The 71,888-nt window shown below is 37.8% G+C and overlaps 3 protein-coding genes across 9 annotated transcripts in view; 1 reads left to right on the top strand and 2 right to left on the bottom strand.

The window, feature by feature from the left end:
• Window positions 1–13,634: 13,634 nt before the first annotated feature.
• On the bottom strand, window positions 13,635–22,359 carry LOC114026911 (zinc finger and SCAN domain-containing protein 16-like). Its single transcript, XM_027840681.1, has 3 exons — window positions 21,946–22,359; window positions 19,557–19,713; window positions 13,635–16,163 (listed from the first exon to the last, which is right to left on the bottom strand). Exons 1-3 carry the CDS (start codon window positions 22,351–22,353, stop codon window positions 15,637–15,639), a joined length of 1,092 nt encoding a protein of 363 aa, XP_027696482.1. The 5' UTR covers window positions 22,354–22,359; the 3' UTR covers window positions 13,635–15,636.
• Window positions 22,360–22,398: 39 nt separating this feature from the next.
• Window positions 22,399–40,740, bottom strand: LOC114026865 (zinc finger protein with KRAB and SCAN domains 8-like). Of its 5 annotated transcripts, none has more exons than XM_027840619.1 (6): window positions 40,667–40,740; window positions 38,134–38,538; window positions 37,861–38,005; window positions 29,236–29,336; window positions 28,793–28,919; window positions 26,374–27,826 (listed from the first exon to the last, which is right to left on the bottom strand). In XM_027840619.1, the coding sequence occupies exons 2-6, from the start codon at window positions 38,530–38,532 to the stop codon at window positions 26,865–26,867; spliced, it is 1,734 nt and encodes a 577-aa protein (XP_027696420.1). In that variant the 5' UTR covers window positions 38,533–38,538; window positions 40,667–40,740; the 3' UTR covers window positions 26,374–26,864. The 5 variants fall into 5 exon arrangements, with proteins under 5 accessions (XP_027696437.1, XP_027696420.1, XP_027696412.1 ...); XM_027840611.1 differs by lacking the exon at window positions 40,667–40,740 and adding an exon at window positions 40,516–40,588; XM_027840636.1 differs by lacking the exons at window positions 26,374–27,826; window positions 40,667–40,740 and adding an exon at window positions 22,399–22,446 and having other exon boundaries at window positions 38,134–38,664.
• A 28,003-nt stretch (window positions 40,741–68,743) lies between these two features.
• TRIM16 (tripartite motif containing 16) overlaps window positions 68,744–71,888 on the top strand; it is a 41,171-nt gene continuing 38,026 nt past the window's right edge. For all 3 annotated transcript variants that reach the window (XR_003567179.1, XR_003567178.1, XM_027840659.1), the window contains exon 1: window positions 68,744–69,312. Coding sequence is in view for 1 of the 3 variants with exons in the window: in XM_027840659.1 (XP_027696460.1) it covers window positions 68,794–69,312 (519 nt within the window). In the remaining 2 variants the exon portion in view is untranslated. The remainder of the gene's footprint in view (window positions 69,313–71,888) is intronic.

The following is a 71,888-nucleotide window of genomic DNA, read 5'->3' as shown; positions in this document are numbered from 1 at the left end:
GTGTGTGTGTGTGTGTGTGTGTGTGTGTGTGTGTGTGTGTGTGTGTGAATTTGGGTTTGTACGCAACCTAGTTTGCCACTATCTTTCTTGTATTTCTTTTTTCTGCAGTAACTAGACAATTCTCTGGCAGGTGGTAGAGGTCCAAAACTGTTTGCTTAAGAAAATCTTGAAGGAAGGCAAGGACAATGGGTTTTCTTCTTCTAAGACTGAATGTGTTCCCTCAGACTTCTGGATGAGATTCAGGTTGATTTTGCCAGAACACGAGGTATGTACTTTGATTTTTTAATGTCTGAGAGCCATTTGTGGTGAGCTGAGTGTGAAAGAAAAAAAAGCTTTCTCTTGAAGCTAAGCTACAGCAAGCAGTTCTACAAAGGACAGAAGTCTTGGTAGCTGACCTTTAACAAGTAGAACCATAGAAAACAGTGGAACAGTGTAACTGAGAGCTGGAATAAAGAAGATGGTGTGATAAAGGACAGCTGTGGTAGAAGATGAGCTACAGGAGCCATTCAAGAAAGTGAAAAGATGGCTCAGATTCTTAAAATCTGGCCAATAGCGCAGACTCACTAGGAACAAGGAGCATTTTGGGTTCACTTAGAGAGCATGCAAAGGATTATGGTATGTTAACTCAGAGTGAGCCAAAATGTCTTCTTCCTGATTGGCAATCCAGGTTTTTGGCCTTTTATTCCAGGAGTTGGGGGGCTCAAGCTGGTTTACAATGGACATCTCCTCAGTTTCCAATTCTTTCCCACCACAAAAGGAGCTGCTCTAAATATTTTTGTACATGCAAGTCCTTTTCTTTTTCTCTCCTTTGGGTGTAGATCTATACCCAAGTTGCATTTTCATCTCTCTCCCTTCCATGAAGCCTCCCATTTTGTAATTGAGTCTCATAAAAAATGATTCACCAGTTAGCAGAGTATTGCAACGTTTTGTGATTTAGAGCATTTCTCATATGGCTATTGATAGCTTTGATTTCTTCCTTTGAAAACTTCTTGTTCATAGGCTTTGACCATTTATCAATTGGAGAATAGCTCCTATTTTTTTTAGGCTGAATCTAATGACATTTAATAAGGATAAATAAGGACAAATAATTTAATTTAATAAGGACAAATGCAAAATGTTATACTTAGGTTTAAAAAAATCAAGTACAACATGGAGGATGCGTGGCTGGACAGCTGTTTTATTGAAAAAGATAAGTGGATGGCAGACTCATTTTAAGTTTAAAAAAAGTGATATGGAAGCAAAAAAAAATTAATTTTGAGAGACAGTGTCTAGATATTGGAAGGTACTCCATGCTGGTCAAATCACATCGGTAGTCCTGTATTCAGTTCTGGAAGCTATATCGTTGGATATATCTGGAAACTGTAAGCTGACTTAGACAAGCTAAAGAATTTCCAGAAGACCATAAGCAGATTGGTGAAGACTCTTGAGGTAATGGCATGTGAGAATTAGTTGAAATACCTAGGGATGTTTCACCTAAAGAAGAGAAGACTTAGTGAGGACATGATAATTGCCTTCAAGTATCCAGAGGGCTGTGATATGTGAAAGGATTTGGAGATGTTCTGTCTGTTCTCAGATGCCAGCATGAGGAGAAATAGGTAGAAGAGGCAAAAAGACAAATTCAGGCTTGGTGTAAGGAGAGACTTCCCAAAAAATGGAGCTATCTAAAAAAATATGATGGGCTGTACCAGGAGGTAAAGGATTCTCCCTCACCAGAAGTCTTCAGGCAAAGACTAATGACCTGCTTGTCTAATATGTCATAGAGGGTATTTTTATTCATGTATGAATTGAACCAGATGGCCTCTGAGATGCCTTCCAACTTAAGAATTCTGTGATTCTGGGATGCTTCCTCACAAACCCTTCCTGATCATTGAGATGCACAAAAATAATTAAATAATGAGCCTGAGTCTAATGCCAAGAGATGTGAACCAGTAATATAAGTATTCATTTTTGCAGAGGTTTTGAGGTCTAGCAAGCCTTTCCTGACTTCAGCCCTGTGAAGTAATTCAAATATGATGGTTCCAACTTAACACATGACAAATCTCAAGCTTAGGAAAGTCTGCTGGCCTGTCCACAGTCACACAACTAGAACGCATTAGAATCAAGGCTCAAACCAGGTCTTCTGACTTATAACCTGTACTCTTTTGACTATATTCTCACCAGGTGAATTTCTCCTAATCCCCAGAGAGGAGAAAGTTCCATGCCAGACATGCCTGTATCTTTGACTGAATGAAGTGTTCTCTCTATCCCTCTGAATTTGTCCTCACAATCATTTTCAACTGGGCTGCCTCAAGCAGAACTGATCCTTGCTCACAATGCACCGAACCAGCTGACATCCTCACCTTCATGGATGGAGAGCTTCATTTTTCTTTTTTTCTTTCTTCTTTTTTTTTGCATTTTGAAATTTATTTATTTTAGTTTTCAACATTTACTTCCACAAGATTTTGAGTTCCAAATTTTCACCCCATCTCACCCCTCCCCCTGCCCCAGGATGGCATGCATTCTGAATATCCCTTCCCCTAGTCTACCCTACTTTCTATCTCTCCCCCCCTTCTCTTATCCCCTTCTGCTTCAATATTCCTGTAGGGCAGGATAGACTTCTGTACCCCATTTCCTGTATGTCTTATTTCCCAGGTGCATGTGAAAACATTTTTTTTGAACATGGTTTTTAAAACTTTGGGTTCCAAATTTTCTCCTTTCCTCCCTCTGCACCAATCCTCATTGAATAGGCAAGTAACTCAATATAGGTTGTACATGTGCAGTTATGCAAAACACTTCCATAGTAGTCATGTGAAAAACTAACTCTATTTCCCTTAATCCTATCCACCCCCCCATTTGTTGTACTCTTTCTTTTGACCCTGTCCCTCCTCAGAAGTGTTTGCTTCTGATTACCCCCTTTCCCAATCTGCATTCCTCTCTACCATTCTCCTGCTGTCTTGTCCCCTTCTCCCCCTATTTTCCTGTAGGGTAAGGGTATTTCCATACCCAATTGAGTGTGTATGTTATTCCCTCCTTAAGCTAAATTCTATGAGAATAAGATTCACTCATTCCCTCTTACCTTCCCCTGTTTCCCCTCCACTGTAAGAGCCTTTTCTGTTTTTTCTTGTGAGATAATTTACCCCATTCTACCTCTCCCTTTCTCCTTCTCCCAGTATAGTCCTCTCTCACCCCTTAATTTTGTTCTCCAGATATGACCCCTTCATCTTCAACTTACCCTGTGCCCTCTATCTGTCTATCTGTCTGTCTATCTATCTATCTATCTATCTATCTATCTATCTACCTATCTATATCTATATCTATAGCTATATCTATATATACATACATATAATTTTTTCCTTCCAACTACCCTAATACTGATGAAGGTCTCATGAGTTATAAATATCATCTTTCCATGCAGGAATGTAAACAGTTCAACCTTAATAAGTCTCTTATGATTTCTCTTTCCTGTTTACCTCTTCATGTTCCACTTGAGTCTTGTATTTGAAAGTCAAATTTTCTATTCAGTTCTGGTCTTTTCATCAAGAATGCTTGAAAGTCCTCTATTTCACTGAGTGACCATTTTTTCCCCTGAAGGATTATATTCAGTTTTGCTGGGGAGGTGATTCTTGGTTGTAATCCTATCTCCTTTGTTCTCTGGAATATTATATTCCATGCCCTGCGGTCCCTTAATGTAGAAGCCACTAAATCTTGTATTATCCTGATTGTGTTTCCACAATACTTGAATTGTTTATTTCTGGCTGCTTATAATATTTTCTCCTTGACCTGGGAACTCTGGAATTTGGCTACAATATTCTTAGGAGTTTTCCTTTGGGGATCTCTTTCAGGAGGAGATTGGTGGATTCTTTCAATTTCCATTTTGCCCTCTGGTTCTAAAATATCAGGGCAGTTTTCCTTGATAATTTCTTGAAAGATGATGTCTAGGCTCTTTTTTTTTTTTGTCATGGCTTATCACATTGTTTTCTGATTTTTCCTTCTTTTGGATTTGTTTTACAGTGTCTTGATTTCTCATAAAGTCACTAGCTTCCAATTGCTCTATTCTAATTTTTAAGGAAGTATTTTCTTCAGTAATCTTTTGGACTTCCTTTTTCATTTGCCCAATTTTGCTTTTTAGGGTATTCTTCTCCTCATTGGCTTTTTGGACCTCTTTTGCCATTTGGGTTAGGCTATTTTTTAAGATGTTATTTTCTTCAGTATTTTTCTTGGGTCTCTTTTAGCATCACTCTGTTTTTCCTCTACTTCTCTTACTTGCTTCTCAAAGTTATTTTTGAGCTCTTCCAAGGCCTGGGACTGATTCATATTTTTCTTGGAGGCTTTGGATGTAGGAGCTTTGACTTTGTTGTCTTCTTCTGGTTGTATGTTTTGATCTTCTTTGTTACCAAAAAAAGATTCTATGGTCTGACACTTCTTTCGAGGTTTGCTTATTATTCAGCCAATTACTTGAGTTATAAACTCTTTATTAAGGTAGAGGTCTGCTTCCAATGTGGAGAATGTACTGTCTCAAGCTTCAGGGGTTTGTACAGCTGTTTTCAGAGATACTTCTAGGGACCTGTAAATTTTCAGTTCTTCCAAGGTGGTATGATAAGGGGCGAGGTGTTTAATCCTTTCCTGGCCTGTATTCTGGTCTATGAGTGACCACAAGTACTCTTTTCTGTCTTGGCATGTGAGGAGGATTTCCTCTCCACTGCCACTACAAGCTCCACCACATTAGCACTCCTCCTTGCCCCAGGACCGCCACCCAGAACTGTGACCCACATCCAAGCATGAGCAAAGCAAAAGATTCCTGCCTCAGCGCTGGCAAAGAGATCCCTGCAATCCCCCTCTTATCAGCCACCCGATTCCTCCTCTGTCTGTGGGCCGCAAGCTCAGGAGGCAGCCACCACCCCAGGGTTGCGCTCAGGAATTGGGGCTGAGAACTAGCTTCTTTCTCACTGCAGAAACAGACTTTTCCCACTGACCTTCTAAGTTGTCTTTGGCGTTCGTGGGTTGAGAAGTCTGGAAACAGCCACAGCTGCCCTCGATTTAGTTCTCTGAGGCCTGCTCCAGGTTCACTGTGGCCTGAGCGCCCACACTGAACTGCATTCCTCTCCCAGCCCAGCGCAATATACCTTTCTGATCAACCATTCAGGTTATCTTGGGCTGGAAATTTGTTTCACTCTGTCTTTTTGTGGGTTTTGCTGCTTTAGAATTTGTTTAGAGCCATTTTTTATAGGTATTTGAAGGGGTTTGGGGGAGAGTTCAAGCAAGTCACTGCTTTCACTCCGCCATCTTGGCTCTGCCCAATAGCTCCTATTTTTATAAGTTTGGTTCAGTTCTCTATTTATTTAAGAAATGAAGACTTTATCATAGAAACTTGCTGTAAAACTTTTTTCCTTTGTTTCAAACTTCATCATTTCTTACAGCATAATTATATTCCATTACATTTGTGTACTACAGTTTAGCCATTTACCAATTGATGGGCATTTCCTTTGTTTCCAATTCCTAGCTATCACAAAAAGTGCTGCTATGAATATTTTGGTGTATTTTGTAACTTTTTTTTTTTTTATCAATAGCTTACTTAGCATATAAACCCAGGAATGCAGTTTGAATCAGACTCAAATAGAAATGGATCCTTGTGGACTACATATTGACGGAGAAAACCTCAAATTAATATTATCTATGTTGTATTGTATTTTTATTTATTTTGTTAAATATTTTCCAATTACATTTTAAGATGCAAATTTGACACTTCTGCAATAATAGGTTAAAAGGTATGCATAGTTTAGTCACTTTATTTGCATAATTCCAAATTACCTTCCAAAATGGTTGTACCATTTCACAACTTCATCAAATATGTATTAGTGTGCCTATCATCCCATAACCCCTCCAACACTGACCATTGCCATTTTTTGTCATCTTTGCCTTTTTGCAAATTTTTTAGTTGTAATATCATGGTTGTTTTGATTTACATTTTTCTTATTATTAGTGACTTGCAGCATTCTTCCATGTGGTTGTGAATATTTTATTTTTCTTTTTTTGTGAATTTGACTACTTATCTACCGGGCATTTGGTCTATACTTATTAATTGTTTATTTATCTTGGATTCCAAATTCTCATAAGAGAAATTTGGTATAAACATTTTTCTCATTCAGCCACTTTCCTTCTTATCCTAGGTGCATTAATTTTGCTTGGGCAGAACTTTTCAGTTTCATGTAATCAATGTTATCTATTCTATCTTTTTAAATATAAATTTTAAATTGACTCTATCTTTTGCTTTGTTAATAATAAATCTCCTACCCATACCTGTTAGAGGTATTCAATATGGTTCTCTCCTAAATTTTTAGTAGATCTTTAATATTAAGGTCACATCCATTTAAAATATATTTGAGAATATGGTTTAAGGTATAGGTCTACATCTCATTTTTGCCAGACGCTTTAAAAATTTCACAACAATCTTTATCAAATAAAGAGTTATTTCCTAGGTAATTTTTGTTTTCTATTTATATTTTATCAAACACTAGGTTACTAAGGCTTGAGTATCTGGAAGTACCTTATTCATTTTGTCCCTACCTCTTTTCACCATTTCCTTGATATTCTAGATCTCTTGTTTTTCCAAATGAATTTTTTATTATTTTATGAAGTTCTATGAATTTCTAAATCCCCTTGGTAATTTGATTGGTATAACAATAGTGCAAGTTAACTTTGGTAGTATTGTCATTTTTTATTATATTGGTAATGACTTAGTTATGAGCAGTAAATACTCTTCCAGCTACTTAAGATATTCTTTATTTCTTTTGGGAATTTCTTTTAGGAATACTTTGTGATTGAATCTATACAAATCTTGTCCAAAACTTAGAAAGGGACATTGAAGTCTCCTGTTATTATTGTGTCTTCTTGTAGCTTAATTGGTGTTTCCTTTATGAATGCTTTTTGAATGCTAAGGCATTTGGAACATGTGAGTTTATTACCAATGCTGGTTTATTGTCTATGGTACCTTTCTGCATAATGTAGTTTCCTTGTTTATCTTTTTCTGTTTTTTGAATGTGTATTTTTGCTTTGTCATAAATCATGATTGCAACTCCTACTTTCTTGGATTAACTTGATGCATAGTAAATTTTTTTCATTCATCTTGGTTTTACTCTCTTTATGTCTTTGTTTTTTAAAATGTATTTGTTGGGGCAGCTAGGTGGCACAGTGGATAGAGCACAGGACCTGAGTTCAAATCCCATCCTCTGTTCAAACACTTGACATTTACTAGCTATATGACCCTGGGCTTGACCCTGGGCAAGTCACTTAACCCCAATTGCCAAAAAATAAAATGTATTTCTTGTAAGCAAGATATTATAGGGTTTTGATATCTGGTCTGTCATTCTTTTTTATTGGATTATTTAATTCACTCACATTTATATTTGTGAAGGACAATGGAAAATGGGTATTTGGGGACCAAATAGAGGAAAATATAAACCAAAAATACACCAAAATATAAACCAAGATTTTTGTTTCTTCTGTTGTAAACACAGTACTACTCTCCTTCAGTTAATTTAGCTTATTCTTTTTTTTTTTTTAAGGTAGTCTGTTCCCAACAGTTCTCTTCCCTTCACCCTTGATCCTTTTCTCCCATTAACTACCCCTTTCCTTTTAGAGTCTTGCTTATTAGTTCCTTTTCTTTCTTGCTTTACCTGGTTATTTAATTCTTCTCATCTTTTTTCCCTCTTTGTCAAGTAGATTCTTCCTTCTCCCTTTCTACTAGTTCTTAGTTTTACTAGTTCTTAGTTTTCAAAATTTCTTTTTTGTGTGCCCTTTTCCAGACAGCATTTCTCTCACTTTTTTCATTATCCACCTTTTCTTTTTCTACAGACCCTCATTCTCTGATTCCTGGCCTCCATGATTATCTAGCCTCTATTCTCTATATTCCATATGGAATTATTACTTCCAAGGTATCTATTCTGGATTTCCCCCTCTTGGCAGTTTCTGCAACAGTTATAGAGCTGGCCTCTCTGGATCCTCCTTTTTCATTATGACTCACTCCAGAACAAAACCAATTCATGCAGGTGACAGAGAAAACATTGCTCCCTGGTAGGACCCCTCCCGGGGTAGGCCCCTTATACATCCCTGCTTATGCAGTCCAACACAGAACTATACACACTTTTCCACTTACACTTGTCTCATGTTTTATTCTAGTTGCTATTGCTAGTGTTATTTATGTTTTTACATATAAGAATGACTGCTCTCCTACCTCTGAAAGGGCAGAATCATGCCTTCTTACCTTTTCTCTCATTTTCCATTATGGCTTATACAAGACTCCATTCTAAGCAATACTTTGTGTGGTCTTGTGCACATTGGTAGGATTATAAATTTTTTCTGACTCCTGTTTCCCATAATGTGAGGCTGAGAACAAATTCTACCTCCAGTGTTCCCTTTAATATAAACTTCCACAAAAAGCTCACTAAAACAAAAGTCAGTAAGTTATCATGTGTTTATTAATTACTTAATAAATGTCAGGTCCTGTGCTAAGCTCTGGGGAAATTAAAGGTAGAATTCATTCTCTTATTGCCCGCCTTTTCTTCAGGATATATGTGTGGTTTCAGTAAAGAAAAAGGGGCAGGTAGTCTTTGAAAAGCAGCGCTGCAAAGTGATATTCCCCTTTCTTCTGCCATGATGGCGAAAGAAGTGCACTAATGACATTGACTTATTCCATTGTGTGTAGTGAAGAATGAGAAAAGGTGGAAGGACAACCTGGAGTTGTGTTGGATGGCCAGTGGCAGTTTTACAAGGGCAGAGTAACAGCTGTGACAGCAACAGTCAATCATCATTTCCCTTAGAATTTTTAAACCTTTGTTCCTACACATGAATTTCATTATTTTCCTATCTCCACACAGATATTTTGGGGTATTCTGATTGGTACGGCACTGAAAAAAGTAACAGCAGGTAAAATTGTCATCTTTGTCTTACTGGCCCAGTCTACCTATGAACAATAGATGTTTCTCTAATTTAGATTTATCTTTATTACTCTAAAGAATATTCTGCAGTCGTAGCCACATAGTTGCTCTGTGTATGTAGATGTGACCTGAAAGGTAGATTCCCAAAGGTTTTATACATTTTGTAGTTATTTTGAATGGAATTTCTCTAATTTCTTCCTGCTGGATTTTGTTGATAACACACACACACACACACACACCTGATTTTATGTGAATTTATTTTGTATGCTGCAACTTTGCTTGAGTTATTTCAATTAAATTTTTAGTTTACTCTCTCAAATTCTCTAAGTAAACCATCATATCTGCAAAAAGAGACAATTTTGTCTCTTCTTTGCCTGTGTGCATTCTCTCAATTTTTTTCTTGTCTTATTACTATAGCTAGTATTTCTAGACTGGTGTAAAAATAGTAGTGGTGATAATGAATGTCCTTGTTTTACCCTCAATCTTACTGGAAAGGCCTCTAGATTATTTCCATTACATGTAATACTGGCTCTTAATTTTAGATACTACTTACCATATTAAGAAAAGGTTCATTTATTTCTATGCTTTCTAGTTTTGTTTTTTTTAAATAGGAATAGTATTAAATTTTGTCAAATGTTTTGCCCCCAGAATCTGTTGATATAATTATGATTTATTGTTCCTATTATTAATATGATTTCTTATTTGTTGTTTTCCTAATATTGCACCCTGCATTTGTGGTATAAATCCAGCCTAATCATAGGGTATAATGTTTTTGAAATGTTGCTATCACATGTTTGTTAACATATTATTTCAAAATTGTGTCATTATTCATCAGGGGTACTGATCTATAGTTTTCTTTTTCCGTTCTGATTTTTCCTGGTTGATGGATTAATATTTGTAACATAGACAGAATTTAGTAGGATCTCTTCTTTCCCTAAATTTGTAGACAGATTATGTAGTTGGAATTTTTCTTTGAAATTTTACCAAATTGCTTATAAATCCATCTGGTACCAGGTCTCCTTTAGAGAAGATCTCCTTTATCCACTTTTGGAATTTATTTACTATGGTTCAAATTTTTTTTCTTTTTTTTTTCTTTTTATTTGTTGTAAATTCTTCCCATTTCATTTTTGATACTAGTAATTTCTCATTTGATTTTCAGAATTTCTATTTTCATGTTTTTAAATTTGTTGGTTTTCTAGTATTTTTAGTTAATATACCCAATTCATTGATCTGTTCTCTTGTTGATAAAAGCATCTTTATTTTTAATATGAACTTAAAAACCACAAAAAGGCTTTCTATACACAAAGCAGAACACAAAATCAGGGCTTTCTATGAAATTATGAAATTCATTTTCATACTTCTTTTGAAAAAGTATATAATGCTATTCTTAAAGCATCCTGCTTGTATATATTTCCATCTAAACTTTGTTTTCTTCTGAGCATTAAGTTTTAATGTCTTTTCTTGACATAACTATTGCTAAAAACGTCCTCTCCCCTCTGCCACCCCCATTAAAAATGGAGAAAAAAAAGGTGCAACCCAAGCCCCCTCTGCCAAGAACACCCTTGTAACAAACAAGCAATCAAGCAAAACTGATTCACACAGTGGCAATGTCCAAACATGTCTCTTTTTGTACGTTCTATCTATCACTTGCCAGGAGGTGGGTAAAACATTTTATCATAGGACCTTTGGACATATGGATAGTAATTACATTGATTAGTGTTAAGCCAAGGGGCAGCTAGGTGGCACAGTACAATGTAGCACAGGCATGCAGGGCTTGGACTCAGGAAGAGTCATCTTCATGAGTTCAAATCTGGACTCAGGTACTAGCTGTGTGACCCTGGGCAAGTCACTTAACCCTGTTTGGCTCAGTTTCCTCATCTGTAAAATTAGTTGGAGAAGGAACAGCAAACCACTCTAGTATCTTTGCCAATAAAACTCCAAATGGGGTCACAAAGAATTGTTCATGACTGAAACTGACTGAACAACAATAAGTCTTTCAAAGTTCTTTACACGGTTACTGTCCTTTATTTTCCTTCTTCTGCTCACCTTGCTCTCATTCAGTTCTCTTAAATAACGTACTACTTACAAATCCAAATACTAATATTTATTCAGTCACTTACAACTTATCCAAAATGCAATTTGTGGCACTCTCCTAAATTCTAGTTCTTTTCTTTCCCTTTTTACTCCTTCTTTCAGGAAAAGGAAGTTTGATTTACTTGTAGCTGTATCTTCTTTTTAACACATCTCACTGAATTTCTCCCTATTTTGAGTTTGAAGTATTTCTTCACAATACTGTGTCAATGTGTATATAACCCTCCTTTTTCCCTTTCAGATGCTTGTTTTCCCTATTCCTTTCTCCTTGTTTGTATAGTCTTTCACTTTTACACCTAAATGAACTTAAAATCATGCCTATCCCCCTATGAATTATCGTGACACTAGAGTTCTGAGGTGACACATGTATCTCTTCCAATTATGACATAAACATTTCTTTTTGTATATTCCCTTTGGATTGCTCACTAGTACTTACTTTCTTTTTTTCTCTTGTTCTTTTGTGTTTATTTTCAAAGTTTTAATGTAGCTTTGTTTTTTTCCCCCACCTGGAATCCTCGATGTCCTCTTTTTCACTAAAAGTCCAAATTACCCCCTCTAAAATCACACTGAATTTTCTTGGGGTAAATTGTTATTGGTTATAAACCTACTATCTTGCCTTTTGGAGTATCTTCTTTATTACAAGCTCTCTGCTTCTACCTGGTGGTAACTGCTAAATCTTGTGTGTTCTCCCTCAGGGCTCTTTGGTACCTGAATTCTTTCTTTCTACCAGTGTTTGTAACTCCTGCAGACTAATGCTGTCAGCTAGTTGAAAGGGTCTCTCCCCTTGGTCCTTGCTTTGTTTACAGGCCTCAGCGACCAAGATCGTGAGCTCAATCTGCAGCCCCATTCCAGTGTCAATAAAACATTGCTTTCTTCTCCTTGCCCCAAGTTACAGTTAAGCCAGGTTTAAGCTGGAACCATCCCTGCTCCCTGCCCTCCTATAGGGCTACAGATTTGCTCACTCCAAGTTGGTTCTATGACCCAACTCTGGCGTCACAGCAACAAAGCTGCAGGTTAGCTTACATTTCTGTTTCTTGCAAGTTACACTGGGTTAGGGCTGGTTGATGCTGGATCTGCAATTGCTCCTTGTCCTGCACACAGACACAGGTCAATCCTCTGCCCAGCCAAAGGTTCCTTCCTTCATTCCTACTGGATTGCAGCCCAACTCTGGGGTCAGGGTGACTCAGTTGTTAGTTGGCTTCTGTTCCTGCTCATTTGACTGAAAAAAACCTTTTCCCTTGGAGTTCTTTGATGACAACTCATTCTGGTGCTCTTCCTACCTGATCTACCTCCTCCCCTCAACACCAGGTTTGCCATTCTCTCCACTTTTCTTATTTCCCCTCTCTCTCTCCATAATTGTTTCCTCTTGTTTCTTCTATCTTTGTATTCTGATAGAAACAGGTTGCCCTGACCGTTAACATTTCTCCATTTTGTGTGGGCTCCCCTTCCATTCATACTCTATTTTGACCTTCAATAACTCACCACAATACAAATCAATGTTTTACACAACTGGGTTCTCTCATTTACTACAGTGTCTCTGTTAGCAGAAGTTTTTATTTTTATGTAGGAATCAGATAAGTGGTACAGTGGATAAGAGTGCTGGGTCTGGAGTCCGACTTCAATTCTGGCCACAAACACTTACCAGCTCTGTGACTCTCAGTAAAGTCATTCAATATCCATTTGCCTCAGTTTCCTCATCTGTAAAATGGGTAGAAAAATAGCACCTACCTCCCAGGGTTTTTGTAAAGATCAAATAAGATAACTGTCAAGCACTTAGCACATGGCTAGGCACATAGTAAGTGTAATAACATATAATACACGTTAGCTATTACTATTATTATTATTATTGTCTGCTTGTCAGTAGACAGAGTACTAGAAGAACCTAAGTCCCTTATGAAAATGAATCCTTTCGAAAAAATGAATTCTTTTGAAAATATTGAGTTATGCAAGTGTTTTTGAAATTACCCCCTTAACAACCCACCATACTGGGGGCTTTTCGGAATATCTACACCCCAAATAGAACACCCTCCTTAAAACCTAAAGCTTTGGCACTAAATATAAGACAAGTAATGTAACTACTCTGTCCTTTTCCTGTTCTTCTAACTTTCTCTTCCTTCTCAGAAGGCAATTGTTTTCTTAGGTTATCTTCAGATCTTCTCCCAAAGCTTCTCCTCTCTTTACCCTACATGATATCAAAAGGAACTCTTTCTTCTCCTCTACTGGACACATTGACCTCATGTCTTTCTAACTGAAATCATATCAGATACTATTGGCCTCTTTCCCCTACCTGAAAGCCTCTGGAATCATTCTAGCCTGTCCCCCTCCTCACTTCCCCACCAGAACAGGTAAAGCTGCCTCCAAAGGTCTTCCTGTCTTTCAGGCAGCCATCATGGCCAGATTCAATACCTAGAATTACGTAGAAACTATGGTGATTGGTTGGAAACCAATAGCCTTGCACCCCTTATAGGGGCAGTACTATCTTGTTCCATTTTCTTGGTGCTATGGGGCAATGCTCAGAGTAACCTCACTGCAACATAGAAATGAGAAAGGAAAAATGACTTGCCCTCTCTTCCCTTAGTAGTACTGATAAAAATCCTCAAAATCATGTGGAGAAAGCAGAGATTTGAGAAATTTGATCAACTGACTTGTCATTGACAAAGAGGTTAATGTACAAGGATAAGGTTCCCTCCTGTCTCAGTCACAGTGAACAAGGGACTCAGGGGCCCTCTTCTCTTTTGCCCCTGGCAATCTCATTCACTCCTATGACTGTAAACTACTTTTATACAGATGACTCCAAAATATACATCTCCAATCATGACCTCTCTTTCCAAGCTCCAGACCTCTATATTTCCAGCTGCCTACAGAACTTCTCTACCTGGACATACCAATAACAATTCATACTCAACATTTCTAAATCTGAACTTATTTTCCCTCCTAAACGTGCTCTTCCTTATCACTTCATTATTTCCATTGATATCTTTCTCATGGTTGCTAACAAGGTTTTCTTCTCTTCTTCTCTTCCCTCTTCAACTCATAGCCAATGAGTTTCCAATTCCTGTAGTTTCTATTGCCAAGTATGCGTGTGTGCATGTGTGCATCTGACTCTTCTCTATTCCCACTACCATTCCACAGGTCCTTATTACCATCTGCTTGTAACCAGCAGGACTCACACAGTCCAGATGGAAAGCTCCACAAAGGCAAAGACCACACCTTATCTAAACTTTATTATCTCCCAAGTACTTAGCACAATGCTTTTAAATGGTTGAAATGACCAAAGTAGTTCGAGATGTTCAGGAGTTTAAATACTCCCTACTTTGATTACCTTTGTTAACTTGCTCTAGGCTATAGCCAACTCTAACAGGGATACTAAAGTTGCTGCAAAGAAAAAGCAGATAAAAACTGAATAGAAAAAGATTTTGCATCAGTTGCTTTCAGTTATCTGTGCCATTATACCCTTCCCCTCCTCATTAATGTAAATAGTAACTACCTTAATACAAACATTTCACAATGGCCAGATGACATTGTAAACATTGTCTTGGATAAAATTACTAGTCATATGACTATAATTTCATAGGAAACAATACTATAATTGCATAATACTCAGTTCATCTGATATTGATATACTGCCTCCCCCCCATCCAGTAAAATGTCCTTGAAGACAGAGAAGTTTGCTTTTGTCTTTTTATCCTGTCTAGCACAGTGCCTTTCATATATTACGTGTTTAATTAATTTTTGCTGAATTGAATTTTCAGGATGACAAAAGAAACATCAAAATGATACTATTACCCAGACCAAATTATTTTAGTTTCACCTTTGACCTCTCACGGCTCTCTTGGATTCCTGCCACTGCTTTTGCCTACTGGTCATATTTCTTTTATTCCTGTCACATTCTCAGATTAAACTTCTGATGTTCACTGCTGCCTTACTCTACCACACAACACAGGTGGCCACCACTTTTGCCAGCTGTCTTTTTCAATTTTGACTTCTTTCCTCAGTATCCAAAGAAAACTTTTCCACGAAAAGGTCAAGCCCATTTGTGTATAAAATATAATTAGAATAAAGTTTTAAGCATTATGCAATTAAATATGATAATACCAGTGATAACTACTAGTATTATAGGAATTAAAATAATTTCAAAGCACTTTTCATTGATTATGAGATTATTCTCACAACATTCCTGTGAATAGTGCTGGGATTAACTTCCATATTTTAAAGAAGGAGAAACGAGGCACAGAAGATGACTTAGCTAAAGTCACACATTGACTTATCACCGGAGCCAAGAATGGAAGGAATTTGGGAGAGAAGGCTGAATGATGAAGGAATATCACTGTCCATAGCTATTCATTCCAGAAAATATCATGAGGTAAACAGCTTTCTCTAAAATAGATTTAAGGACAATGTTGGCCTTTTAAAAACATCATTTTCCCTAGTCCTCATTTCTCATCCTTTCCTTCCCCTGCCAATTGGTCTGACAAATTAAAACAAATAAAAATACTCAGTTGGATTCTCTTATTCCAGATAAGGTTTCAATGGTTACTGATCTTATCTCACATAGGACAGTCATAAAATCTCTGTCTTGTTTTGACCTTATATGTCTATCTTGAGCTACTAATGAAGGTTTTTATGATGTTCATCAATAGAACTTGTTTGTATGGATTCTCTGATGTCGAATAAGAGCTGAGCTCACACGGAAGGGTCTCCCACACTCATCACATTCATAGGGTTTCTCTCCAGTGTGGATTCTCTGATGTTGAACAAGGCCTGTTCGACCACTGAAATCTTTCCCACATTCTTTACATTTATAGGGTTTCACTCCAGTGTGAACTCTCTGATGTCCAATGAGATGTGAACGCTGAATAAAGGCTTTTCCACACTCATCACATTTATAGGGCTTCTCCCCTGTATGAGTTCTCTTATGTTTACTAAGGTCTGAGCTATGACTGAAACCTTTCCCACATTCATCACATTTGTGTCTTCTTTTCCCTGCAAGGTTTTCCTGTTGCCATTCTAATCTGTCCTCGGGTTCAAAGGCTTCTCTGAATACAGGATCCCAGGAAATGTGCCCACTGAGTCTGCCATATATATCCCCAAGTGATTCCATGTCTTCAGAAATTTCTTCCTTCTGAATTGACCCCACATCTTCAGTTCTGGTTTCATCATCTGAAATAATAAATAGATTATACAAATGTCTCCTCTTCCTTACAGTAACAGAAAGTAATTTATAAGAACGGCTCACAATGAACCAAATAAAATATATCTGAAGAATGCACAGTTTGTATGAGGTCCAAGTATGTCTATAAAATGAAACTGATTTCAGAAGTCATAAATGAAAATCAGAATTTAGAGTCATATACATACACACACACACACACACACCCATACATACAACCTAACACAGATCAGGCACTTAATAAACATTTGTTGAATGAATGTATGGGTATGTACTTAAAAATTATCATACAATATACTGTGGAGGGGGACACGGGGAAGAGGGTTAAGCGGGAACCCAATAGTGGAAATGTGGGACAAAAGGTCAGGATAGATTGGACATAGGGTAAATAGATAGATAGAAAGTGTGGATGGTTTATGTAGTAAGTTGGGAATACATCAAAGACATGGGTAAGAGTGGAGTATGGAAAATGAGGAAATTGGAATGAGAAAATTGGGAGATGAAAGAAGTTGGGGGTTATAGTGCAGATAGCTGGTAAATACAGATACCAAAGGTGTCTGTATTGTAAAAAGCAAAAAGCAGAGAATTAGAGAAGGTGGCTGGGAATAGAGAATAAAGAAGAACGTGACATATAGGGACCAGAAATGGAGTAGGGAGGCTAAGATACAGGTAAAACTTCCTAGGAAGGTGAGAAAGAACAGGTTAGGGTCGATAGTGGAAGTATGGACCATGATGAGTAGGCAGGAGCATGCAATCAAATATATCTGAAATAAATCTGAAAGAGAAAGCTACTTAGTCTTTTAGGGGCTTAGGATTACCCTCAACCCAGATACATGACGGCTGTCATCACAGTAGATCTAGGTAGGCCTGATGGAGTTCAGTATGAAGACCCACAGAATATATCACCTCTATGTAGCAGATTCTCAGATCTGTTTATCCAGCTTTATGGAGGAGACAGAATAGACAATTCTGATCATGTAAAATTAAAGTTTTTGCAGATGCAAACACAATGTAACTAAAATTAGAAGCAGGTAACTAGGGAAAAAAATCTTTTTTAGAAAGTTTCTCTCATAAAAGTCTCCTTTCCAAGACACAGAAGGAATTCATTAAAATTCATAAGAATAAGAGCCATTCTTAAATTGATAAATCCTCAAAGGATATGACTAGTCAGATTTAGAGGAAGAAATCCAAGCTACCAATTATCAGACAAAATTCTTGAGGGACTCTGGGGACACAGGAACATTAACGCTCTACTGGTACAACTGTGAACTGGTCCCACCATTCTAGAAAGCAATTTGAAACTATGCCTAAAAAGTTACTACCAGTGTATATATTTTGACTCAAGGGATTAGATTCCAGGCCTGTAACCACAAAGAACCTAAAAAGAGGCAAAGGACACATATGCAATATGTGCATATATATATATATATATAATATATATAATTATTGCATATGCAATAATTAAAGTGTCTCTTACTGTGATAGCAAAGAACTGGAAACTATGAAAGTGCCTATCAGGTGGGGAATTCTTGACTAAACTATAATTGTAATGGAATATTCTTGTGATAGAAGGGGCAATCTTGAAGACCAAATGTTAGGGGATTACTTGTGCATGTAGAGGGCCACCTCTTCATGCGAAATAGGGAGATGACAGTGAAAAAAAGCATCTAAGTTGTGTTTTGAATAATGTGAGAGGAGGAACAGGGAAGACGAGGGAGCTCTGCAAATGGCCTCCATTTTTTCAAAAACATGAAGCAAGTTTCTCAGCTGAGTGGGTTGGAGGAAGGTTTGAGGAGAAACAAAAAAAGATTTGGAAAAGGTGGACAGTGAATTGATTAGGGAGGTGTAAAAGGACTGTCTTCCCACAGTGAAATTTCAGTTCAGATTATGAAACAAATTTGTAGTGGACTCAGTAAGCATAGTTTCAAGATTTTATTGGAGCTTTGTTAGCTGCATGTATTCTCCTTTGCTTACGGGAGCAAAGGGACTTGAGAAAAGGGCAATGTAGAGTTGGACACTTCACAAAGGCATCAAGATGGAGAAGGGAAGACAGCTAATGCAGAGATGATGGCCTAGGAAAGAGCTGAAGGGTGAACAAAGTCTGAACTGCAAGGCAGAGGAAGAAGTGGAATGACAATAGATTACGATCAGATAAAGGAACTACATGAACATGAAGATGGAGCACTATGGTTTATGACAAGATCAAGGGTACAACCATCTCTCTATGTAGTTGTGGTGGCAGGAAGGAGTAGGTCATAGACAAATGATTAAGTTGAAGAATTGGGAGATTAGGGTATTTCAGGGATTATCACTTGTATGTTGAAGTCTCCTAGTATGAGGGCAGGAAGTTGGGGGAAGAGAGTTTGAGAGCCAGGCATTGAACTAATTAAGAAGTGAGTGAGTGTCCTAGACATCTATAGAAAACAAGCTACCAGAATTTTGATTAGGTGATAAATATAGATTGAATGAACCTCTAAGAAAGAGAGGTTATTAAGTGATGGCGATAGAGAAAGAGAGTCTGGAAGGGGCAATGGGGAACAAGGAGTAATTCAATTCCTCCATCACAGGGAAGTATGAGTACAAGTACACCCAGTTCTGGAAAGAGTAGCTAGGTAAGCTGTGTCACCAGGAGGGAGCTAGGTCTCAGTAAGTATAAGATGGAAGAAGCAAAAATGGAAAAGTTTTAGGTAAAATCTAGTTTGTTACCTATGGAGCACAGTATAATGGTTGAGTAGTTTTGGTGGGAGGGTTGGGTTGAGGGGTATGAGAATAAAGAAGCAGTCCACTGGGGTGGAGAACAATATCTAAACAATGGCAACCAAGGGTTCAGAATCACTGGGAAAAAGTGAATATGAAGGGATAGAAGTATGCTAATCATGGATTATTGAAATGTAATTCTATGATTCCTAGAAATAGAAAACTCACATCCAACTTTTAAAGGATAAGAAGAAGCGGGGCACATATAAACATTAAAAAAACCATTAAAAAATAACATTTCTAACAAGCACAAAGACTTCTAATGAATTCTTGATGAACTAATGCTTTTCACATCTCCCATTTTTGCCTCCCTATCATCTTGCAGATAGTAAGTAGCAGAAGGTAAAGCCTTCCGTAGTTAGGAAAAGAGAGGCAAGCAGGGGAAACTTCAGCTATTTGTTAAAATGACATGCACCTGTTTTTCTGGTGAGGCAATCAGAATTAAGTGACTTGCCCAAGGTCACACAGCTACTAAGTGTCAAGTGTCTGAGGCCACATTTGAACTCAGGTCCTCCTGACTCCAAGACTGGAGCTTTATCCACTGCACCACCTAGCTGCCCCTGCACCTGTTCTGATTAACCAGTTTTCCTACCTTCCCTACTACCACACAGAATTTTGCTTATTACCATTTTCTTGTAATGGATAGAGCTCCCAAGATTTCCATTTCAGTTGGGTTTTCCTGGGATTGAGATGGATACTTAGTGACTCAGTTGATGTTCTTGATGTTCCCATTGGTGCCATTTCTTCCAAGAGGATTTCCTGTCCATGTACATGGGTTGGGACCTAGAAACAATAAAACAGACTTGATTTATGAGGGGATCACTTAGAGCTGGAACTAAAACTCAGAGAAAAAGAGTAAAAGAAACATTTCCTAGGGACCAAGGAAAAATGATAATTTTTTAGGAGTCACCTCTCTGGGCCTCAGTTTTCTGATATGTATAACTGTATAATTTATATATGTAATAAATAATTAATTATTAATATTAATCATATAATTATATATAATCTGTATGACTTCTGATCTGTATAATTGGAACAATAATACTTACAGTATCTACCACAAGGGCTGTTTTAAGTAAAATACTTTCTAAACTATACTATATAAATGTGAACTACTAAAGAGTAATAAGAACCTTATTCAATACTGAAGAGCTCTAAGGAAGAGAGACAGGAAGTGACAAAATAAATTAGCTTTAGCTAATGCATCAACAGATTTGTGTTGTCAGTGGGTTATTCCTATTGCTATAATGACCAAATAATCATGAAAGAAAGCTTACTTTTGAACTCCAGTCTTAACTTCTATCACTTGACTCTCCTTTATTACATTTCTATCAAGGTGATCATTCAACCCCTGCTTGATCACATCCAGTTACAGAGAAGACATGTTCTCACAAAGTTATTCCATTTCATCTCGAAACGAATGAAAAAGGTAGGAAGTTCTTCCTAAGCCGAAATCTTCCTTTTTTATAACTTTTAAAAAAGCTTTATTAATGTGTTTTTAAAAATTTTTTAAAACATTTACAGATCACTTCATAAGAGATCTTTTGTCACAAAGTAAATCAATTAAGTAAAACTATAGAGAACTCATCTGAAAGTAAAGGCTACCTTTTACATCTGTAGCATCCCCACAACTTTATTTTTTTCTAAATTAATAGAAATCTATTTTCTCTCCCTCCTACTTCCCATTCCATTGAAGAAAAAGAGAAAAACAAATTTCTTATAATATGCATAATTAAGTAACAAAAATTCCTCCATGTATATCTATATGTCTATATATATTTATACCTATATGTCTATATAGATATATTTATATCTATATGTCTATATAGATATATTTATATCTATTTCATTCTGTACCCTAAATCTGTCATATTAGCCATAATGAACAATATATTATTCATAGGTCCTCTGGAATCATGAATGGTCACCATCCTTACAGCTTTCAAAGTTGTTTCTATAGTGGTGGTGGTATATAAATTGTTCTCTTGGTTCTGTTCATTTCTTCTTCAGTTTATACAAGTCCTCAAAACTGTTCATTTAATAATAATACTGATGTTATAGCATAAATTATTCTTCTGGTCCTGCTTGCTTTACTATGCATCAGTTCATGTAAGTCTTTCCATGCCTTTTTGAAGCATCTATTATAGCATTATAGTACTTCACATCCATATGACACAACTTATTCAGCTATTCCTCATTGCTGGATATCCTCTTAGTTTTCAGAGGTTTTTTGTTGTTGTTGGGGGTGGGGGGTGAGGTTTGGTCACCACAAAAAGAGTTTCTCTAAATATACTTGTAACAGACCTTTTCCTCTTTATTTAATCTATTTTGAGTATAAGCCTAGCAGTGGTATAGCTTGGTCAAAGGGCAAGGCATTGTTTTGTAATTTTTTGTGTGCAATTCCAAATTGCTTTCAAAATGGTTATTACAACCATTCGAAAGTCTACTAACACTGTATCAATATACCTTTTTTCCTATAACTCCTCCAATATTTATCATTTTTCTTTTTTGTCACCTTTGCCACTCTGAAGGTATGAGGTGGAATCTCAGAATTCCTTTAATTTGCATTTTTCTAATTGGTCATAACTTGGAGCATTTTTTCATATGGCTATAGTCTGAGTTTCTTCTCCTGAGAACTATCTGTTCATAGATCATTTATCAATCAGAAAATGGCTCTTTTTCTTATAAATTTGAATCAGTTACTTATATAACTTGGAAGTGAGACTTTTATTAGAGAAATTTGCTGCAAGATTTTTCTCCCAGTTAATTATTTCCTTTTTTAATCTTATCTTTATTAGATTTGCTTTTTTAGACTTTTGCCTGCTGGTCCTAGTTCAGCCCATTTGGAAACATGAAGAACTAGTCTAAACCCTCTTCCATATGACAGTCCTTTAAATATTTGGAGAGATCATCTTTCCCCTGTGTTTTCTTTTCTAGGTTAATATCCCAGTTCTTTTAAACACAATTCATATTTCCTTTAGTCTGGACTCTGCTCTCCCCAAAAACAAATCATACCTTCCCCTTTCCCACTTGGTATTCTGGTTCATCAATTTCTCTTTCCAAATCCTCCAGGACAGTTACTGCTTCCTCTCCATTCTCTGGATGATGATCCTGCACCCAGGTCTGCAGATCCTTGGGTAGAATAGTTAAGAACTGTTCCAATACCAAGAGCTCCAAAATCTGTTCTTTAGTATGCATCTCTGGTCTCAGCCACTGATGGCAAAGTTCACGAAGTCGAGTTAGAGCTTCACGAGGCCCAGGAGTTTCCTGATAGCAGAGCTGCCTGAAGTGCTGCCGGAAAACCTCGCTTGTGCTGTGATTATGTTGCAAGCTTGATTCTTGCCCCCAATAATGTGCTTCCTCTTTCACTAAAAAAAGATCCTCTTGCTCTTCCAGAACCTCAGGGTTAAGGGGAGCAGCCATTCTAAATCTGTACAGCAAATGATACGTCACTATAGCTGGTGCTAATGTCTATAATTTAGGGTGATCCTTTTCTGTTCTTCTTTGAGGATATTCCTGAGATATAAGAAACAGTTTAACACAGAAAATGACAAAAGTTAGCAAAATTTAGAGACATGCTATTAAAAAAAAAAGTAGAAGTTCACTAACTGAAAGTAATTTCAATTGGAACAGATCACTGAATAACTAAACAGGTAGGCTACTGAAATAGTGGGGAACTTATCAGTCAGGGTTACAGCAAGTTAGCAAGGGAAGGCATCTTAGTGATCATCTAGCCCATCCCCTTATTTTACAGATAAGAAAACTGCCCAGCAAGGCGAAGTGACTTGTCCAATGCTTCACAGTAAGTCTGTGGTAGAGCCAGTACCTATGTCTCCTTAAATTCTGTATGTTTTTACAGTACTGTTAGGAAAATGAGCAGCTAGGTGGCAGAGCTGGCCATGGAGTCAGGAAGACCTAAATTCAAATTCAGCCTCTAGCTTTGTGAACCTGAACAGGTCACTTAACCCTGTTTGCCCCAGTTTCCTCATCTGTAAAATGAGCTGGAGAAGGAAATGGCAAACCACTTTAGTATCTTTGCCAAGAAAATTCCAAATGAAGTTACCAAGAGACTAAACAACGACAAAAAATAATTGGGAAAATGATTAGAATATAATAAAATCTTACAAATCCAAAAATTTCACTCTAATAATGTAAACAGTTCCTTGATTACTGGATTCCTGAGAAGGGAGGGGGGTAGACTTGTAATCTGATTAAAGAACTTCATTAAGAAAACTTTCCTTTTATCAAGGCAGGCCGATAATTATTCTGCAATTTGTGGCCTTAGGAGTTGCCAGATATACTGATAGGTTAAGTGCTTTCCACGGGGTAACACAGCTGATACCATGGGAAGCCCTTGAACCCAGGTCTTCTAAATTTCACGGCTGACAATCCACTACATAACACTACTTTTCTATGGCTTAATCTCACTTCCTCTTATGCTGGCATGTGGGCTTTACGCCCACTCTGCAAAGAACTACTCTTGTCTTTCTTCTCGACATCCCGGGGGAAGGCCTAAAAGAGAAATTATGCGGACAGGGAAAGAGAAAGCCCAGTCAGTAGGGATAAAGACATTAAGAGACGCCCTTAAATAGAACAGCAACGCCGAGCTCGACAGAAATAAAACAAAAGGGGGAGGGGGTGGGGGAAGACAAGACCTGGATCTCTGAAGAACTAAAATCCCTTCTACGCTACTGGTAAAGGGCGCAATCCCCTCGCAGAGGCAGGTGCCTGACAACGCCCCGGGTCTTCTGCGCCCAGGAGTCTTCAGAGGCTCTGCTCCACAATGTCGGGAGGCGCGCTAACCTAAGGACCAGGGGTAGGCCTTGTCCGCAGTAGGCACCGCAAAAAGAAGGGAGGCGGGGCCAGAGCCTCTGCGGAAGCCACAGAAATAGACACCCCCCCACCCCACCCCCGCTCTCTCTGGATTCACAGCCTTTTGGGCAGGCGGCGCTGAGAAGAGATGGAAAAGAAGCTACTCCACACACCTGCCCCAAGTCGCTACACATATCCCACTCACCGCAAGCATGTAGAAATAGGTATTTGAAGATTCGGTCCAAAAAGTAGACGACAAGAAAGTAAAGAAGGCCACAGGCCACCTTAGATACTGACAAAACAACGATTGCAAAGCGGTCCACCAATCCAAGCTAAACCTGGTGAAATCCCGTCATTTCCGGATCTCTCAAAGAAACACCTCGCTTTTCTCACCCCGCCCGCTGCCCTGATTGCAAGCTGGGTCCAATTCTTCCAGTATGACTAGGGCTTTTTTTCTCTAATTAAAGACATGTCTGATGTGGAGGAGCTTTCGCTCCCACTCCTGAATTCTCTCTTTCGCTATACATTTTCTTTCCTTGTATCACTAACGGTGTGAGTCATAGCCCAAGCAGTCGCTGTAAGGGCTTGAAAGCCTATATATTAGAACATTCTGCAAATTTAATTCAGCAATTATTTATAAAGCAACTACTATGTAAGAGGTACTGTGGTTACAAAGTAAAAAAATGAAACAATTCCTGCCTCAATGGTTTTAGTTTTACCATGAAATACAAAATACACATAGATAAATTAATATTAGGGGGGTGGAGCAAATGGCTTATCTTTCTATAATGGGTGATTGTTGAATAAAGTAAATATAATTTGAGTAGGGAATCAGTAAAGGCTTCCCCTAAGAACTGACATCTAAACGAGTCTTAGAATTAAGGATTCAAGGAGGCGGAGAACATAGGATCAGATGCACCTCAGAAATCTAGTCCACTCCTTAATTTTACAAATGAGGAAACTGAGGCCCAGAAAGATTACATTATTTGCCCAAGGTCCCAGAGGTAATAAGTGGCAGAGCCAGAATATGAAACCAGGTCTTCTCCCAAACTATTGCTCAAGTGTGGGTGAGCAAAGGCATCCAGACAGAAATTTGCCAGGCTGGGAAAGTTCAGCCGGCAAATCTGGCTGGAAGACAATGTCTATGAAGTAATATGAAATAGGTGCTTGATAAATAATCATTAAGCAGAATTGAACTATATTGCCTTTTTGGGTAATATGAAACATCTACAGCTAGGAGAATTTTTTCCACCGACCAAGGGATTGAAAACTTTTGCATGAAAAAAATCAGTATCGACAGGATAAGGGAAGTCTTCAATTAGGAGAGAACAGGGTGAATTTTTGGTATACTAAAACACTATTGGTGGACCATGGATTGGCCTAACTTCTGGGAAACAATTTGAAATTATGCTAAATTTGACCCGGAGACTGTGCTGGGAGATATTTGACTCAAGCCAAATACTCACAGTAGCACTTTTTGTGGTACAAAAAACTATAAACAAAACAGATGTGCATCATCAGCTGGGGAATGACTAAACAAACCAGTTAGCAAATGAATGTAATGGAATGTTACTGTACCATAAGAAACTGTGAATATGAAGAGTTCATAGAAGTATGGGAAAACGTCTAAGAATGGATACAGAGTGAAGTAGAACAAGGAAAACAACTGCAATAATATGAATGGAAAGAAAAACCTCAAGTAAATGCTGCCTAATTGGAATAACCAAACTTAGTCCTGCAGAAAAGTTGAGAGAAATCACCTTCTTTCTAGGGATGGGGAACTATGGTGAGGGAATGTTTCATGTGCAGTTAGACTTAACTATGTTGCTTGGTTTTGCTGAGCTATCTTTTTTTTTCTTTTAAATTTTTTTAATTTATAAAGATGGCTTACTTGTGTAGGGAAGGGGGGAGAGATATCTTGAGAAATGTAGGTGACGTAAAAACAAAATATACAATAATTTAAAGAGCTATTTGACTGGTTATCCTGGAATCAATGTGAGTGGGATTCTTCTCACTTCTTCAACCTTTCCTTTTTAATTCTTTCCATTCCCTACTTCACCATTTTACTCTTTCCTTCTACATTCCCTCATCTTTTCTCTTCCTTCCTCACTCTCCTCTTCTTTCTCATTTCTGACTTGCTTTCCTCTTTTTTCCTTATCTTCTCTATACTCTCATTTCTGCCTCTCTTCGAGTGATCTCCTCCATCCTTCCCACAGCTGCTTTCCTCTTCCAAACACAAATCTAAGTCTCAAATCTGGTACCTCTTCCTACTCTGACACCCCACATCCTAACCCATTATTGCCACTTTCCTCTTTATAAGTGGCTCATGCCCAAATTTAGCCCGAGACTTCAGCCCTCTCAGTATAGTAGTCTGGGTATGTCTGCTAAAACTTATTACAGTATAATCTTCATTATTCTTCAGTGGGCTATCTATTTTATGAATAATAATTATCTGCAGAACTTTTAATGGTGGATGCCACTAGTATAGTAGCCTTCAATTGGTATTAGTTGAGAAAACACAAACTCATATGTTATTGTCAACCTGTTATCAACCTAATGAAGAAAAAATAAATCATATGATTAAGTCCAAAGTCGGATAAATTGTTTTTGAATCACACACACACTGCTTTGTTAGTCATTAGTGCAATTAACTGAGAAGCAGTCATACTTTAGAGAACTGAACAAAGATACATACCTTTCATAGAAGATAGATATTATTTCTAAATTCACATCTTAGATCAAATTATTAGGGGTAAAATGTCAACTCTATAAGAAAAAAAGGCAAGGAAAAAGAAAGCAGTAGAAGTATCCCTACCACCTCTAAGCCATAACCATTCATTTACTTAGTATATGTTCTTAGGTGCTCTGGGCTACAGAGAAACAGATCTTTCCAAAGAGATTTTGAGTTTGATAGATTTGAATAAGTCATTCTGAAACCCCAGTTTCTCAGTTGACTTTCCTAATACTGAGGTATTAAGATAATTTTTGTTAGCCTACTCTAAGGCATTTGTCTACCCAGTCACCAACATGATTTTCTGATGCTTGATGAGGTACTAAGAGTAACTGTAGCTTTGTCAGTAGGACTTCTCTGCAGTTTCATGTGGAATAAATTATTAAAATTTTTATGTCAATGGATAATGTGGCTTCTCCTCAGTGTGGATTCTCTGATGTACAATGAGGTGTGAACTCCGCCTAAAGGCTTTCCCACACTCATCACATTCATAAGGTTTTTCCCCAGTGTGGATTCTCCTATGTCCTATAAGGTGTGAGCTGTAACTGAAGGCTTTCCCACAAATATCACATTCATAGGGTCTCTCCCCACTATGTATTCTCTGATGTCCAACAAGTGCAGAACTATGACTAAAGGATTTCCCACATTCATGACATTCATAAGGTTTTTCTCCACTGTGGATTCTCTGATGATGAAAGAGGCCAGAGCTCTGACTGAAACTTTTCCCACACTCAATACACTGGTAAGGTTTCTCTCCAGTGTGAATCCTTTGATGTTGAATAAGATGTGAGCTGAGACAGAAAGCTTTCCCACAATCATTACACTGGTAAGGTTTCTCTCCAGTATGCGTTCTTTGATGTCTAATAAGGCCTGAACTATAATGGAAGGCTTTCCCACAATCATTGCATTGGAAAGGTTTCTCTCCAGTGTGGGTCCTCTGATGCTGAATAAGGTGTGAACTGTAATAGAAAGCTTTCCCACAATCATTACATTGATAGGGTTTTAGTTTGCTATGTATTCTCTGATGGTCAATAAGTTGTGAGCTCTGAATGAAGGTTTTTCCACATTCGTTACATGAATAGGGTCTTTCTCCAGTATGAATTCGCTTATGTCTAATAAGGCTTGAGTTCTGAGTGAAGCTTTTCCCACATTCATCACATTTATGTCGTTTCTCAATTTCAGCATTTCCTTGATGCCCTTCTAATTTGCCCTCATGTTCACAGACTTCTCCAAGCTCAAGACCCTGAGGAATATGCCCATTGAGCCTATTAGGTAACTCCCCTTTAGATTCCATATCTGTTTTAATATCCTGGTTTTGAGCTGACTCTCCACTCTCCATTGTGGTCACACCATCTGAAACAATAAATATACTATGCAAACATCACTGGGAAAAAAGAAGCTGTCTATAGGAATAACAAGATGATACAAATTAAACAAATGCACACCAGGAGTATATAACTTGTATATACCTACAAAATGATGTTACAAACATGGAGAGAGAAAGAATAGGGGCAGCAGGGGTTATGCAGATGAGAAGATAAAAAATGATCAGAAAGGAAGGGCAAAGCTCAGAGAATGGATGGAGAGAGCTAATCAGGTAGGATAAGTGTGACCAAGAACATGCACAATGATGAATGGGAAAAGAAAAAAGAAAACCAACTTAAGGATGGGTTCACCAATTCAGAATAGAACATAAAGATAAAAGAGCAAAAAGGCAAAGCAGAAGTAATGAAGAGGATCTACATAAGATATTTTTGAAGTTAAGACACAAGATTCCATTTTCAAATAGTAAAATCTTATATTGTGTAGCATTCTACCAAATGCTTTCACATATGTTATCTGATTTTATCTTCATTTATCTCATTGAAGCAAATAAGAGGGCTAGTAAATGGGGACAGTACTGAAACCTATGTCTCCCAACTACATGTCAATAGCTTTTTCTACTATACTATGTTTACATATTATACCTCACTTACATCTTTACATATCATACCTCTCAGGGACAATGCCTAGCACATAGTAGAAGCTTAATAAATGCTTACTGACTGACTGACTTACCCCTTCTGAGGAAAGACCAGAGCCCAATATAAAAAGGCAGCTGTCACTTCGGGTCAGGAAGAAGAAATAAGTATCTTTTCCCTCTGGGGCATTGATGATTTCACTCTTCTATCTGGACCTAAGGAGGCAGAACTTAGAGTCCCTGTATTCTAAGACTAAACTCAATGGACCTTCAGAAACCTCATTAATTACTAACATACAAGAAGCAAATAAACCATAAACCCATAAAATCCCATAAAGACTAACCTCATTAGTCCTTACCCAGGGAAACCATGTTCCCATAATTGTCCTGCCCTTTGTCCCTACAGAGGCTCTTCTGAACAGGGTCGAGTTGTCCCCATTTCTCTAATGCAAGTGACATGGCCATATCCTCAAATGTCATTAGTTTCTGGGGAAAAATAAAACAAAACATGAGATCTCCATTTTCAGGTAAGGTTACCATTGGAATAATAACACCAGTGGGACCTAAATTGAGGAATAAAACTGGTAATAGGAAACACAGGGAGACAATCTGTCTCATAAGGGCTCTGAGAAGGTAAGGGGAGCTAAGAGCAAAGAATGAAGATAAATAGGTTATTGGAATACTTGGAACAAGTTAAATAGGACTTGGACCAAGGCAGGAGAAATGGGTAGGCAAACCCAGCCCAAAAGAAAGAGAAAGCCACTGTCAGGCAACAGGCAAGAGGGCAAAGGTCAGAGCTCACCTGGAATCCAGTTGTATTGCATGTGAGAAGTGAAGCTGCCATCTTTTGGTCACTAGGAACCCCCTTTTGTGGAAGTATAGGAATATGAGGAAGAAGCAGAGCTAAGAGAGAAGAAAGGAGTGAGTGAGACCAATCCTATTTATGTGGTTTCTTATTGTTATGGAATCTAAGATTATCTTCAGAATTCATTTTCTTCATATTTCCTGAAAACTTATTGCAGTAGTGATTATGTAAGATCTTCATAGATTCCTTTTGTATTTTTCAACTTCAATAACTGAGACAAAGGTATGCTAGAAAACAAATTAATTTTGGGACAACTACATTCAATGATAATACAAGATCCTGCAATATGTAAAACATGGTTAACATAAACAAGAAAAGAAATTGTCATGATTAGCAGCTGAAGCCCAAGATCAGAAAGCATATTGTTGCCAGAAAGCTACACCATATAAAAATCCAATTCCTAAATATATAAGAACTTAAAAAAGAACTGATTCTGTAAATTACAAACCATGATCCAAGTGACCTAAAATTAGTAAGGAGAGTATAGCAGTGGCAAAAGAAAGCATTTTGAAAGGAATCCACAAAAACAATAGAATTAAATCTTTTTCTACTATCTTCTCTAAGAATAAGTTCTACACCACTACACTCAATATAAAACAGTCCCTAATGCTGTTTATCCAGAGAAGTGAATTAGAAGTAGACCTACTAGTTCTTTTGTTCATCTATCCCAGGGGTGGGGAAACCTGTGGCTTCAAGGCCACATGTGACTTTCTAGGTTCTTGGGTGCAGCCTTCTGACTGAGTCCAAGTTTTACAGAACAAATCATTTTATTAAGGGGATTTGTTCTGTGAAGTTTGGATTCAGTCAAAGGGCTGCACTTGAGGTCCTAGAGGGTCATATGTGACCTCCAGGCTGCAGGTTCCCCACCCCTGATCTAACCTGTTGCCACATGTCTTTTCTTATAAGAACATTTTAAAAGTATAATTTGTTAGATAAAATGAAGTTCTTGCCTAGTTTCACTAATACAGTTTAGTTTTGAAAAAGTTTGAAAATCAGAGAACTTCTACATAATTATTATCTATCATAACACAGTTCTAAATAATACCACTACATACTGCACACCGTATAGCTGCCCTGAAAAATTTAATGACTTTGACTTTATATATGGCTTCTATCATACCCACATCTTTAAGGTTTGCAAAGCACTTTAGAAATATTATATCATTGTATCCTCACAATAACCCAGGGATACTGATTCTATTGTTATTGACATTTTATAGATGAGACTCCTGAGTCAGACAGAAGTTACGTGACTTGTATGCAGTCACATAGCTAGTAAGTGCTTGAGGCCAGATTTGAACTTAGGTCCTCTAGACAAGAGGTCTAGTGCTCCATAATTTATTGGCACTGCCATAAATTATTGGCACTTTAAAGTTTTTTTTTAAATGGTACTTTATCAAGACCTAATATATTCTTGACCACAATGAATTTTTTTTTTCCATTTTCCGACCTGACATCAAAGTATACTATGGTGGAAAGAGCAATAGGCACAGAGGGAGAAGACTGAACAGTCCTAGTTCCTTCTTGAATTCCTTCTGACAAACTGAGACAAGAGCAATGAATAAACATGTTCATGGTTCAGCACTGACATTTCTAGATAATTACTTTACGACCATTGATCAGTAACCTTGTCCTCCCTTTACTCCAACCAACTATTTATATCACTTGGGCTTCACTTTTATGTTATTTTTATTATGAACTTAAATATCAACAAACATAAACAGTGTTCAATAAACCCAAAAGCATTAAGTACCTAGGAAAGAATTCTCTATTTAATAAGAACTACTAGGAAAACTGGAAAGCAGTCTAGTAGAAATTAGATTTAGACCAACATTTTATACTATATTCCACAATAAATTCAAAATATATAAAAAGATCAGACAATAAAAAATTAAGAGAGAAGCAAATCATACATCTTTGACAACTGTAGGTAAAAAATAACTCCTAACCAAAAAAAGAGATAGAGGCAATTATAAAAGGCAAAACAGACAATTTTGATTACATGAAATTGAAAAGATTTCACCTGAACAAAATTAATATAGCTACAAAACTAGGATATAAGAAAGGAAGCAGCTGAATGGGAAGAAATTTTTTAACACTGTATTTTCAATCTATTCAACATATATAGTGTTAGAAGGATTGTGGAAAGAAAAGTACACTAATCCACTGTTGGTAGAGCTATGAACTGGTACAGCAATTCTGGAAAGCAATTTGGAATTATGCAAAAAAAAAAGTGACTAAAAAGGTGATTTATCCCTTAACCCAGAGATTGCCCTGCAAGGAGATTTGTGATAAAAAGAAATTCCCCATATACACCAAATTATTTGTAATAGCACTTTTTGTGCTATCAAAGAACTAGAAGCAAAGTAGATACTCACTGATTGAGGAATGGTTAAAAAAATTGGGGTACATAAATAAAACAGTTCTGTAAGAACTAACAAACACAAATCCTGAGTAGCATGGAAAAAATCATGAATTAATGCATGTGAAGAAAGCAGAGCCAGAAAACAGTATTCACAATGATTACAACAATGTAACTGGAAAGAACAACAGAAAGGAAACTATCAAAATTGAATGCTGTGAAATTATAAAGACCAAGCCTGGACTCAAAGAAAAGATATGAAATAACAATTCCCCGGGTTCCTTTACAGAGTAGAGGATCACGGATGTGGGTTAGTGCATACGTATACGTCAAATTATTTGATACAGTATTTAGTTTTGAGGAACTTTTTTTCTTTCTTCCTTTCTTAAATTTGATTATAAGGAATGGATCTCCTGGAACAGGCCTCAGAGGACTGAATCGCAGGTAGCTGTGGCTTAGGGGCGAGGGGCTTAGGAAGCAATACAGTGGGAAATATCAATAAAAATTTATTTTAAAAATTATATCAACAAACATGAACATTTCAATATACAAAAAACGAATTTTAAAAGAGAACTCTATATGAAACCACAAATTTCTTTTTTTAATTTTTATTTAGTATTTTTAATAATAAATAAATAAAATAAAATAAATAAAAATAATTTTTATTTAGTATTTTGTTTTTCCCTAGTTTACCTTTTACAATTTTAACATTCATTTTAAAAACTTTGAGTTCCAAATTCTTTCCCTTCCTCCTCTCTCCCCCTGCAATGAGCAGGTAAGCAATTTGATATAGGGTTATACATGTGTAGTCATGCAAAACACTTTCATAATAGTCATGTTTTGAAAGACTTAATACATTTCCCTTCCATCCTATCCCCCCCACTTATTCTATTCTCTCCTTTCACCCTGTCCCTCCTTCAAAAGTGTTTTGCTTCTGACTATCAGCTGATTTAATCTGCCCTCCCTTCTATCAACCCCCTTTCTCTTATCCCCTTCCCCAGTACTTTCTTATAAGGTAAGATAGATTTCTATACCCAATTAAGTGTGTATGTTATTCCCTTTTTGAACCAACTCTGATGAGAGTAAGTTTCACTCATTCATTCTCACCTCTCCCCTCTTCTCCTCCATTGTAAAAGCTTTTTCTTGCCTCTTTTATGTGAGATAATTTATCCTATTCTACCTCTCCCTTTCTTTTTCTCCCAGTACATTCCTCTCTCACCCCTTAATTTTGTTTTTTAGATAGTATCCCTTCATACTCAACTCATATCTGTGCCCTCTGTCTATATATACTCCTTCTAACTACCCTAATAATGAGAAAGGTCTTATGAGTTACAAATATCATTTTTCCATGTAGGAATATAAACAGTTTAACTTTTCCTGTCTACCTTTTCAAGATTCTCTGGAGTCTTGTATTTAAAAGTCAAATTTTCTACTTAGCTCTTCAAGAATGCATGAAATTCCTCTATCTTGAAACCACAAATTTCTTACATACAACCTTTAAAAAATTGTGTGTTAAATCTAACATAATGTAAACACTGTCCCACTTCTCTGTATTCCCCTCCTGCCTTTGCTTCTGCCTTTCTAGATTTCAGATGCCATGTCACACTGAAATTTCCCTCAACGCCTGAAGACCTCCTTACCTTGGAACATACAGCAGCCTTATAGGGCCCCCTTCCCACTGGTAATTTCCTCCAAGGGCCTTCATTTTGTGGAGGGGCACAAAAAACCTTTATTCCTCTCTTGGTTCTTTTTCTGAACAGTCTAGAAAAACAAACTCACAGACGTGGTGTCTAAAAATGCATGCCTCATTCCACATCTACAGCCCATTAACTCTTTGCCAAAAGGTCAAACTTCTCATTTTAGAGATGAAGAAATTAAGGCCTAGAGAGGTTAAGTAACTTGCCCATGGTCACACAGCTAGTATCAACAGTTGAACTGAACCCAGGTCCTCCTGACTCCAAGTCCAAAACTCTATCCACTATACTGTGGACCTCCTGGAGTTAACTTCAATATGTGGTTCACAGTCTTTTCCATTGTAAACTATGCCTTTCAAAGTTGGGAATTTTGTGACTTGCCCAGAATCACACAGCTAGTGAGTGTTACGTGCCTGAGGCCTGATCTGAACTTAGATCCTCCTGAATTCAGGGCCGGTGCTCTATCCACTGTGCCACCTAGCTGCCCCCCAAAGTTGGGAATTTCAATACACACTTTGATGTTCCCCACCAACCTCATCAGGAATGGTCATACTTTAGATTTCATTATCACCTATAACTATGTAACTTCTATAATCTTGAACTCTGAAATTCCTCTATTAGATTACAATTGCTAGGGGCAGCTAGACTTTCCTCCCTTGACTCTAAACCATAGAGTCTTGACTCTGTGGTTGACCATAGAAGACAGAGTTCTAGGCCTGAGGAACAGCCAGTAAAAATACCCAGGGTTGGAAGATAATAGTGTCATGTGTGAAGAACAGCATTGAAGGCTAGTGTGACTGGATCAAAGGGTATATGTTGGGGAATAAGGCATAAGAAGATTGAAACAGTAAGAATGGGCCAGGCTGTCAAGGGCTTTGAATGCCAAACAAAGGATTTTATATTTATCCTAGGGGTGATAGGGAGCCACTAGAGTTTAACGAATGGAGAGATGACATGATCAGACACACTCTCAAAGGGGATCAATTTTATACCTGAGTGGAGGATGGATTGGAGTGGGGAGAGACTTCAGACAGGGAGACCAACCAGCAGGCTATGGCAATAGTTTAGATGTGAAGTTGATGAGGACCTGCACCAGGATGGAGGTAGTGACAAGAGCAGAGAGGGAGACACATGCTAGAGATGTTACAAAAGTAAAAATGAAAGGACTTGGTGATAGATCGGACATGGGGAGGTGAGAGTGAAGAGTTAAGGATGTAGGTTGTACCCAGTCTGGCTGCCTGGAAGGATGGCAGCACACTCAACAGTAACAGGGATAGTTTGGGGGGTGTGTATGTGAAAGATAATGAGTTCATTTTTGGACATGCTGAGTGTAAGATGTTGATGGGACATAGAGTTTGAGATGTCCAATAAACAGTTGGAAACAGGAGACTAGTGATTAGGAAAGAGACAAGTATATCTGAGAATCATCTGCAAAATCCATAAGATCATCAAGCAAAATAGTATAGAAGAAGGAAAAAAAAAAAGCCAGGACAGAGCCCTAGGGGACATACATTCATCAGGCAAAACTGGATGAAGATCCAGAAAAGGAGACTTGAGAAAAAATGGTCAAATAGAAGAACTAGGACAGGGCAGTGTCAAGAAAACTTTGAAGAGAGTATCAAGGAGAAGAGGGTCATCAATAATGCTAAAGGCTATAAAGTGGTGAAGAAGGACAAGGTTCAGGTAAAAGCCATTAGATTCAGCAATAAAAAGAAAGCAGTTTCGGTTGAATGATAAGGTGAAAAGTCACAAAGAAGAGAACAAAAGGAAGGGAGTGCAGGCATTAACTGTAAATAGCCTTCTTAAAAGAGCTTAGCCCTGAAAAGAAGGCAAGATATGGGAAAGTTAATGGGGAGGAATGGATCAAATGAGGATTTTTTTGGATCAAATGAGTTTCTGAGGATGGCTTAACATGGGCATGATAGCAGGTTATAGGGAAGCAGCCATTAGACAAGGAGAGAATGAAGAAAAGTCTTGAGAGTTTGGGGATGATAGTGGGGACAATCTGCTGGAGAAGACGGGATGAAGTGGGATCACTTTATATTTAGAGGGTTTTGCTTTGGAAAGGAGAAGGGCTACCTATTCTTGTGAGACAAGGTGGAAGAGACAGTGGGGGAGGTATTTGAGTGATGTGAGATGAGGAGGAAGGGAGTAAAGGGACCTCTCAGTGAATGGTCTCATTTTTTTTTTCAGTGAAATATGAGGCAAGGAGTTTAGCTGAGGTGAGGGAAGAAGAAACCATGTAACACAGAAGCAAACAGCCTTATACACTTCTGTGGCCCAAAAGGCATTATTGAATTATAGCACAGTATAATAACAAATGCTAATAATGACAACTTTGAATCATCAAGGAATGGTTAAATTTATTATATTCTGCCCAATTGCCTTACCAAAGAAAAAAAGAAAAAAAAATGGGTCCAATTCCTAAATTTAGGGGCAGTCGGATGGCACAGTGGATAGAGCACTGGGCCTGGAGATGAGTTCAAATCCAGCCTCAGACCAGACACTTGATACTTACTAGCTGTGTGACCCTGGGCAAGTCACTTAACCCCAACTTCCTCACAAAAAAATAAAATAAAATACAATAAATAAATAAATTCATTGTATTCTGTTTGGCATGGCAGAGTAGAAACAAAGAGAAACTAGGTCCATCACCATTCCTCTAAACTCCGACATCAAGCCAGTTGGTGGTGATCCTCTGCTGCCACTAATTCCCATTATCTTTAAGTGATGTAGTGAAAAGAGCACCGGACTCAGAGTGATTAGAGTTGGGTTCAAATACTGGTTATGACAACTCATAATTTGTGTCACCTTGACAAATCACTTAACCTACCTGGCACCTCAGTTTCATCGCCTGTAAGATGAGGATGACAACTCTCACGCTACCTACCTCACAGGATTTATAGGATCATGGATTTGGAGCTGAAAAAAACATTAGAGGCTATCAAGTCCAGCAATTAAGTGACTTTCCCAGGGTCTCACAGTGGGTAGGTATCTGAAGTAGGATTTGAAGTCAGGACTTCCAGGTGGCTCAGTGTATCAAGCCTGGAGTCAGGAAGTTCAAAACTGGCTTCAAGACACTTATTAGCTGTGTGACCCTGGGCAAGTCATTTAACTTCTGTCTGCCTCAGTTTTCTCAACTAGAAAATGGGGATAGTAATAGTACTACCTCATGGGTTTGTTATAAAGATCAAATAAGGTCAAATACTTGTAAAACAGCACACTTAATAAATAGTTGTTCCCTTCCCCTGGCATCTATTGCATCATGTTAATTCTCTGTTATGATAATGAAAATGCTTTATATACTTTAAAAATGCTACACAGATATGAGTTATTAATAATACAGCATTTAAAGGTTTGCAAAGTACTTTCTTCACAACCCTGTGAATTAGGTGCATTTTATAGATAAAGAAACAGGCTCGGTCAATTTGTCTTGCTTGTGATCACAAAGCTAGTAAGTGTCTGAGGCAGGACTCAAACTCGGGTCTGAGTTCAAGTTCAAGAATATTCCCACTATGCCACACTGTCTCAATATAATTACAGTCAATTCTCCTTTATATCATCTCTCAGATCCCTTCATTCCAATACAGAATTGTAAAACTGCAAAATTGGAGAAGACTATAGTGGCTTATTCTAGTCTAATCTCTACCCAAAGCATAAAATCTACCTCTAATATCTAAAACAAGCTTCATTAATCCTTTATATAGTCTTTAAGGAGGCCATACTAGTTCAGAGGAGCATCACTTCATGCCTGACAACTTCAACAGTCTCTTAACTGATCTCCTTGCCACCAGGCTCTATTATCCAAAATAACCCTACACACTGATACTATTTTAGTTTTGCTTTGTACTATCCTCCACTACTAATAACCTTAGATAGTTCCCCAGTGACAGAAAGATGAGGTATATAAACTTCTAAGCATTTGAGGGACCCATAATCTAGCTACCTCAAAATCTGACTTTCCTATGTAACTTTGCTCATATCCTTCATTCAGACCCTGTATGTTTTCCCCACTGCTCCCATCCATCCTTTAAGATCCAGTTTAAGTTTTATCTCTTCTGTGAAAGTTTCTCTGACCACTCCATCCCAAAGTGATTTCTTTTACCTCTGAAATCTGCTAACACATTATTTCTACAAGGGATATCAAAATCCTCTGCACAATATCCAGTCCTTTGTCTCTTAATTCAGGTATATGTAACTGGATTAATAAGACTTTTTAAAGGGTAAAGATAAAGATAGAAGCACAAACACATGAATGTTATAAACTAAAATAAACATACAATTTTAGTTTGGGACCACTAGTTTATACCATTCATAAGCACTTATTTGCTGCTTTTTATTATTATTATTTTACCTACCAACTAGATTGAAAATTGTCTTAAAGATGGGACTGTGTTCCCCATAACCAAAGCACAATGACTTGTATACAGTAAGCATTCAATAAATATTACTGATGAGTCTATAGTGTCTCCAGAAGATACCAGTACATTGAATTTTAACACTCACCACTCTTCTGTAAGGGTTGGGGATCCTGAGATTCACATTTGACCTGAGTTTCCATGGGCTGTAACTGTATATTAGGTGACACCTTTGCTGAACCCATAGGCACCAACTCCTCCAACAATGCTCGTCCATAGGAACTGGCTGGAACCTAAAGGCAATGAAGTACAATTAGGCATATGAGGAAATCACTATTATACCTGCAGCCAAAATCTCCCCAAAGTGACCATATGTAAAGTTCCTCAATCCAACACGGAACATATACCGTCTATTTCTTACCTGTTGTCTTGGTTCGTCAAGCTCTTTCTCCAAATCTTCCAATACAATCACAGCCTCCTCCCCACTCTTTGGCTCATGTTTCCGAACCCAAGTTTGGAGATCGTCAGGTAAGATGGTTAAGAACTGCTCAAGTACCAGCAGATCTAAGATCTGTTCTTTTGTGTGCATTTCTGGTTTTAGCCACTCACAGCAGAGCACCCAGAGACGGCCCAAAGCTTCACGGGGACCAGGTGTTTCCTTGTAACAGAACTGCCTAAAGCGCTGACGAAAGAGTTCTTGGCTATAAATATTATTCCCTTGCAAGTGAGATTCCTGCTCCCAGACATGGCCTTCTTCATTCTTTACTGTGAGAAGTTTTTTCTGTTCCTCTGGAACTCTAGGAGGCAGGGTAGCAGCCATTCTGGGCTGGAATAGATCAGAATATAGTTCACTTCTGGCTGAGGTTTATGGTTCAGGACATATGACTCCTGTTTCTTCTCCCAAAGCCCTCCTAATATATGGGAAGAAGCACAGATAACAAAGAAGGAACCAGTTCTACTAAAAAAAACTCACACTGATGAAGTCACCAAGGCAATTCACTGTCTAGGAATAAAAATCCACAAAGCTAACTGAAAGAAAATTGTTATCCTCAAAGGTCAAAAAAATTCAGATAACTTATTCTTCTGTAGTGTAGGGCCATACTGAGTTTAAGAAAGAAAATAATATTTATGAAGTATTAGCAATCTCTTTAGATTTGAGAGCAAAGCAGAAAGGAAAAACAATGCCTATGAATTAATGACAAGTTTAGACCAGGGGTTCTTAACCTTTTTGGTATCAAGTACCATTATGGCAATCTGGGGAAGCCTATAGATACCTTCTCAGAGTAAGGTTTTTAAATGAATAAAATGATTAGTATTACAAAGGAAAGCAATTCTATTGAAATCATTATTAAAATATTGTTTAAAAAGTTCACAGACCCTAACTTAAGAACCAAAGGTTTAGATCAGTACAGAGTCCAGAAAGAGAAGATCTGAATGAATCCTTAATTGCCTTTTAGGTAGAGAGGCACTGTGACATAGTAGATCAATCACTTTTTTAGTCTTCCAAGTCATAAAGACCAGGATTCAAATTTTCCCTCTAATAGGTAGTTAAAGACTATGGTAATAACTGTGGAAATAGTAAATTCGAGAGAGATTAAAGAAATAAAAATGGAAGGTTCTAGATGATGATGGATAAAGACATGAGGCATGATCCTTCATAAACCTTAGGAATTAGGACAATCATGATGTGAAGAGGGCATTGAGAAGGATTCGATGTTATAGAGAAAGGGTGCGAGAAGCCATGGAGTAATATCAATTTCATTTATAACTCTTTTCTCTTCCCTCAGGTCTGCCAGCTACCCAGCTCTGTACCTTGGTAACAGACACCAGGACAAAGTAGGACCTACCTAAACTGTGTACTAGAGGTGTCAGAAATCCAATTCCTGAGCTCGATTCTTGGTTCTGTTACTCATAATCTGTGTCCTTGTTAAAATCACTTAACATTTCTGGGATTCAGCTTCCTTATCAACAAAAAGGTGTATGGACTAGCTATAAATCTAAGATCTAAATCTAAGACGCCTTCAAGCGTCTACCCCTTGATTGTGGCCTCATCTTTTCCCCTGACGTTGCTTCAGCAGCTCTCATCCAACGTACATAACTTTCGATTCCCAATCCTGGATTGTTATTTAATTTCTAGAATATCTCCTCGTACTGCATACAGCACACACTCTGAAAGATCTCCACCACCAAATTCCATCATGTTTCCAGTTTTCTTCCACATTTCAAAGCCTGACCTAGGGAATTGAGCTTTTTGATATTTCAGGAACTATTCAAGAATAAGGGCACAGAGCTAGTCCTATAGGTTGTCTAACCCTTGTTTGGTGGAAAAAGTTGATATTAACCTCTCCTTTTCTATTGTTTATATCTAATACCTAAAGGAATTGGTAGTTTAAAAACAAAAATCAACCAGAACAACCCAGAGGCTCAAGAAATAGTTACAACCTCCCTCGTTGCAGCCACTAGAGCAAGCCAGATCTCCTGGAAACTCCACCCCTTCCCCACCCTTAAGCGAACCCTCCACCAGCATCTTCAGAGCCGAGAAATTGCTTTGAAGTTTCGCCTCGTCCAAAGGTACCAGCCCGAAGGAGGAGACCCCAGACCCTGAAACTGGGCAGGGCTTTCTCCGCAAAACGGGCTGAAAGACACAACTCCTTCGCGCCCTCTCCACAGAGTAGATCTTCAGGCTGTTCACAGGTTACAGCGAGCGTGGGGGACGTGGATCAGGACGGCAGTTCCACCCCGGATCCACCTGGTTTGGAGGGGACCTCGCGGTCCCTCTGACACACAGTCCCTACCCACTCACCGCTAAGCCCGAGGGACAGCTAGACAAAAGTAGCAAACTCCAGAGACAGGAAGATTCCGAGCGCTGCGCCCACCCCCAGCACCACGGAACAGTAAACCATCATCACCCCCATCCCACCCCCGCCCCTCCAGCCCTGGCCACTTCCTGTTACCTCTAGGAATCCAGGAAGTTTTAGCTTCTCTGTGGTTGGGTTGTGCTAGTCTGCATTCCCATCTACTCCGCAATTCTCTCGGTGGGATTTAACTGAAAGGAGAGGGAAGAAGCGGAAGAGTCCACAAGAGACAGACACGTGGCTCTATTGATCATCATTCGGTTTTCTGAATCCCATGGACTTCACCCTAATAGAACCAAACAGTAATGATCCTCAAATATTTTAATGTCTCTCATCTGGAAGAAGGATTCGAGATAGGCGCACAGGACCTTAGATGTAGTTCTGCATGGCCACAGAAGTCAGAAATCGGAGCAAATTTAGACTCAACATAAAGATAAGCTTCTTAACAAAGTTCTCCAAAACCGCGAAGGGAGGGAGGTTATATTTCACTGAAACCAAAGGTGGAAGATGTTTGTTGAAACCCATAGGAAATTAATAAATTGGCTAGGGGTTGGCGCCTCAGAAATTCCTTTTCACAACTTTTCCTACCACAAACAGTTTTCGTTTTCTTCCTCTCAAACACCTCTTCCTACCAACTTCCACCAAGAACATATCTACTACACTTCTACAAGTTTACTCTGGTAATTCAACGCATCTGTGAAGTCGAGGATGTGGGTACTCCCTCTCATGGTGTAGGTGCTGATAGCAAATCACCCAAGCTTTCTCATACTGTGCAACAAGAACTTCTTTCATATTTTTGGATCACATATATTGGAAATTACTTTTCCTCATTTTTTAAAATTTTATATAGATTTTAGATATCAATCTCTTACAGAGCTATTTCATGATAAGATTTTTCCCAGTTTGTAACTTCCTGTTTCATATGCTTTTATTTGTTGGTAATCTCAGGAAGGCTTCTGATTTGCTAGACTAGGGCACTACCCATGGAACATGCCTGGAGGCCTAAGTCCTGGTTCCTTTTGCTCTTTTCCTAAAGAGTATTAGCAACCAGAGGTTCTTAGTTCCCATGGTCTCCCTTAGGAGGTTGTATCAAAGATGACTGGAGACTGAGCAGGAAGAGCTATATAACTCAGTAGGATTAAAAAAAAATACAATGAACATTTTTTCCCACTCCCAAAGTTAAATTTTTTCCTGTATCATCTAAAAGGACAAATGAAACACATTTTTATATATAGCATTTTTATTTTATATAGTATTTATCATATAGGATGGAACTTTGTGTTCATACCTTTTATTTATGACAGCTGAATGTAATTTTCTGTGAAATTTAACTCCATCCCCACACCTTCAAGAACAAAACTTATTAGAAACTAAATGAGTGAATCCAAGGGGGTGTGGATAAATAACTGTTACCAAGTTCTAACCAAGTCAAAATATTTATTGCCACCATTCAGTTCTCCTAGACTTACAAAAATTTGACACCTCCATAGATTATATTCACTTTATGTTAGAGATAATTATAATTGATCCACCAGACACGTTAATAATAATTATTATTATAGCTAGCATTCATTTAGCATTTTAAGATTTGCCAAGCACCTTTCAAATATTATCTCATTTTATCTTCACAACAATCCTGGGAAGTAAGTGCTTTTAATATTAACAACTATCTTTTAAATTCCCATTTTACAGATGAGGAAACAGGCAGACAGGTTAAGTGACTTGACCGGAGTAATATAGCTATTAAGAATCTGAGGCTGAATTTGAACTCCTCTGCCAGACTCAAGGTGTAGCACCACCTAGCTTCAATAATTGCTGAATTTGCCACATATACATAAATCAAAGTTGTAAGAATCTGACACACTCAAAACCAAAAACTAACATAGGGAGTCCTTGTGTAGCCCCTAGATGACACTGTCCTCTTCAACCCAACCACAAAAAGATAGCAGTCAAAACCTCAGATATCACTCTGTCTCTATTTCCCTGGCCAGGAGGGATTTTACACTTTAGTCCCCTCTTTTCACTTCCCCCGCCTTTCCTCAGTTTCTCTGTGTGTGTGTGTGTGTGTGTGTGTGTGTGTGTGTGTGTGAGAGAGAGAGAGAGAGAGAGAGAGAGTATTTGTCTCTCATAAAACAAAGAAAAAGACAGGTCTTAGGTGTGGACAGAAAGTCCCAGATTCTGTCTCAATTCTGCCCTTGGAAGTTTACTTAAGAAATAGAGAAAATGAATGGCTCTTGACCATCAAGTCAAGAGTGGGTAGGAACCCACTGTGAAATATAAAACTCTTTGCAGAGGAGCCCCTCCCCTTAGCACACTCAGAAGGCATTCAATAAACAATGAAGAAAAATCTCTTTATCTAAATGAATCAAGCTTAACAAACAACCCCTCCATTGCACATTAAAATTCTATGTGAAGGGGGTAGAAAACTCCAGGGAAAATATCTCTATTTCAGCAGACAGAAAAGAGGCAAGAGAAAAAATGCCTTCACCTTCTTGCTTTGGCAACCAATGGGAGCAAAGCCCACTGCTCTCATTCTTTGCTCCACTTGGCACTTTTTGGTTTCTGGTGCCAGGTCTGCCTTGAATGGACATCTAGTCCTACACAAAGTCTCTCCTCTTTCTCTCTCCTCCATCCCAATATCCAACTAATATACATTTCTATCATGATCTCCTGGTAAACTGAGTATAACAGAGATTCAGTCAATTCACTTTGTTTTTACATTTCAATTTTTTAACCCCGAATTAAATGAGCATCAAAGAGAATTTCCACATACAAAATAGAAGAGAAAAAGAAAACTGTATGTGAAAATGAAATCTCTATTACATTTAGCTTGCTTTTACAAAGTATGTCATGAATTCAACATGTTAATTTCAAAGCTATCCTACTTGTTTTCTTCTGAACTTCCTTCTGTATAGTTTAAAAATTGCTTCAATTAAACTTTTTTTCCTTTTCCAATTTTTTTCCACTGAGGGAACCCTTCTAATCCCCAAATTCCCTACCTCAAAAAAAAAAAAAAAGAAAAACAATCCTTGTAACAAATAAGCTTAGTCAAGCAAAAACAACAATAACGCATTTGCAATGTCCGAAAACGTTTGTCTAATTTTGTACCTTAAGCCCATCATTTATCTATCAGGAGGAGTGCAGCATTGGTCCTCTGTAGTTGTGGTTGGTCATTGTATTGGTCATTGATTAGAGTACTGAAATCTTTCAAAGTTGCTTTTTCTTCATAACATTATTGTGTAAATTGTTTTCCTAATAAACATTTAGCTCACTTCATTCTGCATCAGTTCAAACAAAATTTCCCAATTTTCTCTTAAACTGTTCCCTTCATCCTATCTTATTGCACAATAAGATTCCATGATGTTCATATACCATCATTTGTTCAGCCATTCTCCAATGAATGAGCACCATTTTTGTTTTCAGTTCTTTACCACTACAAAAAGAGTTGCTATAAATATTTTTGAATATATAGGCCCTTTTCCTCTTTCTTTGCTTTTTTTGAGGGTATAAGGTATGCTGAAGCCAGCTCATACTGGCTCCCACAAAAATAGATGGTTATATTTTCAGTATTTACACCTTGGAAATCAGCAAACTCTACAAATCAAAGCTTGATTTATTGTTTTGTTGATTGTCTAGACTTAAGAAAGTGACAGAGAAAATGTTAATAATGCAGATTAACCTTAAAATTAAACATTTTTCTTTCTGGAGAGCTGGTTGTTAGACTCCCCTTCATACAATTTAATGGGTAGCCAAACTGGCCATTGCTATATGATTGCCCTAGGTACCTCCATCATGCTTAGCATCCCTGATGTATGCAAGGATGGTACAAAATTCTGAACTAAAAGCCTTTATTATTTCTATGTTAAGTACTCCAACCACATGGAATATTTGTAAATTATTTTGACTACTAGCCTTTTTTCATAGAAATTCCATCTTCTATATAGGAAGTAGAGGTTGTTATGTAAGCTAAGTGCTTATGATGGATATTACTTTGATGAAAAATATATATGCATTATAACCAGTGCTCCCTATACAGGAGTAACCCCAGTATTTAGCACAGTTCCTGGAACATAGTAGGGGTTTTAACCATGTAATCATGTAAATAAGATGTTATGGATGTTTGCAATTCTTGCATCATAAGTGTCAGGCTGTTTGAAAACCACGATCAATGGTCATGCACATTACAAGCTATCCTGAAACCATCATAAGTCATCATAAACATTCTGCATTAAACAAACCTTATATTGCTTCTCATTGCAGTACTAAGACTGTTTTCCAACTTAAAGTTATTCTCTGCTTTTGTCTGGCAGATGAAATGAGCTAGTTGCCAATTCAGCAGACTTTCATTTAGAGTATTGTTTATTGCTATGAAACAGTCACTTGGAGGAACGTGCATTTGCAATAATTGTACTGATATAGGATTGCTTTATATTTGATGAGTATTGAATTTGAAAATGAAATTTTTGTAGAAGTATTTTTCATGTTTATTTTCAGTTCCAAATTTTCTTTCTCTCTTCCACTCCCTCCCCAACCCATTGTGAAGGCAAAAAATATGGTATCTGTCATGCATATGAAGTCATGTAAAACATATTTCCACATTAATAATGTTGCCCAAAAAGGCAAGAAAAATAAAGAAAATGAACATTTTGTATGCTGCAATCAGTACTCAGAGTTCATCAGTTCTTTCTCTGGAGATGGATAGCATTTTTCATCAGGAATCCTTTGGAATTGTCACAGATCAGAGTAGCTAACTCTTTCAAAGTTGATTATCATTACAATATTGCTGTTACTGTGTACAATGATTTCCTAGTTCTGCTCACTTCGCTTTGCATTCATTCATATACATCTTCCCAGGTTTTTTTGAAATCACCCCCACTGGTATTTCTTATAGCCAAATAATATTCCATCAAAATCATATACTATAACTTATTCAGCCATTCCCCAGTTGATGTACATCCCCTCAGTTTCCAATTCTTCACCACCACAAAAAGAACTGCTATAAATATTTTAGTACATACGAGTGCTTTTCCTTTCTCTTTGATCTCTTTGGGGTATAGACTTAGTAGTGATATTGCTGGGTCAAAGAGTATGCACAGTTCTGTAGCTCTTTGGGCATCACTCCAAATGGTTCTCCAGAATGGTTTAACCAGTTCACAGATTCATTAATTTATTTTTCTACAACTCCTCCCTCCAGCATTTATCATTTTCCTTTACTGTCATGTTAGCCAATCTGTTAGTTGTGAGGTACTACCTCAGAGTTGTTTTAATTTGGATTTCTCTAATTATTAGTCACTTAGAGCCTTTTTTAATATGGCTGTTGAGAGTTTTGATTTATTTTTCCAAAAATGCCTATTCATAAACTTTGAATATTTATCAGTTAGGTAATACATCTTATTTTTAATAAATTTGGCTCAGTTACCTTTATATTTGAGAAATGAGACCTTTATCAGAGAAACTTTTGCTGTAAAACTCTTCTCCCCCTCCAGTTTCCTGCTTTTCTTCTAATTTTGGATGCATTGGTTGTATCTGTTTATCCATTTACCTCCTGTGATTTACTCTATCTCTTGTTTAGTCATGAACACTTCCCCTATCCACAGATCTGACAGGGAATTTTTTTCCACGCTCTCCTAATTTGCTAAAATACTTGGGAGTCTATCTGTCAAGACATACACAGGAACTATATGAACACAATTACAAAACATTTTTCACACAAATAAAGATAGATCTAAACAACAGCAGAAATATTAATTGCTCATGGGCAGCTGAGCCAATATAATAAAAATGCCAATACTATCTAAATTTATTTATTTATTCAGTGCCATGGCAATAAATTTACCAAAGAATTACTTTATAGAGCTAGAAAAAAACGACAAAATTTGTCTGGAGGGAAAAAAAGTAAAGGAAATCAAGAGAATCAATGAAAAATATAATGAAATGAAATGAAAAAAATAAGAAAGGTAGCAGTAGTACCAGATCAAAAAACTGATGTGATGAAAGTGAAGTGAGAAGAATTAGTAGATTATTGTGCACTTAACAGCAATGTTGTAATGATGATCAACTGTGAAAGACATGGCTACTCTGATCAATACAATACTCCAAGACAATTCCAAAGGACTCATGATGAGGCTCCAGAGAGAGAAGAGGTGTGTAGGAAAGAGTATACAAGAAAGCACACAGGAAAGAGTGACTATCCCCATCTGGCCAGTTTTAAAGATGCAGTCCCTTCCAGTTATGCAACTGATCAAGGGAGCTATACCCTCCCACATGATAGTAGATGCAGAGTGTATCCATGTTAAGTGATCTGGGCATGCCCATATAAGCCCCTTTTGAAATTTGCCATCTCTGATGCAGAAAAAGCTTTTGACAAAATACAACATCCATTCCTATTAAAAACATTAGAGACCATAGGAATAAACGGAGTCTTCCTTAAAATGATAGGTAGCATCTATCTAAAACCATCAGCAAGCATTATATGTAATGGGGATAAGCTAGAAGCATTTCCAATAAGACCAAGGGAGAAACAAAGATGTCCATTATCACCAGTGTTATTCAATATTGTACTAGAAATAGCTTTAGCAAGAAGAGAAGAAAAAGAAATTGAAGGAATTAGAATAGGCAAAGAAGAAACAAAGCTATCATTCTTTGCAGATGATATGATGGTATACTTAGAGAATCCTAGAGAATCAAGTAAGAAATTACTCGAAATAATAAACAACTTTAGCAAAGTTGCAGGATATAAAATAAACCCACATAAATCATCAGCATTTCTACATAGTATTAACAAAGCCCAACAGCAAGAGATAGAAAGAGAAATTCCATTTAAAGTTACTGTAGACATTATAAAATATTTGGGAGTCTACCTGCCAAAACAAACCCAGTAACTATATGAATACAATTACAAAGCACTATTCGCACAAATGAAGTCAGATCTAAATAATTGAGTTGGCTGAGCTGATATAATAAAAATGACAATTTTACCTAAATTAATTTACCTATTTAGTGCCATAACAATCAAACTACCAAAAAATTATTTTATAGAGGGAGAAAAAATAAAAACAAAATTAATCTGGAAGAACAAAAGGTCCAGAATATCAAGGGAGTTGATGAAAAGAAATGCAAGGGAAGGTTACCTAGCTGTACCAGATCTTAAATTGTATTATAGAGCAGCAATCAACAAAACTACTTGGTACTGGCTAAGAAATAGAGTGGTGAATCTGTGGAATAGATTAGGCACACAAGACACAAGACACATTTAATTAATGACTATAATAATCTACTGTTTGATAAATCCAAAGACTCCAGCTTCTGGGATAAGAACTCACTATTTAACAAAAACTGCTGGGAAAACTGGAAAATAGTATGATAGAAACTAGGCATAGACTAACATCTCACACCTTACAGCAAGATAAAGTTAAGATGGGTATATGGTTTATATATAAAGGCTGATGCTATAAGCAAACTGGGAGAGCAAGGAATAACTACACCTGTCAGATCTATGGAGAAGGGAAGAATTTATAACCAAACAAGAGATAGAGAACATTATGAAATGCAAAACAGATGATTTTGATTACATTAAATTGAAAAGTTTTTACACAAACAAAGCCAATGCAACCAAGATTAGAAGGGAAGCAGAAAGCTGGGAAACAACTTTTATAGCCAGTGTTTCTGATAAGAGCCTCATTTCTAAAACATATAGAGAACTGAGTCAAATTTATAGAATAAAAGTCATTCTCCAATTCATAAATGTTCAAAGGACATGAACAATCATTTTTCAGATGAAGAAATTAAAGCTATCTATAGTCATATGAAAAAATGCTCTAAATCACTATTGATTAGAGAAATGCAAATCAAAACAACTCTGAGGTACCACCTCACACCTATCAGATTGGTTAACATGAGAAAACAGGAAAATGATACATGCTGGAGAAGTTGGTGGAGTTGTGAACCAACCATTCTGGAGAGCAATTTGGAACTATGCCCAAAGGACTATAAAATTGTGCATACTCTTTGATCCAGCAATGCTACTTCTAGGTCTGTAACCCAAAGAGATCATACAAATGGGAAAAGGACCCACATGTACAAAAATATTTATTAGCAGTTCTTTTTGTGGTGGCCAAGAATTGGAAATTGAGGGGATGCCCATCAGTTGAGGAATGGCTGACCAAGTTGTGGTATATGAATGTAATGGAATACTATTGGGTTATAAGAAATGATGAGCAGGCAGACTTCAGAAAGACCTGGAAAGACTTGTATGAACTGATACTGAGTGAAGTAAGCAGAACCAGAAGAATGTTATACACAGTAACAGCCACATTGTGCCATGACTAACTTTGAAAGACTTATCTCTTCTTAGAAATACAAGGATCTAAGACAAACCCTAAAAGACTCATGGTGGAAAATGCTATCCACATCCAGAAAAAGAACTATGGAATCTGAATGCTGATGGAAGCATGTTATTTGCTCTCTCTCTCTGTGTGTCTCTTTTTTCTTCTTTCTCATGGTTTCTCCCATTGGTTCTAATTCTTCTTTACAACATGACTAATGTGAAAATAGGTTTAATATGAATGTATATGTTGAGCAAATATAATTTTTTTCATTTCTTTGGTGATGGATATTCTTCCCTTCTCAGGGCATCTTGCTCTGACCCTGCTTTTGTCCTAGGCTAGACCTAAATGAATCTTTACCCTTCTCCTTGGTCATGGGAAGCCCTAGAGAGTACAACTCCTTCCCTCAACCTTTGTTTTCCATGTAACTGGGCTTCTGTGGGATTGTATCCACCTCCATCAAGCTACCAAATTCATTGCCCTTGGCCACTGTGTCATCTAAGCCCATAGCTAGAGGCAGTGGTGACTTAAGCCAAGCAGTGAAATGTATTCAGTAACATCTTTGTGTGATCCAGTGCATGTTGCAGCAACTCTCAGAACAAGGTCAGTGGGATTAGGCTTGAGGATATTTGTGGCCCTGTAGCCCTAAAGCATCACAGACATGAGTTGGCTCTCCTCACACATGTTCCCCATTTGTATGCCCCTCCATTGATAAATTGTGTGTCCATTTTTCCCACTGACACTATGTACGATTATGGAAGAGTTGACTAGGAGAGTTTTTTGTTGTTGTTGCTCTTCGAGTTGCTACTCCTCTTACCATGCAATTTCAGTAAATTATTTTGCTTTGAATCAGTTGTGGGTTTTGGCCAAATACAATGGTGGGGCCCAAAAGGTATGGTTTTAGAATGGCAGAAGCATGAGGTTCTGTTCACAAGGAGAATCAAAACAGGATTATGAGGTTGCTCTGTAGGGGTACTGCAAAAGTGACTTGCACAAGATTATGGAGCTAGTAAGTGGCTCAAAAGGAATTTGAATCTAGGTCTCCTGATTCTAAATGCTGCATTCTTTTCACGGGACCATGATCCTGCCCCTAGAATTCCTTGGATTTACTAAAGGAAGCAGGATAATTATGAAATGTTGGGAGAAAAGGCTAAGTGAAGGAATAGTGGTGGACATAAATGGCACGATGTCCTTGGTGCTGCAGAGAACTAGGGTTTCTGACCCTGCTGTGGAGAGAGGACCCCCCTTCTAGGACGTTCTGACGAGGGAGGGCTGGCTCTTCTACCTATAGGATTTTTTTCCTGAGTTGGTTGAAAGGACTTGAGAGACGGCTCCCATGAGGAGGACGGACAAGGATGTCTTTTGGCCACTCAGAACAAGACTGAGGAAGAAGAGGCTGGGATCATTCAGTGTGGAAAGCCGCCCTACTCCAGAACTGGAGCGGACACCAATCCCAGTGAAGGGCGACAGGACACGGCAGGCGCCTGGGGCCGACCTTACCACCGAGGTGGGGATTCCTAGAGAAAGCCGGAAGTGGTTCCTGCTCTCCCAGCCTTAAGGTCGGCTGACAGTCTTCTGCCCTTGGTTGTTTTCTCACTCCTTGTGTGAGTGTGCGGATCGGAATTCTCGCGGTGAGTGAGGCCGGGACAGCAGCGGCCTGGGCTGGGTGTGTGCCGGAACCTCCTCCCTGCCTGTCCTCCCTCTCTCCTCGTTTGCCGGAAGTGCTGCCTTCCCTACCCCTGAGGCGGAGTGAAGCTGTGGAGAGAGGCTTTCTAGGCTACACAGGGTCCGGACTCTGACAACTAAAAAACTTGTATGCTGTAATAATAATTTCCAAAAGTTTACATTGCCTCGGAGACGGAGCCTTGTATATCGATCATTCCCTAGTTAGTTATTAACTCTCATATTATTTCTAAGACATAAATAATCGTTTTCTCCTTAAAGTTGTGTTTCAGTTTTTGTATCAGGGCAAATGACCCGACCTTTCACTTTGAATTGACATTGTATTTATTTAGTATCATAGATTTAGAGCCTCAGATATCTAGACCAATCCTTCTTTTTAGAGATGCAGAAACTGATGGCCAGAGAATTTGTACCATATCTGTAGTAGACCTGGAATTCAGAAGCAACTCCTCTGACTCTAAAGCTAGCACCTTTTCAAGAGTACACTTGCCATTACTACTAGTTAAGTGCTTTCTTTCTTCTCAACAGTTAGTATTTTCAATGAGTGTAAGCCCTCATTTATGTGTTAGCAAACTTTGTCATTTCTGTAAGTTAACACTGATATTTTTTACGCCCCAGGAGTGATCCTAAAAAAGAACCACTCCGTGGACTTCAGCCTTAGCCATCCAGACTTTACAACAGCCAGAATGTCTCCTGAAAGTGAAAGAAGACTTTACCTGGGGGCAAGAATATGGACTACAGTGGAAAAACCCTCATAACCAGGAGATCTCTCATCAGCACTTCAGACAGCTCTGGACCTCGTGAGGCTCTGAGCCGATTCATGCTGTCAGTGGCTAAAGCCAGAGTTGCACACATCAGGAGCAAATCCTACAGCTGCTAGTGATGGGGTGCTGGGGTGCTTGTACTGGGACCCCAGTTCCAAGAACATGTTTCTCCCTAGCCTCAGAAACACTATCCCTGGCAGTTTCCCTCCAGCCCAAGGACACTGTTCCTAGCAATTACTCGTGAGTGGGCTCCAGCAAGACACTTATCTCTCTCTGGTGCAGTTACACAAAGCTGGGTGAGAGAGTGATAGACTGCTCAGGCCCCAGACCTAAGATCTTGTCTCTGGAAGCCTCCCAATTTCTTAGTAGGCTCCTGTCCTGTGAAAAAATTTTCTCTTGTTGCAGAGCATTCTCAATCAGGACAGAAAGAGGGGTGCCTGGCCCAAGGATTTTTGTCCGTGGCTGAACAAAAGACTCTCCCTTCTGCCAGATCCCCAAGGTCCATGCCTCTGACAATTCCCTCAATGTCTGGTATACTCCCTACACTTTCCCATCAGTAGCTCCCAAAGACACCTGGACCTTTAGATTACCTAATTAGTATCCCTGGCATTCCTTTCCCATGCCCTTTTCCATATAAACCCCAGAACTATCCTCAGTCTCTTGCAGGTTCCTTGCAGAATCCTTGCCTACTGAAAAGCGTAACAATAAATCTTTGCTAACTTGACTTAAAGAATGTTTGAGTCTGTGAATTCATTCCAGACAACCCCATCCTATATTCCGGGTCTTTGAAGGTCTCAACCTCTCAGACCGCAAAACTAGTGCTAGAGCAATTCCTGACCATTCGGTCTGAGGAGCTCCAGACCTGGGTTCTAGAGTATCATCCAGAGAGTGGAGAAGAGGCAGTGATTATTTTGGAAGATTTGGAAAGAAAACTTGATGAACCAAGACAGCAGGTGGAAAGGGGGAGGTGTGATAAATAGTGGGAAAATAGAAGTAGATACCTCCCAGGCTAAGGAACAAACACTAACACAACAATGGGAACTTCCATCTCCTTGTGGCCAGACTGGATATGTCTTTGTTTTTAATTCTCTCTTCCCCTCTGGTCTTTACCTTGGGTAGTGAATGAGACTGACACATTTTTTCTCTCTCCTGTGACCCTAAGAGATGTTCTCTAAGTTATCTCTGTTCCCACAGTTGTTCATTCACAAGCCCAACCATGACCTAATTGTTTCCAGGTCTCATCCTGTGTATGTGGATATGAAGTGAGCTCAGAAGTGCCTGTTGGAGCAGCACCAGAGTTATTGAATAACCCACTTGAGCCCATGAGGAGCCCACTAAAGTGTGAATCTTCAGAGTCCAGGCCCATTCAAGAGAGAGGTGAGCACGGAAACTTTATCTCAAGAGAAAGGCAAGAAATTTAATTCTTAAACAGGGCCATACAAAAATCACTGATGCTTTTGTCAGTTCCGCATAAGAAGTAAGAAATGCCATATAGAATCAGTTTAATAGTTCAGCTTCTTCACCACTGTATCCTATCTCTGACAGTAGTTGTTGTTGTTCATTTGTTCAGTCATATCCGACTCTTCGTTACCCCATGGACTATAGCATGCCAAGCCCTTCTATCCTCCACTATCTCTCAAAGTCTGTCCAAATTCGTGTTCATTGTTTCTATGACACTATCTATCCATCTCATCCTCTGCCATCCTCTTTACTTTTGCCTTCGGTTTTTCCCAACATCAGGGTCTTTTCTAATGAATCCTGTCTTCCCATTATGTGGGCAAAGTATTTAAGCTTCAGCTTCAGTATTTGACCTTCCAGTACATACTAAGAGACATTTTGTGTGAGGTCATTATTGTGTTCACATCAAAATCTTAGAAATGTGCACCAACTATCTCTAGCTTACTTTTAAAAACTGATGGGTGTGAAGTGGTACTTCAGAGATGTTTTAATTTATATTTCTCTGATCAGTAGTGATTGAGAGCATTTTTTCATATGATATCCTTTGAACATTTATCAATTGGGGAATGATTTGTATTTTTTTTTTCAGTGAGGCAATCGGGGTTTAGTGACTTTCCCAGGATCACACATCTAGTAAGTGATAAGTGTCTGAGGCTGGATTTGAACTCAGGTCTTCCTGACTCCAAGGCCAGAGCTCTATCCACTGCGCCACATAGCTGCCCTGATTTGTATTCTTATAAATTTGGCTCAGCTCTCTATATATTTGAGAAATTTGATTTAGTTTTCTATGTATTTGAGAAATGAGGCCTTTATCAGAGAAAGTCCCAGTGTTCTGCTTTCCTTCTAATCTTGGCTGCATTGGTTTTGTTCCTGCAAAACTTTTTAAATTGAATGTAATTTGGATGCAATACCATTTGGTGTATATGTGTTTAGTACTGATAGTAATGTATACTCCTTCTAGCTGTCCTAATAATGATAAAGTTCTTAGTAGTTACAAGTATCTTCGCATGTAGGAATGTAAACAGTTTAACCTTACTGAATTTCTTAGGATTTTTTTTCCCTGTTTACTTTTTTATGCTTCTCTTTTATTTGAAGATCAAATTTTCTATTCAACTCTGGTCTTTTAATCAGGAATGCTTGAATGTCCTCTATTTCATTAAATATCCATTCCTTCTACCCCTGACCCCCTCCCCCAAAGGATTATACTTAGTTTTGCTGGGTAGGTGATTCTTGGTTGTAATCCTAGCTCCTTTGCCCTCCAGAATATTACAAACATTTCCTGCTGACCTACATTGTCTTTTTTTTTTTTTTTACCATTGCCTCCCTCAATCTGCCCTCCCTTGTATCAGACCCCTTCCTTTTCTTTCTTTTGTCTCTTACTACTTCTTCCCTCCCTCCTATTTCCCTTTTCTTTCCCCTTTCCCCTCCTACTGCCTATAGGGCAAGTTAGAATTCTATACCTAACTGAGTATGTTATTCCCTCCTTGAGCCAAATCTGATGAGAGTAAGGTTCAAATAATGCTCATCTTCCTCCCTTCTTTCCCTTGACTGTAATAGGTCTTTGTGTCTCTTCATGTGATGTAATTTACCCTTTTCTACCTTCTCCTTTCCTCTTCTTCCATTACAATCCCTTTTTACCACTTAACTGGGTTTTTTTTATCATCACATCAAAGTCAACTTCTCAAGAATTACAAGTATTATCTTCCCATGTAGGGATGTAAACAGTTTGCCCTTAATGAATAACATTTTTTTTTCTTTCCTATTTACCTTTTTATGCCTCTCTTGGGTATTGTATTTGAAGATCAAATTTTCCATTGAGCTCTGGTCTTTTCATCAGGAAAGTCTGAAAGTCCCCCATTTCTTTGAATGTCCATCTCCTCCCCTGAAAGATTATGCTCAGTTTTGCTGGTTAGTTGATTTTGGTTGTATTCCAACCTCTTTTGCCTTACAGAATATTATATTCCAAGCCCTCTGATCTTTTAATGTAGAAGCTGCAAGGTCCTGCATGATCCTGACTGTTGTTCCACGATATTTGAATTGTTTCTTTCTGGCTACTTGCAGTATTTTCTCCCTGACCTGATAATTTTGGAATTCAGCTTCAATATTCCTTGATGTTTTCAATTTGGTATCTCTTTTAGGAGGTGATCAGTGGATTCTTTTGATAACTAATTTACCCTCTGGTTCTAAGACCTCAGGGCAGTTTTCCTTCCTGATTTCTTGAAAGATGCTGTCCAGGCTCTTTTTTTGATCATGGCTTTCAGGTAGACCAATAATTCTTAAATTATCTTTATTGGATCTATTTTCCAGGTCAGTTGTTTTTCCAATGAGGTGTTTTATGTTTTCTTCTTTTTTTTCATTCTTTTGATTTTCTTTGACTGATTCTTGATGTCTTATGGAGTCATTAGTCTCCACTTGCTCAATTCTAATTTTTAACAAATTGTTTTCTTCAGTTAACTTTTGTATCTCCTTTTCCATTTGGCCAATTCTACTGTTTAAGGAATTGTTTTCTTCAGTGTACTTGTTTCCATATTTTGTCAATTGTATTTTTAAAGGAATTGTTCAATTTTTCTTCTACCTCTCTTATTTGACTTTTAACATCCTTCTTGAGATCTTCCAAGAAGGCTTTTTGGGCTTGAGATCAATTCACATTCCTCTTTGAGGTTTCAGATGTGGGTATATTGACAATGTTGTCCTCTTCTGAATTAATGTTTTGATCTTCCTTGTCCCTATAATTCTCTATGGTCAGTGTTTTTCTTCATTGCTTTTTGCTCGTTTGTTGTTTTTCTTTTTTTTCTGGCTTTTAAAGTTGATTTCTGGGGCACTGGGGACACTATCCCACACTTCTTGTGCTGGCGACTAGGGGCCTGGTTGCTGCTTTTGTGTGCTGGGGCCTCAGGTGCTAGCAACTGGAGGCTATAGGAATCTGGTAGCTTACCTGGTGCTGAGGTGGAGCTGGTGGTGGGGGCTGGTGTGTGCTGAGGCCAGGTGGGGTTTTTCTGTCTTTTCCTGGGGTTACACTGAAGCTCAAGGGATGGGGATGTGGGTGGTTTGGCCACTGGAGGTCACTTCCTCACCAGAGGCTGAGCTAGAGCATGTGTAGGTTCAGCTGCCGGTGGATACCAGCGGATGTGGTGGTTCCCTGAGCTGGTGTGTGCCACGCATGGGGTGGGAGCCAAGGGAGAGGTGTGGGGAGTTGGGGGGTTCTTGGTGTTGGCGCTTGCCTGTTCCACCACCCTGGGGCTCAGGATCTCCTGCAGTAAGAGGGACCTTTTCCATTAATCTTCCAAGCCTCCCCTAAAAGACTGCTATACCCTGTCTTTCTGCTGGCTCCACTTCCAGAATTTTTCCTGGGGTGATATTTTCTGGGTTTTTCATGGTCAATAAGAGAGGGTGAGGATGAATTACTACTTACTGTGCCATGTTGGCTCCCAGAAGTCTGTTTTATTTTTTTTTTTGTACTCAGTTGGGTGTAGGGAGAATTGGGGAAAGAAGGAGAAAAGGCACATTTTTGCTGATTTTTTAAAAAATTTAATTAAAAAAAAATACCTAGAGGTAATTTTCAGACAAAAAAAGTCAACAAGCAGATCTTCAAATAAAAACACAACTTAGTGTTGTATTTGGCCTTACCATTCTGGTTTGACCTAGATTAAAAAGTTCATAGAAAATTGGTACTCAGAAAGCTGGTATAAGCATGAATTTTATTAATATGCAGTGCAGTTAGCAGACAAAAATGAAAATCACACACATACACTATATGTGCAACACAAACAGAGCGATTCAGCCTCTGAGGGCTAGAGTCACACTCATATAAGGGAGACTTGTATAGTGGCAAGGTCTTGATAGGAGTATATGTTTAGAATGAAGGAAGTCTAATAGGTAGCTTTGGTTGGGACAGGCAACCTGTCCCAGATATGGGAGGGACCATTCCTAATCTGTGGTGGGGAAACTCTCTAGGATTACCTTTCAACACCTGACTAGGGTGGAGGAATTTCCTAGTCAGGCCAGGAATTGGGTGAGAGTCTGAATTGATAATCAGGGACTTCAGGAGTGAGGTAACAAATAGTCACCTCACTCCTCCCCTAGGCTTATGCCTGGTAAACCAGCAGCATAACCAATTCTGGTACAGGAAATAAAATTCTCAATGTTATATTTTGTACAAAATATCCTTCCCCTCCTATGACTAGGTAACTTCCTTTTGTTGTAAAATGGAAATGATTGTTTTGTTTCATTCCGATCTTGATTTGTCCATCCCCATTTGCTATTGTCCTTTATTTGTCCTCTTTTCTCAGTTGAACTCCTTGAGAAGGTCACTTACAATTGATCCCACCACTTCCTTTGTTCTCACTGTCTTCTTAATTCTGTGCAGCCTGCCCAGACTTTATCATTCAACCAAAATTGCTGTCTCCAAAGTTACCAGTGGCCTTTTCTTAATCCTCTTCCTTCTTTACCACCTTGGAGCCTTTGACACTGTCAATTACCATCTTTTCTTTAATTATTAATTTGCTTGATTATTCTTTCTAGGTTTTCAGGACACTACTCTCTCCTAGTTCTCTTACTTACCAGACTGCTCTTCAGTCTCTTTTGCTGGATCTTCATCCAGGTCTCATTTGTTAACACCAGGGGCTCCCCAAAGCTCTGTCCTGAGTCCACTTCTCTTCTCCCTCTATACTATTTCACTTGGTGATTTCATGAGCTGCCATAGATTTAATTATCATTTGTATACTGATGATCCTCAAATCTACTTTTCCAATCCTAACCTCTCTGCTGACTTCCAGTCTTACATCTCCAACTGCCTATTAGACATTTCAGGTTGGATGATTTCTAGATGTCTTAAACTCAACATATCTAAAACCAAACTCATTATCTTTCTCTCTAAATCCTTTCCACCTTCTACCTTCCCTGCTATTGTGTAAGGTATCATCATCCTCCCAGTACCCCAGCCTTGTAACTTAGGTGTCATCTTTAACTCACTCTCTCTCACCGTCATGTCTAATAGTGGCACAGTGGATAGAGTGCTGGGCCTGGAGTCAGGAAGACTCATCTTCCTGAATTCAAATTTGGCCTCAGATACTTACTCGCCATGTGACTCTGGGCAAGTCACAACCCTGTTTGCTTCAGTTTCTTCATGTATAAAATGAGCTGGAGAAGGAAACGGCAAACCACTCTAATGTATCTATTAAGAGAACCTAAAATGGGGTCACAAAGAGTTAGACGTGAGTGAAAATGACTGAATAACAAAAAAAACCCTCATTTCTACCTTCATAATATCTCTAGTATATACTTCCTTCTGTCTTCTAATACTTTCATTACCCGCAGTCTCTCATGTTTAGACTATTACAATAGCCTCATGGTTGGTCTGCTTACCTCAAATCTCTCCCTACTGCAGTCCATCCTTCATTCACCTGTAAAATTGGTCTTCCTTAAACACAAATCTCACCATGTTACCCTCCCCCTCATTCTGTAACCGGTAGTGGCTCCTTATTACCTTCAGGATCAAATATATAAAATCCTCTGTGTGACTTTTAAAGTCCTTTATACCCTTCCAATCTTCTTCCCTCTTCTCCAAGCTGACCTAACACATTTACTAGTTGTGTGATGTGTGGAGATACTTTCTAATTTCTAATTTATCAAAATTACTTGAACCTAGCTTTATGTGGCTATAAATGGTCTAACCCAAAGCTAACCACAGAGGTCAGGCTGCTCTCATAGATGCTCCAGGGAAACCAGAGACTACTGCAAGAAAACATTTGTGTTTTCAGCCTGCCCATCCAGGTGTTCTTTTGGGTTCACCCAAGGCTTGTGTTTTGAGTTCCTCAATAGCTTGTGTTTTGGCTTTGCCTCAATTTTATTGATTGTTTATACTTGCCTACTGATATACATCTGAAGCAAATTGCCTATGTGCAGTAGTTTGTGTACTGGTACCCTTGTCTGAACTCAAATGTGAAATTCAGCAGAGATTCAGGAGGGCACTACATCTTTTTCTGGTTTTCTCCTTTGCTGAACTGATATAATAAAATTCTTTCAGATTTTGGGGTTTGTTCCCAACCAAGTCACTTAATCTTTGTTTGCCTTAGTTTCTTCAACTGTAAAATAGGGATAATAATATCACTTATCTTTCAGGGCTGTGGTAAAGATCAAATGAGATAATAATCTGTAAAGCACATTGTAGTGCCTGTCACATAGAAGACACTTGGTAAATGTTTATTTCCTTCCTTCCTTTCTTCTTTCCTTCCTTCCTTCCTTCTTTTTCTTCTTAATGTACTTTGTAATCCAGTGTCACTAGCCTTCCTACTATTTCTCACATATGACATACCATCTCTCAACTCTGCGTATTTTCATTTCCTGCTTTCTATGCCTAGAATTTTCTCCCTCCTCACCTCTGCCTCCCAACTTCCCTGGTTTCCTTTAGTTCCCAGCTAAAATCTCACTTTCTGTAAATCCTAATGTCTGTAAAACCTGATCCTTCTTAATGCTACTGTTTCCTTGAAGATTATCTTCAATTTATCCTGCATATGTCTTGTTTGTATATGTTGTCTTTCACATTAGACTGTGACCTTCTTAAGAGAAAGGGTTGGTTTTTCTTTTGCCATCTTTTTTTTGTAATGAGGCTGTGTCTCACATGTAGCATGGGGGTGTCATGGTTGGCTCACAGGGAGAGATGACTAGATATATCTCTAGCATCAACTACACATCTTCTCCAAGGGAGACTTTGGTTCCTGCCAGTAAAGGAAGTAAGTAGTTAGGGGTGAAAGGCTGGCCCCTCTCCCCTCCTCAGAAGGGTATACCAGGCTATAATATGCTCCCTTAAATTATTATTATTATTCTAAGGGATGTAACTTAAAGGTTCTACGTAAATCCTTGATTTCTATTTACTGATGGGGAAAGAAGGACCTCAAACTTTATATCTAAGGTTTGACTCATTTATTGTTTCAAAGTATTGATTCAAAGAGGTTTGTGTTTATCAGTATAAACACAAACCTCTTTGAATCAATACTTTGAAACAATTAGTGATTTCCTGGCATTCCTAGTAACCAACTTCCAATACCATTGAAACTGAAATAAAATAAATGTACATCAGCATTGTATACATTACACATGGCACTATTCAGAATGTCACCAGGGAGGAGAGTACAGTGAAAACCTGCTGTTGGCTGAAAACAGAACCACAAATTGAAGAAATTTAGGAAGAAGTTTATTAAGCCATCCAGCAGAGGGAAGAGGTGGCTTGCTTCTACCTCTATAAATCACCTATAAACTATATAGGTTTCAAACGAAGGAGCAAGGAAATAGTCATCTGATCGATTAGCATGCACCGAGCTTCCAAATAAAGCATGTAGATTATTTAAAATATATTTCTCAGGAAATCTGAAATTCTTTGCATCAGTATTTAGGTCCCCTGAAGTTTCCTGGGGTGGGTGTGGCTTGAAGTTACAAGTTAAGCATTAAATTAGTCTGGTTTCTAGGCAACACAATTCTGGTTTCTTGCCATGCAAGGCCAGATTCAAATAATGAAATAATAAATAATTTTTCCTACAATTCAGTAATTGATAATTTTTCCCACATACCTAATTACATACAGAACATTACACATAACATATCCATAATATACAGAAATTAATTAAAGTAACAAGCATGGCTAACTAACAAAGCAAAACTTGTTAGCTGCAATAATACCACTATCAATAGGTCTCTATATACTAAATACTATTTAACTATAAGCAACAGTACATATGCAAAACAACCAAGACATGCTACAGCATCAATATAGTACATGAACATAGTCAGATGAACATAATAGCAAAATAAAGAAACAAGTATATTCAAACATGCAGTACATGTACAGAAATAAACATTCAGTTACATGCAAGGCACTCTTCACATAGGCTATCTTTAATATTATGACCTAGATACATGAGCAGCTATGTCTTCAGCTTTACCTGTCATACTGAAACAGCCTGGTCTGATGGACCTAGTCTCCTGTCACTGAATGATCTCTCAGCTCCTATACTACTTAGTATATGAGATGACTATCAGGATCACTGTAGACTTGTTTGTTTACATCTGACTTTACAACCATATTAGGTAGGCTATCAGTGTATTACAGCCCTGTGGGTGGAATCTGTACCCTAAGAGTCTCTATTGCAGTTTTGGGCAAGATAAGAATGGCCTCTTAGTTCAATTCTTCTACACCATAATGATACACACAATCTCCTTCACTGGATGCATCACTTTTGACATCCATATCTGCATTGGAAAGTCTTTGTATAGCTAATGGACAGCCTCTTTTTTTCAACTTTTGCCTAGTTTGAAGGCCTATTCTCTCTACCTGCTCATTATGAAATCCAACTAACTTTCCCTTGGGCAATAAGTGGTTACAGCAAATAATCCTAATAGGGCCCTTTCCATTCTCTGGGACTATTTTGTAAACAGGCAATTTGCCCAGTCTCTCAGTAGCTTTGTATGGGTTAGCTTTCCATTAGTCAGCTAACTTGTGAGTCCCTGGATAAGTGAAAGTAGTATTTTCTTTGTCTCGTCAGACATAGGAATCTGGTAGTATTCATTATGCAAGTCCAAGATTGAAAAAGACTGGCTGCTAAGCAGATAATCCAGGCCATTTTGCACTTATGCTACAGTGTACTGGTCTACTTTAGTTCTTTTGTTCAAAGTCTTTCATCTATACACATCCATATATCTTTTCATTTTTCTAGGCACCACCACTATGGGTGATGTGCAAGGGCCACTGAATTCTATGATGATGTCATTAATTAGCATTTTTTAAAAAATGGTTTCTAAGATCCTCCATCACAGAAAGAGAAATCCTCGTAGATATTTCTTTGAATAGTTGATAGTCAGTGAACTAGATTGTGCTATGAGAACATACTTGTTCTCTTGCTGAATTCCAGCCTAAACCTATCCTTTCACTCTTATGGTACTGGGATATCTCAAAGTCAAATACCTCAAGATCCATCTAAGAGAGTTAACAGGCAGGACTCCTGTCGTGTTCACTGGAACCTGCCTCTATACTCTTGTAAGTCTCTGCATAGTCAGCATGGATGGTCAAAGTGTGCAAGTATTGTGTCCTAGCATATTGTCTACATTATTCTGCTAGAATTTTGAAAAGACTAGCATTAGTTCTAATCAATGCTGACATTCTAGTGAGTTTAAGAGGGTCAGACATGTAAGAGCCACAACATCTACTTTTTTGTTGATCCAGCAACTTTCTTGAGAAATCCCAAGCTCACCCAAATATGGATCATCTTTATCACTCAAACCACCAGTTATTTTAAATGGAATTTCTTGTTCCATCTCTTCCTGCTGGGTTTTGTTGGCAGTATATAGAAATGCTGATGATTTATGTGACTTGATTTTATATCCTGAAACTTTTTTAAAGTTGTTCATTGTTTCAACTAATTTTTTTTTAGTTGATTCTAGGATATACAATCGTATCATTTGGAAAATATAACATCATATCATTTGAAAAGAGTGATAATTTTGTTTCCTTGTTGCCTGTTTATATTCCTTCAATTTCTTTTTCTTGTCTTAGTAGCCTAGCTAGCGGTTTTAGTGTAATATTGAAAAATAATTGTAATGACCAACATCCTTGCTTAACCTCTGATCAGATTTCAAGTTTATCCACATTACAGACAATGTTTGCTCTTGATTTTAGATAGATACTACTTATCATTTTAAGAAAGGCTCCATTTATTCCTATGTTCTAGTATTTTTGATAGAAATGGATGTTGTGTTTTGTCAAGAAGATTTTTCTGCATCTATTGATATAATCATATGATTTAAAATTTTTTGTTATTGATATGATCAATTATGTTTATAGTTTCCTAATATTGAGTCAGCCCTGAAGTTCTGGTATAAATACCAGCTGGTCATAGTGCATGATCTTTGTGATATATTGCTGTCATCTTCTAGCTAGTATTTTATTTAAATTTTTTTTATTGATATTAAGGAAATTGAGCTATATTTTTCTTTCTCTGTTTTTGTTCTTCCTGGTTTAAGTATCAAAACCATATTTCTGTGATAGAAAATTGATTCAATTCCTTCTTTGCCTATTTTTTCAAATAGTTTACATAGTTTGTGATTAATTGTTCCTTACATGTTTGGTAGAATTCACTTGTAAATCCATCTGATCCTGGGGAGTTTTTCTTAGGGATCTCACTGATGGATTGTTCAATTTCTTTTTCTAAGATGAGATTATTTAAATATTCTATTTCTTATGTTAATCTGGGCAATTTATATTTTTGCAAATATTCATCCATTTCAATTAGATTGTAAGTTTTACTGGTATATATTTGGGCAAAATGACTCCTAATAATTGTTAAATTTCATCTTTATTGGTGGAACATTCGCCTTTTTCATTTTTGAGACTCGTAATTTTGTTTTCTTTCTTTTCAAATATCAAATTCACCAAGTGTTTATTTTATTTTTTTCATAAAACCAGCTCCTATTTTTATTTATTAGTTTATTGGTTTTTTTTTATTTTCAATTTTATTAATTTCTCTTTTGAGTTTCAGGATTTCCAGTTTGGTGTTTAATTGGGAATTTTAATTTGTTCTTTTTCTAGTTTTTTTTTTAGTTGCATACTCAATTCAATGAACTGCTTTTTCTCTCTTTTGCTGATGTATTTGTTTAGAGATATAAATTTTCCCCTAAGTACTGCTTTGGCTTCAACACACAAATTTTGGTGTGTTGTTTCATGGTTGTCATTCTCTTGAATGAAATTATTGATTGTTTCTATAATTTGTTCTTTGACTCACTCATTCTTTAGAATTAAATTATTCAGTTTCCAATTAATTTTTAACCTATGCTTCCAAGGCCTTTAATTGAATGTAATTTTAATTGCACTATGTTCTGAAAGGGGTGTATTTAATATTTCTAGTTTTTTTGCATTTGATTGTGAGATTTTTTTAAGCCCTAATATATGGTTAATTTTTTAAAGGTGCCATATACAGCAGAGAAAAAGTTATACTCCTTTCTATTCCCATTTAGTTTTCTCCAGAGACCTATCATACCTAACTTTTCTAAGATTCTATTCATCTCCTTAACTTCTTTCTTATTTATTTTATGGTTAGATTTATCTAGCTCTGAGAGGGGAAAGTTGAGTTCCCCCATTGGTATTGTTTTACTATCTTTTTTCTCCTGTAATTCATTTAACTTTTCCTTTAAGAATTTGGATGCCATGCCATTTGGTGCATATATGTTTAGTACTGATATTACTTCATTGTCTATGAGCTATCTTTTAGCAAAATGTAGTGTCCCTGCTTATTCCTTTTAATGAAATCTATTTTTGCTTTACTTTGTTTGAGATCAGGATTGCTACCCCTGCCTTTTTTATATCAAATGAAGCATAATAGATTCTACTCAGCCCCTTATTTCAACTCTGTGTGTGTGTCTCTGTTTCAAGTGTGTTTCTTGTAAACAACATATTATTGGATTCTGGTTTCTAATCTATTCTTTTATCTGCTTCCATTTTATGGGTAATTTCATCCCAGTTATGATTACCAACTGTTTATTTTCCTGCATCCTATTTTCTTCTGTTTATCCTTCTCTCTTTTTATTCTGTCCCTCTCCAAAATTCTATTTTGTTTCCAACCACTGCCTTCTTTTATCTGCCCTCTCTTTTATCAACCCTCCCTTTTTCTTGTCATCTTCCCCTCCTACTTCCCAATTAGGTAAGATAGACTTCTTGAGAGAGTGTGTGTGTGTGTGTGTGTGTGTGTGTGTGTGTGTAAACACTTCCACCTCTCCCTCTGTCCACATAGTGTATCATACTCTTACTTGCAGGTGCTTTGCCCAAAGGAATATAAGTTTTGGTTGCTGAAACCTTCCAGGATATTTTGGGGGCTTACAGGCTAGAAGATTTATTTCTTAAGGACTATGCCTTAGACCTAAATCACTCTGGTTCTCATTGATTGACCAAGAATAGGTCGGAACCCAAGCCTCACCTAGCCATTGTTTGGGCCCTGATGGCTCAGAGTGTGTTTAAATAGCAATTATTTCTGTTTTAGCCAGAAATCCTGAGAGTCTTCCCCTCCCAGACTGATTTTTTTTACTTGGTAAAAGAGACTATTCTTTGCCTCTATCTCTCGGCTCTGGGCATTTTCTCTGGCTGTCCCCCATCCTTGAAATGCTGTCTCTTGTCATCTCTGTCTACTGCTTTCCCTGACTTCCTTTGAGTCACAGACATTATTCCTGGAAGCTTGAAGTTCTCCAACACCTGCACAATCAAAGCCAGGAAGGAAGTCACAGTTCCTGTAATGAAAAGTTAGCACATGCTCTTATTTCCACGCTGTTACTTGTTTCTAAACATGTATACTTTTAAGTATACATTTTTACTCCTGATTTCTATAAAATTCAATTTTTCTATACTACTAATATATTCATGTTCTATATAAGATTGCTTTAGAGTCTAAACTCTGATTTTTTCATACAGATAAACCTGATCTCTGAGTATAGATAAAATCTGCAGATAACTATTTTGCATGTTGATTTGATGATTGACAGCTGTACCTAATCAATAGACTCTTCAGATAATTTTTATCACACTAAGTTCCTCTGAAATTGAGTTTCTCTCCTGGACTTAGTGAACTAACATTTCTTCAGCCATCTATTAGGTTGCTTCCTTTCTGATTCATTGAAGGGACTAATTTGTACCCCATAAAGGATATCATGGCCTTGGCCACATCTTTTTCAGTAAAATATCTCATTATTTAAGCCCTTTTTCTATGACTAGGAAAGGCTTTCAAGACTCATTTCCATATACATATATATATATTATATATGTATGTATGTTATATGTATGTATGTATGTACATATTCTTTTAAAGACCCTAAGATTTCCCTGAAACAAAAGCCCATCTTTTGAACACCAATGTTTTTGCAGTGACATTGGAAGAGTCATGGAATCCTTCCCTTCCAAAAAACTGAAATTGACAATCATTCAAAAGGCCATGGAGACACATACATGGGGTGTGTCTCCAAGCTGCAACACATTACAAACCAGGTGTTGTGCAAAAAAAGTGGTATAGAGGCTGTCATTGGAGAGGCAAATCACCACACAAAGAGATGGATGTGTTACATCTAGAGCCAGGGGCAACCATAGATATCCACATGGCTTCTGAGTCTCCATGCAACATCACAAGCATTTGGGGAATGATGTCAGCATGTACCCCTGTGGCAGATTTATGGGAGGGTGTGGACAGGGATTACCCAGGATGGCTGGAGGGAGCACCCACATGGATAGGATCATGAATTTATTATGGAGGAATAGGCTGGTCTACATTTCGAGTTTCTTAAAAGTCTGCCTTTGACAAGTTTTTGTTGTCCATTTTATTTGCTTCCCCACCCATTTTGTATATACTATTTCAACTGGTTCACTTACATTAATGTCAACAGCCCCAGAGACACCCATCCATTACTCACTGCATGGATATTAACAACCATCTGCATGTGTTTGTCTGTGGTCGTTGTGCCTCCTTGCACACTTACATCTCTAACAGAAAGCAGAAGAAGCCTGAATAGACTGGTGACTGTGACCTTTCTCATCCACAGCTTGTCCTGCTCTAAGCAGGAGCATGATCTCCAGAGTGGCCAAGAGCCATAGGGTTTCCATCCATTGGAGCAAGCTCTGGCATGCTTCTGTGGCCAGGAAGGAGGCAGAGCCTGGAATCCTGGCAAGGGCCTGCTTGGAGGGAGTGGACTGGGGGACAGCTCTCTAGTCACAAAATCAGCAGAGTTTGGCCATTACTAGAATTCCTGTTTTTAGATAAACAGCTTAGAATCATTCTAGTTTCTGGGGGTTTTCAGAGGTGCATCACTTCCCATCACTGTTGGGGTTTTTAATTAATTAATTATTTTTTTCCCCGATTACATGTAAAAACTATTTTTAACATTCCTTTTTTAAAAAAATTTTGAGTTCCAAATTCTCTTGTTCCCCTCCCCGCTAACTGAGAAGGCAAGCAATCAAGCTGTTAGCTGAGATGTTACATTTTGCAAACAAGAGATAGACTTATCCATTGGCTGACACATTCAGAAATGAATTCAGAGGGGATTCCACAAAGGAAGAAAAAGACTGCCAAAGCCTGGGAGTACTCCCCCTTTGGTGGGAAAGGAGCGTTTTGTAGCAATTACTTTAGATTTGAGTCAATTTTCCCTAAGGATGGAAATGTATAGGGGGGAGAGTGACTGGCTGTAGTTTCTCAGTAAATCTCCTTTTATAAAAACTAATTGATATTAATTTGTTAAATGATACTGGATGATATTAACTGGCAATAGATACTGGGGGAAACACTCCAGATTGGTAGCTTGTGAACAATACAAAGCCCTAAAGAAAACTCTCAACCTCTTAGGGTTATCCCTAAAACTCTAAAGAGTAGCTTTGCTCTGGTGAGCTGAACTGCTAGTTTAAGTAGGCTTTTGAGAGTGAACCCCCAGCATCTATCCTGCATGGTTTGTTTAGTCATTTACTAATCAATAGGCATTTACATTGTTTCCAGTTCTTAGCTACCACAAAAATTGCTGCTGTAAATATTTTGGTGTATGTGAGTCCTTTCTTTTTGTCATTATAATCTTCTTTGGAGATACTATATTTCATGCATAATCATGTAAATTTTATGACAAATTTTTGCAAAAAGTGGAGTGCGGCCATTACATGAAGCTGTAAAAATTTTTTTGCCAGTATCATTTGTCTTTTAGTTTCCGTCAATCTCACACCAACTTTTCACTCACTGAAAACTTATCTTTCTGCAGCTCTGTTTTCCACTGTTCAGCGAACACAATCACTTTCAGCTTCAAGCCCACAGAATAGTTTTTATAGTTTTACTCATAATCAGAAAGAAATGCTTTGCATGTTAATGTATCACTGGCAGATGAACTGTACAGTTTAGCTAGGGCGGGAAGATGCAAGTCTTATCATATTACATGACTTGTTTGTGGCAGCTTTGCCTGCCAGCCAGCTCCCCTTGAGGCTACAGTTCTTCAATGGGTTGAGTGACAATACCGTTAGTACTGCAGCACTCTAAACAAACCATGCAAGTTGGCTTTCGAAAATGTACTGACAATGCTAGTGTGCTGAGAATTTTAGGCTCTTGGCTAGCAATGTGCAAGAGATAAATGTGTATCCATGTGCCATTGGTGAATACATTGCTGCTCTGTTTACCTTTTAAGTGGCGTAACAAACAGAATTATACCATATGATGATTATACAATGAAAGGTTATAAACCAATTTTTGTACTGAAAAAAATAGGATGCAATGATTATTCAGTGGCAGTGATTATGCAGTGAAATACAGTATGCCTGCTTCCTAATTTATTCTTTATATTTATCTGGATAAGGGTTATGTTTGAAGACCTCTCAGGTTCATTGAAGCTCCAGGATTTTCTTTGGTATATCCTGGGCCATACATACATATATACATATATGGGTGTATGGGGGAAAAATTATATACACACACATATATGATGAGAACATGTTTCCTCAATCTCCCTTTGTTTAGTACAAGGCAACTGAAGTCCAGAGGGTGATTCGTACATGGTGGAACAGTGGAAACTTAGATAAGAACAGAGGATTCTTGAGTCCTGACCAGGGTGACTTTAGCTACTAGAAAACACACTATCTTTGGCAGAGCATCTGGAGAAAAAAAAAGAAAAAGAAAAAAAGATTACGCTAAAAGTCCTTGAAGTTCCAGCCTGCAGGAGATCTGGGTTTCAGGGAGGAACACAGGAGAGGCTTGAAAGTGAAGAGGAGTGGTTCTGGGCTGGCTTTGACATATATGCTAAGTAACTTAACCCAGGTCGCTGGCTGTTGGCTTTTGTCCTGGCTAAGAATAATGCAATTAGTAAACCGGTTTTCTAGAGGACAGGAAAGAGTTAAAGCCCCAGTAGCAGCTGCAGTCATCTAGGCGTGGTTCATTTCCTCGATTTCTGGTTCTTCAGTTCCTTCACTGATATGAGGTAGAGGGAGATTTCTGTATTGAGACCCTCTCAAATGGCTGAATTAGACACAGTACCTCCAGAAGTTCATTCCACTCCTCAGACGCCAGCATTGCGCAATACTGATATTAAGACAGAAAGCCACGAAGAGGAAGGGGAAAATGAGAACACACGCAGTTGTGGAAGTGAGCCTAGAGGAAGACTGGAGGAGACAGTGACTGAATCTAAAAGGGAAGGAAGGATTCCAGAGCAGGGGGCGCCCAGTAGTGGGGAGAATGAGATCACGTGTGACTTCTGCCTTGAGGGAAAAGTGAGGGCCGTGAAGTCCTGCTTGACCTGTATGGTGAATTATTGTGAGGATCATGTTCGGCCCCATCAGGAGAACAGCAAGCTCTATAGTCACCAGCTGACCAAGCCAGTAAGGGATACAGACCCACGTAAGTGCTCAGCTCACCAGCGCCAACTTACTTGGTTTTGCTGCTTGGAGCAGCAATGCATCTGTGAAGAATGTACCCAGGAAGACCACAGGGGCCACCCTACTCTCTCCCTAGAGGCAGTCAGGAGGGAAAAGCAGGTGAGTTGCTCAGGGCCCTTGGGGTGGGGTCATTTTATATACATAGGTAGGATCAAGAGTGGGGCACACTAGGCATCTGGGGCTTTCCATACTTAGTTTACTTTTAAATTTGTTCTTGCTTGATTAAAAAAAAATTTGGTTTTAATTATCTGGGTATCATTTCCTCCATCCTCAGCTATTTTGAAAAAGGCCTCAGTTCTTTACCTGTTACCATGAACCCTCTTCCATCCCATTTCTCTCATCCATCATTCATTCAGACTCCAAATGGCAGCTGTTTAAATAGATCACTAGACTAGAAGGTGTATCTTTCCTGTAGGATTTGTATCTATAGTCTGTTATCTTTTTTATATATTTTTCTATAAAATGTAGATGTATGTGTTAGTAAACAATTCAGAAAGCATGTACTATATATAGGTCACAGCTCACATTTTTATAGCATTTTAAGGTTTTCCAAGTATTTTTCTCATAACTAATAACTCTGAGGTATGGATATTAGAAGTATTATTATATCCATTTTATTAATGAGGAAATTGAAGCTCAGAGGAATTATATTACTTACCCAGGGTCATAAAACTAGTAAGTATGAAAACTAGAATTCAAACATAGGTTTGACTTTCCTCTATACCATATTATAGAAGAAATATCCCCTTTCTGAGTTCATGTGTTAAGTAACTGCTGATGACATTTATGTACCATAACATAGAAATTATAGAGGTAAGTAAAACCTAAATTTTATTATGATGATTAAGCATAGATTTAAATTCCAGACAAAAAAATAAACCTGAAATAAAATTTGGATTTGAATAAGTCATTAGAGAAATGCAAATCAAAACCACTCTGAGGTACCACATCACATCTCTCAGATTGGCTAACATGACAAAATGGGAAAAAAAATAAATGTTGGAGAAGATGTGGGAAAATTGGAATGCTAATGCATTGTTGGTGGAGTTGTAAACTGATCCAGCCATTCTGTAGATCAGTTTGGAACTATGCCCAAAGGGCTATGAAACTGTGTAATTTTGAGCCAGCAATATCACTTCTAGGTCTGTATCCCAAAGAGAGCATACAAATGGGAAAAGAATCCACTTATACAAAAATATTTATAGCAGCAGTTTTTGTGGTGGCAAAGAATTGGAAATTGGGGGGATGCCCATCAATTGGAGAATGGCTGAACAAGTCGTGGTATGTGAATGTAATGGAATACTATTGTGTTATAAGAAGTGATGAGCAGGCAGACTTCAGAAAACCTGGAAAGACTTATATGAACTGAGTAAAATAAACAGAACCATAAGAATATTGTACATAGTAACAGCCACATCGTGCAATGACTAACTTTAATAGACTTAGCCTTCTCAGCAATGCAAGGATCTGAACAACTCCAAAAAACTTGTGATGGAAAATGCTATCCAAATCCAGAGAAAGAATTTGGAGTCTGAATGCAAATGGACGCATACTAGTTGCTCTCTTTTTTTGTTGTTTTGTTTTGTTTCTCCTTTCTCGTAGTTCCTCTCTTTGGTTCTAATTCTTCTTTACAGAATGAATAATGTGAAAATATGTTTAATATGAATGTATATGTAGATCCTGTATCAGATTGCATAATGTTTTGGGGAGAGGAGAAGAGAGAGAGAGGGAGAAAATTTAAAACTCAAAAACTTATGAAAGTGAATGTTGAAAACTAAAAATAAACAAATTAATTAAAAAAAAAAAAAAGAAAGGTCCTTGTCCTTGGTATCAAACTTCTAATGATAGGGATTCCAAGTGTTAATGGGAGAAATATCTTGTTTTTTAATTTTTACTGCTACCAAATAAGTCTATCATAACACAGAAATCATAGAGGTAACAACCTACCTTTTCTTATGTTTAAACAGTGTCAGGATGTAGAAAAGTAATCTTGAGCTAAAATTTGAGTTTCTGACAAGTGTTTATAGATAAAATTGCACCAGAGAAATAATTTTTTAAACATGTAAGAATATGGCCTCTTAAAGGTCACACAGGCCTAGTCAAACAGATTCATTATCTCATGCTTCCTTCAATTAAGGGTGAACAAATTAAGTGAGAACAAATTAGTAAACAGACTAATTTACAGATTTAAACACTGATTTTGTAAAGTCCTGCATTTATAGAACTACAAGGCTACACTTTAAAGAAATCACAGCGGGCTAATTGAGAGGCAAAGATTTACACGTCACAAAGATAGCCAAAACTTGGTGTAAGGGAAATTCTTCCACAAATAAAACCTATTTTGGGAAGTTTTAAAGATGCTTTTATTCCCTTCTTCCTCTCCTTTGCTTTCTTATCTTAGGATAAAAATCTCTTAATACTATCATGCCATGAATCAGTTTTTTTTTAAACCAGATGAGGTTAATATTGACAGAAGACACGTTTTAGTTAACCAAAATATTCCAGGAGAAATGGCATAATAAAATTGAACAAAAGGAAAATGAAAGGTTCCCATCACACAAATTATTTGTGAGTTATGGGAGAGAAGATGTAGGTGACATAGTAGACATAGGTGAGAAGAAATAGGAAATATTTTGGGAAATGTAGGCTGTTTTCCCTCCCTCTCTTTCTCAATC

This window comes from Vombatus ursinus, unplaced genomic scaffold (assembly GCF_900497805.2).
Source record: "Vombatus ursinus unplaced genomic scaffold, bare-nosed wombat genome assembly UNPS02004704.1, whole genome shotgun sequence".
NCBI classification, from domain to species: Eukaryota; Metazoa; Chordata; class Mammalia; order Diprotodontia; family Vombatidae; genus Vombatus; species Vombatus ursinus.
This window is presented reverse-complemented; position numbering and strand designations above follow the sequence as displayed.

Excerpts from the sequence above, each read along its gene's own strand:
- LOC114026865 (XM_027840619.1), bottom strand. The coding sequence starts at position 38,532 with ATGGCTGCTACCCTGCCTCCTAGAGTTCCAGAGGAACAGAAAAAACTT. Across the intron at positions 38,006-38,133 it reads TTGACGAACCAAGACAACAG|GTTCCAGCCAGTTCCTATGG; the intron begins GTAAGAAATAGA and ends CATTGCCTTTAG. Across the intron at positions 27,827-28,792 it reads TGGGAACATGGTTTCCCTGG|ATGGTGTGACCACAATGGAG; the intron begins GTAAGGACTAAT and ends TTATTGTTTCAG.
- LOC114026911 (XM_027840681.1), bottom strand. The coding sequence starts at position 22,353 with ATGGCTGCTCCCCTTAACCCTGAGGTTCTGGAAGAGCAAGAGGATCTT. Across the intron at positions 19,714-21,945 it reads ACCAAGTGGGAAAGGGGAAG|GTCCCAACCCATGTACATGG; the intron begins GTATGATTTGTT and ends TATTGTTTCTAG. Across the intron at positions 16,164-19,556 it reads CTATCCATTACAAGAAAATG|ATGATGAAACCAGAACTGAA; the intron begins GTAATAAGCAAA and ends TTATTATTTCAG.